General features: G+C 35.7%; 1 protein-coding gene across 6 annotated transcripts; it reads left to right on the plus strand.

Moving 5' to 3' along the window:
• Positions 1–594: 594 nt before the first annotated feature.
• Positions 595–47033, plus strand: LOC149805840 (uncharacterized). Of its 6 annotated transcripts, none has more exons than XM_089950554.1 (7): positions 595–793; positions 25098–25210; positions 28932–29209; positions 35533–35685; positions 40010–40753; positions 41660–41772; positions 44944–47033. In XM_089950554.1, exons 2-6 carry the CDS (start codon positions 25113–25115, stop codon positions 41764–41766), a joined length of 1380 nt encoding a protein of 459 aa, XP_089806680.1. In that variant the 5' UTR covers positions 595–793; positions 25098–25112; the 3' UTR covers positions 41767–41772; positions 44944–47033. The 6 variants fall into 6 exon arrangements, with proteins under 6 accessions (XP_089806680.1, XP_089806681.1, XP_089806677.1 ...); XM_089950555.1 differs by lacking the exon at positions 595–793 and adding an exon at positions 808–1166 and having other exon boundaries at positions 28935–29209; XM_089950551.1 differs by lacking the exon at positions 595–793 and adding an exon at positions 809–1166 and having other exon boundaries at positions 25101–25210.
• The last annotated feature ends 25056 nt before the right edge of the window (positions 47034–72089 follow it).

A 72089-nucleotide genomic window follows, 5' to 3' on the forward strand; every position in this document is an offset into this window, starting at 1 on the left:
TCCTTTTGGACAGTTGTCCTCATCCAGATATATTTAAGACTTGCCTTTTATTTAAATATTCGCGCTCATTTTTGTTTAATCCTCAAAATACGTGTTTCTCTTTTCGTATATACTCATTTGTGCACGCTGATCTATATTTGTGATGTTCATGAATTATTTATATCAAACTGCTAAATTATACATACTGCTTTATTAGGTGTACTCACTTGTAAGCCGTAATATGCATATAATGCCAAGAACAAGATAACTTTAATCACACAGCGTTGAGACAGAATTTACCGTGTGTATACAATGCCAAGAACAATATACACCTTTAATCGCAAAATGTCATCATTAAAAAAAAACAAATACGTGTATGTAATAAAAATAATGTAAAACGTCAGTTTATTCAAGATTTTCAGTTGTTACAATGCTTCTTTAAAGTATTAGAAAAGCAATTCTTCCCTATCTGTCGATATATCGATCTATCGTAACCTTTTCTGTTCGGAATTAAACCGTTCCGCACGTAACATTAATCACATGGACTGTTTCTATCGATAATACTAGTCAAGTCAAAACCGTATTGTGTTGGTTTTGTCAAGCTGACATGTTCAATGGGGAGAGATTGTTCGTGTGTTCAGTTGTCGGGACATACATCAAAACAGTAATCTACCTTGACTGAACGTGAATATACTGAGCTGAAGGAAACCGTAGTACTGTACTTACGCGAACAAAACGAGCAGACGCGCATAGGCTGAGATCAATATACAAAGTCAACCGCGCGTACATTTTAAAGGCACTGTGGAATCAAAAGGTATGAATTGAATGGTAGAGGTGTAATTTACCTGGAACTACGTTGCTTTAGGGTATTGTGTTTCCTCGTGCATTGTTCGTAAACCTTTACACAAGACGACAACGCTACTACTGGACATATGATTTGATACCGTACTGTCCGGATCCGCCTTGTACCTGTTGGAATGCGGCTGTAGATACATCACGTGTAACTGCGAATATGCTTGACAGGCCCGTGTGAGTCAGGTAAACGCCCCGTCCTTCACACCTTGCTCAGGTGGGGCGCATTTCACAGTCATTCCAATAGCGGATAAAGAACTATAATTCACGATTCAGTGTTAATCAGGGACACCAATGTATAGAGGACTTAGGGGGGGACGGTATTAGTGCCTAAGGTAAGTACATAAAACCAATGAAATTTTAACTCATGTTGTTATATAAATAATACAATTTTCACACGCACGAGTTTTTAACACACACACACACACACACACACACACAAGCACACATATAAGCATTCTCTCGCATCAAGTAAGTATCGCCTTCACCTTTACTTACGTGACAATAATACTTTACGTTATGTTTTATTATATCTTAAAATGAGTTGTACTCCCCATAATGTAAACTCAAAACTTTAGATATACGTGTATGTGAAGTTCGCATAAATAAGAGAGTATTTATCCCTAATCCAACCACGTATTATTCTATACTTCCCTCCACGTTAAATCGGATGCATTTCTTTAAACCTGGAAATAAATATCTTTTGTGTGCAAAATTAAACTTTTAGGTACATGAATGGATTCTTATTTGTGATTTTCATTAAATAATAGGTCAATAATTGTGAATCTTGACTTCATTACTTTAAAGTGGATATTTAGGTATGAGCAAAAGCTAGTAGGGTACGATAACTAAACACATTTGTAAACAATAATCCAAACGACAGGTTTGGGGGAAACATTAGATGAGACATATTTACATAATCTTCCAATGGATCGGGTTAATGAGTCAAAACAATAAATGGCTGAACTTTTAAAACTGTATAAACAAGAACACATGCGAAATGATTTTTCTTGTGGTTGACAGCACAATGGCAAATCAGTTTCAGGATTTGTGTATTTCTGAATAATGTACTTTCTGCAACTTATTACAAAACAAAACATGCAAAAGCAAACAAATATTCTAGGTTTGTTTCTATGGGCAATAAAAGGAGTGTTATTAAGGTGTTCTATTATTTAATATTATTCTAAATTTTTAATTAAATCAATCAAATCAGAAAGTGTCCACTTCATTTGGATTTTTTCTCTCTCGCTAAAACCAATATTGATGGGGAAAAGGCAGATAATCCATCAAATTTCAGAAGAATGTAATTTCCAGTCGTGTAAACAAACTAGTTTTTAATGTTTTATATAGAAAGCTTCACGATTATTTAAAAGAGAAACATATAATAACCCGTATATTGTATAGTTGTAGTCACTTGTATTGTCGAGGAACAGTGGTATGTGTAAACAAAAGTGTGTGTGTATGTGTTTGGGTGTGTTTTGTTGACTTTCTTAAGAAGGCATATAATACAGTATGTGTAGAATTCAAAAAATGTTTATGTTATTAAGTGAAAATTCACGATTGTCCTGGGGAAACCAGCCTTTGAAAAGACGGTTGCCCAGCAAATTGCCACGAAATTGGTTGCCCAATAAATTGCTGCGAAATTGGTTGGCCTTAACACTCATTAATTTTGTCGTATATACAGAGCTAGACCAAAAAACTGGTTCATTGTAAACTAATGTGGTTGTCCACATTAGAAATTCCCTAACGCCATTCCACTGAAAATGAACAATCAGCAGCAGTAAATAAAATTTAGCTGCATTGTCTAAACAAATTATTTCTCAATAAATTATACCCCAAAAGTGTATGATATACTCAACTTGTGGATTTTAATAGTTATGACTCGTCAGTAAATGATCTTGAAACACAGAGAACTCCAACTTCGATGCAAAACTTCATTAAAAAACATGTGAAAAAACCCAAACTAAAGTTACATCTTTCTGGCTATCTATAAAATTACATGTATGCTGTTTATATACAACGATTTGCAGGTGTTTTTTTCAACTCATCCGATCGCTCCGGTGGCCTAGTGGTTAGAGCGTCCGCCTCAAAAGCGGGAGGTCGTGGGTTCGAACCAAAGACTTTCAAAAATGGTACTAACAGCTGCCTCCCTAGGAGCTAAGCATTAAGAGGTTAGTGTTAGGACTGGTCGGTATGGTGTCAGGATGATGTGACTGGGTGAGCGATGATGCCCCAGTGCTATACATCACTATAAAATGCCACACTGCAGACATCGTAGCGATATGACTGAAAAATTGTTAAAGCTACGTAACAAATCCTAGTCACACACACACACACACACACACACACACACACACTTTTCAACTCATCCTCTGTATTTACGATTGAATTTATATCATTGATTAGTTTACAATCATTATTAGTTTCAAATTGTTTACATGCTTTTTAGGGGCCCCGAGTGGCCGAGTGGTCTAAAGCGCTCTCCGTTACGGATCACTGCCATCTCACCTCTGTCTGCGTAGGTTCGAGTCTCGGATTCAGCCAATGTGGGTATGTGAGAAAGCTTGCCAGTAGCTTCTCGTGGGTCGGTGGTTCTTTCCGGGGTTTTCCCGGGTTCTTCCTCCACCATTAATACTGGCCGCCATGTATAGCCTATCGCGTGCTGAAAAATGGCGTTAAACCCTACAAAAACTACATGCTTTTTATTTTGATAGGAATATTAAGATTGATGTGGTAAATTTATTTCGTCTTCACGGTGACCTTTTTGTCATTTACTGAAAGAACATATTTATAAAACACCATGCACGATTGGTCTTCCATTCATCTTGTGAGGTTTTCCCCACAGAAATTGTACAGGAAAGCATCCTTCAGGTTAACCTACATATATATATTTATGTAGGTTACATTTTAACGTACTCCACCCCACCCCAAACAAAAAAATATATAGGAAAATAAAAAAACAATCGTCAGAGACAAAGTGTTAACAGTGGGACTGAAAACATCTACCGGCTCAGCACGTGGCTCTGTAGTAACGGTGGGTATAGGGAACGTAATTATATGAGTAATAATTATTTTTTTTTGGAGTTGTTGCGTTGCCATGGCACAATCAGTGCTAGACAGTAACTATGCCTGATACGGTAAGGATAACAATTGGCATTATTAGTCAGCCCTGAATCGCCTGCAGGAAGCATGATTATAACGCTTGATTGATTCTGCCCGCCCGGTTGGTATCAAATCTGTACCAAATAATAATACCTTGCATAAATAACTACGAGGCCCGTAGGTTGCCATTGCAAATAGATTTTTTTAATATATAAAACCAGACTCGATACACCATAGTCCTCATGGACCTCCTTCCTGCACAATTTTTTAAAAAATTTTTTATAGAGTCATTTTGGTGTCACCCAGTCTGATGATGTCACCGGGTGATGTCCGCACCCCTGTAGTGACGCCACTGCCATAGCCATCAAAATCTAGTTGCCTAATATGAATGTGAATATGATGTAATTGGTTGCCCAACGCTAAAATTTTAGCTGTCCCGGGTTGCAGCGCAATGTATTTTTCTTCCTCTACGTTAGTGGCAGAGAAAGTTTTTGCAAACTTTTTGCAAGTATAGTTTTGTTGGATAGTTTGTAAACGTCCTTATAAATATGTACAAGTGTGGTAAATTTTTGTAATAACCTCCAAGATGAAATAATTGACACCTTCACAGGTTTAATAGTTCAGCAAGGACGCGGTGGGTGGGTGGGTGTTGTCTTCATTTGACAGATTATTTCCCCATGAATGGTAGAAGACCTGACGAAAGTTACTATTGGGTACAGCCGATATTATGCTATTTTCAGTGATTCAAAGAAGTTTTCAAAAATACACATCACAGATTGGCAAATTATACAAGTACATGGAACTTACCATTACATTTAAAGAAACAAAATTATGTGTATCAAATACAGCTGGAAGAAAACTTGATAAATTCGAGTTCATATTTAATGGCCAATATATTGTAATATGCAAATGATCAAAGTGTGTAGATAATGCAATTGAAATATAATCTGTAATTAGAATATAGTAGTAGCCGTACTAACCGTGGCTTAAAACTCGTGTTTGCTATGAAACAGCAGAAAAGTCCATTCTAGGAGAATAATGCAAACGTTGGCATTATTTTATTTCATACTGTGATCAAAGATTAAAACCATTAATTACAAATTGTTGTGATAGTTGAGGGAATAGTGCCCTTAGAGCGATATATATATATATATATATATATATATATATATATATATATATATATATATATATATATATATATATATATATATATGACAAGTCTCCATTGTACATTAAAAACAGGTCGTCAAGGAAATTCTGGCCTAATTTAGATATGATACTTTACGTGCACTAATGACATCCACTTTGTCAGTCTAATAACGCTACCCAGTTTAAAATAAAAATCAGAAAGTTGGTATAAATGCATGATTCACATCTTCTGCAACTTTTTTTTACAACAGTAAACGCGAATCTAAAGGCTAGTTAATACTAATAATACTAATAATTTATTTAAAGAGGGTAACACAATTAGCTGAAGAACTAATCTACCTTGAGGCCCTCTTATAAAGGAATTTATTTATATACAAATGAACACGTATACACACTCATGCATACCCATACACAGCAGCATGTAAATGTGTAGTTTGCAACAGTGTGCATGGATGATCTAAATGCACACATCACATAATCAACTAGGTCATTAAATATTTTGTCGTGTCTCAGCGTTATGAATGATAGGGTTTCTTCGATTTTCGAAAGATATCATAACATACTAGATTTTTTATTTTAAACTCGAGTCTAAATTATTTCCTTATTCATAGTCAGGTCAGATTTTTCCCAGCTAAACATTTGCAAATCTGCCACATCTTAAGTTCCTTGTTCTGACATGGTAAACGCTGCGTACGACAGGCCTCTGCATATTTTCGTCCATTGTACCAGCTATAAATGTACAGACGTGACAAGTAGCAGTATTAAATTTCTGAAATAATTTCATAACATCATACTCGTTTTGCTTGGATGGTCCCAATTCCGCATTCAATTGGACAAAGTACACACTATTCGATAACATTACAGGAATGCCATTATAAGGTATAAAGAAGATTTGTTATCATTCCAGTACGATCTTACTCTTATCATTTCGCTGAGGACCGTGTAAGATAAAGAAGATGAAATAAAAGGATTCATGCTCCGGATTATGAAGCGTTAAAAACATGCTGACTCTCTCTCTCTCTCTCTCTCTCTCTCTCTCTCTCATATGCCTGATGTGTGAGGATGTTTCCTCATATGTGAGAAGTTTTGACCGGGTGGAGTTATTAACATTATTGTGTTGTGATTAGTTTCCGCTACACACAATCGCCACCACGTATGCGAATTTTGGAGGTGGTAGGCTTGTCTGTTTATCTTTAGATACTCCCTAATGCCATTTTAAGCATATATATATATATATATATATATATATATATATATATATATATATATATATATATATATATATATATATATATATATATATGGCCATTTCGCGAAACAGAACCTTTATAAAAGGAATATATATAATAATTGCGATAGAATTTTTATCTATTATTGTGCTGGATTTAATTATTTTAAGTGGATTTGTTATTACATATGTCTTAGATGAGAAGATATATTTGTAATAATTCTCTTGATATTTTAATTATCGTTTACTTAAGATAGAGGGGGCAAATCTGTATTTACTGTAAAACTGAGTAGCAACAATCGCGTTAAATATGGTGTTTTGTAGCCCAGAAGGGGATGTTACATCCAGCAGCTCAGACTGGCAAGCTAATGAAACGAAGATACCTGTTATTGGCGGGAAATAATGTGTTTGTAGACTTACAGTAAATTATAGGAAGTTTCATTTTATAGCCAAACATTTAGATTGCGAACATTTGTTGCAAAACTTGTAGCTCTATAAGTAGGTGTATAGCACTTAAAATAAAGTTAAGTAGTGGTAATGTAATTTTTTTATTTACCTCATATTAATTTTCCACATAATACATCATTTTTGGAAATTCTACTTTACATTCAGTCTTATTAAGTGAGGAGTATGAATGGAGAGCGGGTGTTGTTGTTGTAGAGTTTAACGCCATTTTCAGCACAAGATAGGCTATACATGGCGGCCAATATAAATGGTGGAGGAAGAACCCGGGAAACCCCACCACCACCACCACCACCGAAAGAACCACCGACCCACGAGAAGCTACTGGCAAGCTTTCTCACATAACCACATTAGCCGAATTCGAGACTCGAACTCACGCAGACAGAGGTGAGATGGCAGTGATCAGTAACGGTGAGCGCTTCAGACCACTCGGCCACTCGGGGCCCCTGGAGAGCGGGTATATGGCTTTAATTGGATTAAAGACATTTAGGTTTTGAGCCTTAGGTTTATATGTTATAGTTTGATAAATGTATGTAGGTAACACAGTCAAACCATAAGTTTGCTTAGCATTAGTCTAGAAAGGTCTTCAGGGAATTTTTTTTTTTTTTTATGATGGCAGTTTAGATCATTGATACGCAGGGGTAAACCATTGTGCATCGGCAAAATGGCAGAAAAGGGAACAGAGAGCCACAAAGGAATGGCACTAACGGTGAAAATTATAGCAGCTAAAGCACTAAGTGCACTGAAAGGCCTTAGCTTTGCCGTAGCTTCAAAATGGAGCATAGGAGCTCAGGAAAAGAAAACCAATCTTCTCCTGATATCGGAAGATAATAAAAAAATAAGCTAGACACCTCCAGGTACCAAGGAGAGGAAGACTGCAGGTGCTGAGGGAGCATCCAACACAGACCCAGCAGCTGGCCATTCAGTCTAGCGGTATCCAATACGAAGGGGAGGCTCCAACTATTCGGACTCATCTGTCATAAAAACCCACCTCCCACTAAGAATATTGAAGCCTGGAAGCAACATCAAATGTTTTTTTTTTTAAAAAAAAACAACAACAACATTTCTATGGGCAAGTCAGGGAAGGGACGAATGGAAGGAGGCAAAAAAGTAAGTGTCGAGAGGGACCCTGAAATCGAGAGGCGGGAAAGAATCCAAACCACCCCGTGTTTTAACCTGGATTTATTGTTCAATACTTTAATTCGACTCGATGAAAAATATATGAAGCACGATTAAATAAGTGCAAGATCACAACTTAGAATTGATTATCTAGACACGAACCATTGCTGTTAACATCAGCAACAGTCTGTCAGTTGATACCCGACTTAAAACTGTTCTTCTAGACGTGAATTTGACTTGGAGTTGATTATCCAGAAATGAAAAGCTGTTAATACCAGCAACGGTCTTTCAGTTGGTACCTGCAGGGAATGTTGGCCAAACTTGAGCCGATGAAAATCTTTGAAAGCTGGATCATCGAAGAATTCTGGTTGCAATATTTACATACGTTCAGATTGAAGATGTGCAAGAAATATGATGTATAACATGCTTGCACCCAAGAACGAATAGATGCCCGATTTTGTAAACACAGCACGCCCAGTTTTGCTATATTATTCATCCATTACAAAAGCTTGTTGTCCCTAATAAATTGTTTCTGCAATGTTATGCTAATGCTTCTAAATCAATGGTTGCACTTGTTTATGTTTGTACCGGTGAATTGATTTTATCATTTTAATAGTGGGTTGATTTGGAATCAATCATTACTCTACTGTCGTGTTAGTAGGTTGATTTTACGGTGTAATATGATGTTGATTTTACGGTGTAATATGATGTTGATTTTACGGTGTAATAGAGTGTTGATTTTACGGTGTAATAGGGTGTTGATTCTACGGTGTAATAGGGTTTTGATTTTACGGTGTAATATGATGTTGATTTTACGGTGTAATAGGGTGTTGATTTTACGGTGTATTACGATGTTGATTTTACGGTGTAATAGGATGTTGATTTTACGGTGTAATACGATGTTGATTTTACGGTGTACTATGATGTTGATTTTACGGTGTGATAGGGTGTTGATTTTACGGTGTAACAGGGTGTTGATTTTACGGTGTAATAGGATGTTGATTTTACGGTGTAATAGGGTGTTAATTTTACGGTGTAATACGATGTTGATTTTACGGTGTAATACGATGTTGATTTTACGGTGTAATATGATGTTGATTTTGCAGTGTGATAGGGTGTTGATTTTACGGTGTAACAGGGTGTTGTTTTTACGGTGTAACAGGGTGTTGATTTTACGGTGTAATAGGATGTTGATTTTACGGTGTAATAGGGTGTTGATTTTACGGTGTAATACGATGTTGATTTTACGGTGTAATGTGATGTTGATTTTACGGTGTAATAGGATGTTGATTTTACGGTGTAATATGATGCTGATTTTACGGTGTAATATGATGTATATTTTACGGTGTGATAGGATGTTGATTTTTCTTGACAAACAATAGGATGATACATGACTACTTTTAAAACGATGCGGCAATTTAATATCGATTATCTGTGACTGTTGATGACGTATAAGCTGACTATAAATAAGGTGGGTTTTTATAAGGCTCTTTTTGCAACTTTTCTGTTTTATTTATTCAGATGAGTACATTTGTAGCACATTATATTTTCACACTTTTTCTTCGCGAAATGTGAGGTATATAGTTTTAATTTCCTTCAGTCCGTCCTTATGAACTAAATAATTGTATTAGTATTTTATATAAATTAACCAACGTGTGACAATATACTGCTATGAGGATTTATTTCACATCTTATTTGGAGTACTATTCTCAAGGTCAAGGTCAAAATTTTCGCTTTTGCGCTTTTTTCATGATGGTCTTAAGAGATTGAGACTTAGCACAATTCGCATTGCTAGTTGATTTTATGTTAGATATTACACTTGGGATGGTATCTTCATTATTAAGATGTCGTCATACGTTGTATCTTCACCTCCTTAACTAACCTTACCTTTATCGTTGTATCCCTTTTTGATGTCTGTCAAAAGTTGCACTCAACGTCTGCTTTCACACACCCCACTCTCTCTCTCTCTCTCTCTCTCTCTCTCTCTCTCTCTCTCTCGTTAAAGAATTAGTAAAGGTGAATTTCTTGTACCACATTTCTCATAGTTTTAGATCTGACCCAGCACATTTTAATATTTAAGTGTGCACCTGGCACTGATTGCCATATTACACCACAAGTACCCTATTTAAACCATCGAAAGGTTCACTTGCCATAATCATTGCCTTAGTAAAGGTATTAGTGATTGTTTTTGACGTCGTCTTTTGTTGTTGTTTTGTTTTCATTCATAATCAGAAATCTCAGTTATTTTTAAATTTAGTGACCAGTGTCTTATTACTCCATAAACTTAGTATCGTGTGCTTTACAAGTAGTCAGCGTATGCAAATTGAATATTCTCTCTCACTCTTAAAATATTGACACCGAACTTGATAATAAAAACGAAGTAATAACTAAAATTAGTTATTGATAAAGACCGAAAACGAACAGGTAAGAAGTTTGCATTTCTTTGACTTGACAAAACCCTTTATGCTTTCCAAAATGCCATCAGTAGTTGGACAAGGATGAACCTATATTTCTTATTTCCGTTTTATATGATTCGACTGTTTTACAGTGTTTTCATCTCGATTTCCGATATGCAAAGATGGTGTTTATATCAGAAATGCCAAGTGTAGGTTATTGTTTGTTGATCTTTGGTTTCGGCAGGACTTCACGTTACCATTGCTATATTTTGGCATGATTCAGTTAGTCAAATAAATGGTATCAGGTTGGAGATACGGTCCGGTAAACACAGTGACCACCTTGGTATATGTTAGCGCAACATGGCTTAAATTTTGGCTCAGAGAACCCCCTTCATGTTGTAAATGGAGGTAAATATAGGTTTTCTGGATGTCTCTAGGATGTCTCATGAATGCACACTGTTCATACAGTCTACAGTCAGTTAAAATGGGAAGCTGTAAGACTTTCACATGTATGCAGTAACGATACAGGTAGAAAAATACTCGGTTTTGCTTGCTAAATCAACTTGAAGATTTATGTACGTCTCAAGGTATCTATGCAGTTATCGTACTAAAATTCATAACTGAGATCCTGACTTTGGTGTGTAATAAATTATACATTGCAAAGATGTATCCTGTCAAATTTACAAATTTACTTCTATATATGAACCGGCACGAACCTCTGTTCACACACACACACACACTTTATTCCATGACGGATGATAAAACTCGGGCAGCCATTCCACTTGGCTTCTGATTTCTTTATGACTCATTTTGATATGCAAGAACCAGTCTGGATATGGGTGAAAAGAATATATATTGTATTTGGCTGGCCAGGATTGGTCGGTAAGGAAACGCACAATTTTCGTTATGTGAATCTTGTGAGATTTTGTCCTAGTTATAACTGAAGCGAAAATAGAGGCATTGTTTTATTGATGGGATATACGTCCTTTTACAGACTTGCATTTGGAAAACTAGTTACTGAAACTAGTACCGAACTCGGATGCGGAATTAAAATCTTTGTTTCAAATACCAGTAGATCCAGCTATGCCGCGGCACACTAGAAGATCAAAAAATGCCGCGCTTCATGGTTTTCTCTTCTCAGGAGCTTGCTACACATTGATAAATGAAGGTTTGATCAAAAGCGTTCAGAAATTTGAATTTACTGAATTTTTAAATATCGTGATGTTTCCTTGGCTATACTGTATGAGCTGTAATATTCCCTGAGTCTCATAACATCATCAGGTTGTTAAGTTATAAATATAGACGATTGAGTGGCTATTGCAGGTAACGGACGGCAAAATGGACGGTAAGGAATGTTTTGCGTAATTGGTAGAAAGTATGCTATTTTTTTGGATAGATATATCGCCTTAAGGACGACATCAAGTCTAGATGATATCTTTTGTTATCCCGCTGAAGTGTATACGTGCATGTTGTCCCAGCATATCAATTATCCCGTATTCCCTGGGGACAAAGCTAGTTCAGTTTATTTGTTGTTTGCCTCAGGCAATGCTAATGCAGCATGCAACTAATCTATCAAAATGGAGACTAAGATGACACACATACTCATTAAAGCAATGTTCAGACTGGAGTTTTAGTAGGAGTGTGAACAGGTATGGTATTATTATCTAAAGACGTTATGAAAACACCCTGCTTAGTTTTTTTATTTGTTTTGTTTCTTCTTTGTAATACGCGTACACATTTTGACTAAATTCTGCAGTGTTTAAAAATAAACGCGTGCACGCGCAGAAAGATATATACTTTCTTCATTGATTGAAATCAAAGTTAAACTGGTGGTATCATAGAGATGTCGTCTAATCAAAACACGCTCGTGCCTTTTTGCCAATGGGAAACAAAATACATTGGAAATAATGCCTTAGCCGCTATGGCATATACATGTAACTTGTTTACCAAATGACGTAATTTTTATGTCACTAACCACCATAACGTTCATTATAACGTCTTATCGATTGTGATGACTTATTTTAGGCCAAAACTTTCACAGGCTTCTTTATTTAAGTGTCCTCAAAAAGTGAAGTAAAACTAAAAGCTGGCATTTTTGCTAGAAAGTGGCTGATCTCAACTTGTAGCACTGGCGTTATGAAAGATGCAAGAGCGCTACCAACATTTATGTATCTTCCAGGTGGAGTTTTGCTAAACTACAAGATGTTCCTATTGGTTTTCAACTTGTATGGAAGCTTTGTTTAGCCTGACTTTCTTGAATGTGAATAGTTTAGGCTTATACTTGCTGTGGCGTGTCTTTGTACTTTGTATTCTGCAGAAGAAGTGATAACATGTTACCTGACTATGACCCGTAACGATTTGTATCTGGAAAATCGGCTTGACACGTGTATTACATTGTATAGCTTTATTCCCTACCAAAACTAATTTTATATCATAACTCACGTTGGTTGTCTTGTCACGTTAAATACACATTGATCGGTGAGTTCAACTACCGTATTTTTCTGGAAAGCTTATTATTGCCAACTCAGCACATTACTGATTACTTGAAGTAACCAAGGACGATTGACGCAAGCTTAATGTTGAAAAAAAAAGGCAATAGCAGGAAGGGAAAAATTCATACCGAGTAACAAAGTTCCTGATATGACTTCTGTGACCCGTTCTGGCACTGTACCCTGTCTGTCAGACTATAACAGAGATTAAGTTAGTAACTTTGAGACTTTTGCTCACTAGCATTCTTTAACCTAGGTGAATACTAAATGCTCACAATTTCCTGTGCTTGGCTATGACAAGCAAAGTTACAAGCTGTGGTGTTATGGTCTCCTTCATGCAAAACGTTACAGTTATGTAGAGTGTGGTAACTTCAGCAAGTTATTTGTGTTAATTGTTTGTATTTGGTGTTTCTGTTTTTTGTAATTACCTTCGACAAAGATTAGGTAGGATTCGAAACCTCTTTGGTTAGTTAAATGCTGTTGGTAATACGAAGACTTGACGAGTGGGTGTAGTATAGCGAAATGTCACGGATAGTACGTAATGAGTTTATAGTTATATATTATTTTATTAATATAAAAGCTGTGATTTAAATGTTTAGGGACAAGCAGTTTTAAGGAAAATGTATTTAAACGAGCTAGAATAGGCAATTTGATATTGTATTTTACGCGCAATAGATCACGGCAATACGATAGTATTCAACTGTTGCATTGTAATTATCTTGTTGCACGAGGACTATGCAACGAGTGTTACATTTTGCATATGTGTTGGACCTTGAATGCAATGCACGTAGCAAACACCGCGATATCTGGTAATGGGGACAGCCATATTGGTCTTCTTCTACTCAACCCGGTCTCTTGACTGGCAGTCATATTACACGCAGAACTGTAACCCGATGGCTATCAAGCTTTCAATATTGAAAGTATTTGTGGTCGGTACTGACAATAGTAAAGAGAATTCCGAAACATTCTTGAAATATATTTATAGTTGTGGTATACGTTTCCGCTAGTGTGTGAGGAGGTACTTCACACAAACAAGAGTGTGATTCAAATTAAGAAAAAGACAGATTCTAACAAAATTACAAGCTGATCAGGTAAGCTATATATGCAGCTGCATACATGTACTTTAGAAGATGGTACTTCATTTAGTTCTGTGGATATCAAGATTGTTACTAACCGTGAATGTTCAACCAAGTTTAGCGCAACATGCATAACGACGTCGAATATGACATGCAATTATGTCTGTATCTATATGCTTTTCCTCATTGGAATTTACAGTGTGTCGAATAGGCCACGTATAGTGAATGAGTATACACTCATGTGTACAATTAGTTATGTGCATATTAGTGGTGATTTAGTTATATTTTTCTTTATTGTCATAACTATTTATTTATATTGTTTTGTGTATTACATTGGATGAATTAGTTTTATCTTTGTCCAGTATAATCATTTGCTAGATATGGAATGCTTTAGAAACGTGGATACAAGGAGGCAGTTGAATATAGCTGGTAGTCTACATAAATAAAAAATAATAGACAAAAGTCTTACATTTTGTTCATTTTGCCTTGAACCCATTGCTAGGATACCAAGAAAGTGGTTCGAAATTTAAACCCAATGCTCATTAATTAATAAAGTGTGAAAAATGGAATGACCAACTGTGGAACCGTATATAGTTAGGTGCGTACGTAATTACGTACATAGATAGATGGAATGATAGATATATATAGATAGATATACAGATAGATATATAGAGATAGATAGACAGATAGATATACAGACAGATAGATGTATAGCATATACAGAAATACAAATGAACAGCAAATATCAAAATAATCCATACTGTTTATCTTGAGGATCATCATAATGTTAGGGATTTATAAATGGTGTCATTATTATTATTACCAGAATGCTAGAACTTGTGTTATTGTCTTCATCATACAATATTGTTTATGGCCAATACGGGCCTTCGAACTACTGTCAGTGTTGTTCAGGACTGACGAGAATCCAGTTTATCTGGACGCAGAATGTGCAGAAAAACAGCCCAAGTTCATTTTCTACAAGTTTTGTATTAAAATAGACTTCTCCTTTCCACTAAATGGACTATTCATATGTGTCAGTGGCATTTCAGTTCAATGCATACAGACTCCGAACTTGTGTACACTGCATCAAAGTCTGTGAACAAAGAGACATGTAATTCTTGTCACAAGTTTTTGATTCACACCCACCCACTGCTAAATGTTACTTAAATGAAGAAAATGGAACATCACTATTACCATCATTTATAGTCATTTTCTAACAATCAGAGTACAATCCCCCTCCCACCTATACTAAATTAGGCATTACCAATAGTCCTTAAAACTTAGTTGTGCAGGGTACGGTGGTATTTTAATTTACATTCATACATGCATGCAGGCAGTACATACATACATACATACATACATACATACATACATACTAAGATTCGTAGCAATAGCCCCATTGGAAAACGACGTGTGTGTGTGTGTGTGTGTGTGTGTGTGTGTGTGTCTTGGACTGTTAACGTATCGCTAGGATTTCTGCAGTGTGGCAATTTGTAGTGATGTCTGCGCTGGGGCATCATGCCGTAGACATGTAGCATGATGTCCCACCCAGTCACATTATCCTGACACCAGGCCGACCAGTCCTAATACTATCTTAATGCTGAGCGCCTAGGGAGGCAGCTGTTTATGCCATTTTTATAAGTCTTTGGTATGACAAGGCCTGTGTTAAAATCCGCGACCTCCCGCATCCGAGGCGGACGCTCTAACCACTTAGGCCACCATTCAAGAAAACGAAGTTTTTACTCCATTAAATTCTAACCGGGTATCTCCGTGTATCACAATTTACCCTACCAATAACATCAACACTGCTATCTATACAGTCACCTGTTTTACAGGGGGACAAGTTCACAAATTCTGCACGACGATCTGTACAATTTACTATTTTTTTCTAGACTGAAAATTTCCTCTCGTTAAGTTGTGTTATAGTTGATAGGTAAATACGATAAATGGAAGAGGAAATATTGACATGCATTCCCCCATCCCCCATTTCTATATGTAACAACAGTAAAAATGAAAGCTTTTTATTCAGTGGAACAGGACAGTTAATTAAAATTTCATTTCATAACTGCAAACTTGAACAATGAATCTGCTGGATTACCTTCTAAAGTTCTAAACATACAAATTGTTGATTATGTTTGGAAAATAAATTTGGCAAGTTTCTGTTGTCTCCTGCAGATAAGCGTACCGTTCAGTTCCTCTAAACATCTACCTATTCTTCTCATTGTCCTCGTTATTACAATACTCTTTGACTCCCCCCCCCCATTCAAAATGAGTAGTAATAATTTAATTTTTATCTTTAATTATTTTGTTATTTTGTTCACAGAGTTTGTTTTCTAGATTGCTTGCATCTCCACTAATCATTTCATTCTCAATCAAACAATACTTCCTTCTCGTTTTTATTCTCACACCTTTAGTTTTTTTACTGTATTCTTTTTAATTATGACGCTTCATGGAACCATTGTCCAAGGAATGCATTTTTGTACAAGTTCCTTTTCCTGTTTTAATTTGCACTTCTTTTTACATGAAGCATATGAATGATATTTTTTTAACGAACTCCCATTAACAATGCATATATAAATAATGATTCACATGTAGAAAATTTTGGATCTGAATTCAGTACACTCCAATATTTCCACCATAATCAATCGCAGCATATTAATATTTGATTCTCTTTATACATATTTTGAATTCATCGATATTTTATTCTTTCAGTAAACTTTTGTTAAATTTCCACAAACCGTTACCTCTTTTAAAATCCATCTGAACACAGATTTAATTTTTTTGTCATAGAATGGTAAGATCAATAACGTGGTTCAGTAATACATTTCCTACATTTTGCATAAGAAATTCAGACAAAAAAGAAAGATATCCAATCAAATAGCATAGTATTTATGGTAATTTTCAGCGTCTAATTTGCATTTAACCCATTCAGTATGATGCAGAGTGTAGTACAGTCATAAATTCACCTCCGTCTGCGCTGGTTCGAGTCTCGGATTCAGCCAATGTGGGTATGTGAGAAAGCTTACCAGTAGCTTCTCGTGGGTCTGTGGTTCTTTTCGGGGTTTCCCGGGTTCTTCCTCCACCATTAATACTGGCCGCCATGTATAGTCTATCGGGTGCTGATAAATGGCGTTAAACCCACAACAACAACAACAACAACAATCATAAATCGAGTTACGTTAATATTCTCTTCATCTGCCCGTTGGTTTTAGTGCATTTCATGGACAGCGTCAAGTTCGTGGCTTTGGTGGGTATATTGTGAGGTGTGTTGCCAGAATGGCACAGTGCTTCTTAGCGTGCTGTCATCACTATCTTGATATTGACAGGGAACATGTCCAAATGACACGCCAACCAGTTTTAATGACTTAACAAAGGTGCTATATTTAGATTTCAACACGTCGCGTTGTTTGCTAGTGCAAGATGTTTGTACCGAGAAGTGAAAACAAATTGAGAAGAGATTTGAAAACTCGAAGTATAATTTGAAAGCATTATTAACTTTAACAGAAATATAATCCTCCGACGCATTATTAAGAGATCTTCGATGGTTTCGGACCGTTAAGATTTCCGTATTACCAGCTATATTTTGCTTTCCCCATTCTTGTTGATGAAAATTTCTGCGTTTCACTATCATTTGTATGCCATTTGACAGTCGTCTGGTTTATTTGTATCAAAGATTTATATTTTACTCCTGTCAAGAAGGCAATTTGTTACACATGTATTTTAACTAGAAAAGCGGGCAAGAAAGAGTGGATGCCGAGAACATGACCGAAAATACAAATATACTACAGTACCACACAGGTGGTTACATAAATGCATGAAATAGTCATTGGGCGTGTATGATATTTACCACAAATACATCTATTATTTATATACGTAACTAAAGTTGTTTTTGAATGACTCACATCTCGGAACTCAACAAGGAAGATATGTTAATACGTCAATTTAAGTTTAGTAGGTAATACGTAAGTTCAGCTGCACATAACAGATCACTGAACAAGTATGCCTTCTAACCAATCCTTTTAATGAAAACTTTGTGTTTGAATTCGTTAATGTCTCTCTCCAAGTAAAATTAGATGACCGTAATAATCACTATAGTCTTACAGGACCCCTTAGTGACTGCAGAATTATTCGTATAAGCCGAATTTATCCTGCAGTGAAACTATTAACTTTGTGTGTATGATCCACTGGTTCAAAAAAATCGATAATTGTGTATAGCTATATACATGTAAAAAAAATTCTCCGAACCTTTTCTCTTTCTCTCTTCTATCCATCAAGTTTTATGTTTTTTTGTTAGTTATTTTGTATTTTCTTTTGTTTGTTAATCATTTTAGTGAATGAAACAGCAGCCATTCCTTTGTAAAATCAATTTGTTGTATGTTCATTAGTACTTTCAAGACTGGACTATTGTAACTCAATTATGTCTGGTTCATCTCAATATCTACTTCAGCAACTTAAAAAAGTTCAAAACACAGCTGCTCGGATCATACTTAAAGTACCACGATCAGAGCACACCTTCACGCTGCTCTGTACCCTACACTGGCTATCCATTCGATCCAGAATCAAACACAAAATTTGTTCTCTCTGCTACGTTTCACTGACGGACTCTAGTCAAACATACCTATCCGACCTCACCCATGTGTACACACCAGCAATATACTTACGCTCCTCTTCTGACAATCGTATACTCATTATTCCCACTACGAAAACGAAGTCATATGGACAATGTTCTTTTGCATACCAGAGCCCAGCAACGTGGAATGAATTGCCCACTGAACTTAGACACAAAGACACAGTTATCCCATTCAAGAGTGCTCTTAAAACTCATTTCGACTGCAAGAACAAACTTAAAGACCTAATAATGTTCCCTACCTTAAATATTTACAGCATGTATTTTTGTTTTCTGTAATAATATCATTATATGTTTTTATGTTATAGGTGTTGTCTAGTGTTGTAAATCGCTTAGAGCTGCTAAAGATTAGGCACTATACAAAGTTCTCGTTATTATTATTATTATTATTAGTTTAATTTGGCCAAAAGGCGAACTGAGCGAGTCAACGGTCAAGATATTTCACAGAGGATGACAGATGTAATAGAACTGTATAGTAAAACCGCTTACGACATCAATCTCTAGGGACCTAATGTTTCCATTTAGAGGGAATTTGGCTTTCCTGATTTCCTTTTCAAGGGATTTTGGATTTCCCGAGGTTCTCATTTTTACTTTAAAAAAAGAAGCATTTATGTTTTCTTTCACATACATACACTTGCATGTTTTGCCCAAATCTCGAAAGCCAGTAAACTTGTACGATATATAATCTGTAATAATTAGAATTTCATTTCGTCAGTATGTGTTTATATGCTGTTATATTGTCAGCATGTGTTTATATGCTGTGTTATATTGTCAAGAGAAATATAACAATCACTCTTCTGTCGCCGGAGACGGCAACACTATTTTGGTACGGTTTTGGTTAGAGTTTATAATTAACATATATTTTTAAAACCACTTGATATATTCTTATGGTACGTTAATCTTTATGAAGCGTTCGGCAGTTCATTATGCGGAGGTTCATTTGACATGTCTGGTTGCTCATTTAAGCATAGTTTGAAGACTACAGTCATAGAAAATTTGCATTTGGGTATTGGGTAAAGGTAAGTCTTATTTGCTTATATTTTCTAGCAGCCTTTGATAGATTTTGTTCATCCTTGAAATAAATCCAAACGAAGCTTAGAAAACGCATTCTACAAAAATGCTTTCTTTCGCCTTTCACCATTCATCAAGGTGGAAAATAAATGTTGCTTTAAGGTTATGTGTACAAAAAAGTTTATTCACTCCTATTTCCTACACGTCCATTTTGACTTTGATGAAGCAATTCGTTCTGCGACACGATCGATCCATCACTCTTTTGACTACAGCTGGAATTAATAACTGAACATCCAAATCCGATTTTTTCCCCCGCGAATATTCGAATAGAAAATCAACATCTGAATTTTTGTTTGCATACTCACCAAATAATGACACCTGAAACCAATCTCAGATATCGACCATGCCGACCAAGGATCGCCTCGTTTAAACACAAACAAGGCATAATATTTACTATGCCAGATTGTATTAAAATTTACAAGTGAACAACTTAAATTATGCTAATTCACCAGTATGTCAAATCCCACTCACCAATATGTCAAACACCCACTCACCAATATGTCAAACACCCACTCACAAAGTAATCATAATATCAAAATTCTGAATAATAATATTGCTTGTAACATTGGCATTTCGATTCACTGTCATTTAGGCGCTCTTGACAAGATAATGAGTAATCATTCGGAGTACAGCGACTAGTTATGTTGAATGAACATGTAGTATGGCAAGAGAGACTAAAACATGGGTCATATCAAAGTCAAAAATGTGTATTAATCAACGTAACGAAACATTCCATTATTGTACATGATCCCTATAAATGAAATAAAAGGGTTTGATTTCGAAAAACAACTTACATAATCAATCGAGTAATCGACTGTGTGCATGAATTGTCTTCACATTTTTGCATTCGGGGCACGTTACCTCAAAAAATAAATTCATGAGATTTTCATTGTGAACACCTATATACATTTAACTGCAAAAGCTCTAGAGAGTTACTGACTTTTTTTATTTACCTTGTGTCTTCAACACAGAACGAACGTGTTTTGTCATAATGAGTTTGAAGATAAACTGATAAAATATTACCTAGATTAATTTGATTAGTCTGTTATTGTGGGTTTTTTTTTGGTTTTTTTTTAGAGTAGGAAAGACCGCACTCTATCGTTTAAATATATTTGGATGACAGAATTTACGACTGTTTTCAGTGCAACTTGGCATGGGGAGGAGTGAAAGTGTAAGTAAATACTAAAGTAGATTTAAAATTTTTGTTGGCATCAGTAAATATTCAGATCCTATCCGAATATATTAGACGAATATCCAAGTTGGAAAATTTGGTATTTGTTTCATTTCTACATTTGACCTTGTAGTCAAGGTCACAGTTATAGCAAATTAGATTAAAGTTTTATTTAAAGTCATTACTTGAAGAGTACTAAAGTAACAACGTTTTGTTACATGTCGAAGAAAAGTACCTTTCTGTATTGAAAATTATCTTGTCGAAACTTGGAATTTATTCTTATAGAATGAGAGTTGTATAATGATATCGTTCTACTGCAAAATTGTAAGCGTCAGTCATTGGATAGTGAATTTCCTCCAAAGAACGACATAAATTCCTCCTATTACAGACTTCAGTACCAATAATAATGACCTTCCGATAATTACTTCCAATAGTTATGAACTTCCAGTAACAATAAACGTCCAGTAATTATGAACTTCCAATAATTATGAACTTCCAATAATAATAAAATCCCAGTAATTATGAATTCCAGTAATTATGACAATATATACTAGTATGCTATGGAAAAATGTCTATTTTCTTATTCGGCCATTCGTGCGTTATTCAGTGCAACTTCCACAACTGACTGAGCGACAAATCGGTTTCTTGCTGTGCTGAGAAGTTCTAGTTATTCACAGAGACAAATATTTGTGTTGTTTCCGTTTTTAAATTGTTATTGCATCTAGGGTGCTGTTTGTATTTTCTGACATTAAATTTGTTTGCGGCATAATTTCAAAAGAAACGACTAGAAAATGTATGACCATGTAATTCTGAAAATAAAATTGAATTAATAGCAACAGTCGGTTTCGTAAAATTAACATAGGAGACGTGTTTGATAAAGTTCACGCTAAGCAAAATTTTCTGATAGTACGAGAAACACATGCGAGACATACGTATCTTTTTTCCTACATCGTTTTTGGCACAGACATCAACTTTTCATGCTTAGCATTTTCCTCAGTTCTCTAAAGGTGTTGTGTGTACAGTGATGAAACTTTCAGGTTGCAAAAGTTGGTAAATTTCATCTTTTACCATTTCCTCAGGTTCTCCATAAGCGTTGCATGAACAGTGATTTAACTTGCTGTATCTATTATACTTGAATGTTGCAAAAGCTGGTCAATTTAATGTTTTAGTGTAAACTTTAAAAAGTCTTATATTTAGCTGAATTTCTTTTGGTGTCGTATGTACATTCCTAAATCTTGATGACTATATTCGTCTTGGAGGATGCTATCCATTAAAAACCATATTAGATGTGATACCCTTTTTTACATTCGAAGGAAATTAGGTTACAGTTACCTACTTGTCAAGCTCCAGTAATTACGTTTAGTTTGTCTTAAAATTGTACACATATTAATAAAACTTAATGTTTTTAGCATTCCCATTGTATTTCCTGTATTAAGAGAGTACATCCCTATTTCATTTCTGTCTCGCGTGTATGAAAGAAAAGTAAACATGTAAGAGAAGACTGGCATAGCAGGCACGCGCGCTTTGAATAGAACAGTGTGCCAGACAGTGTTGGGCTGGTTTTAGCCACTTGACGCAAAGCAAAGTATGTTGTAACATAAGAATGATGTACCCTTCTCTCGTAAAATGAAAACACAGTGTACACAATAACAAATCTGTAATTACCATGCCTGCTTCCTGCACAGGCATAGAACATTCTGGTTTAATCTTTGCACAAAACGTTTTCATCAACATGAAAGAAAAGAAACTTAATTAAGATTTATTTCATCGATGCGATAGAGAGTAAAACCACTTATTTAATTCAGTCTCACTTGAGTCCTCTCTACATACGTTCTTTCTGCGCTAACCAAAGGGCTTCAATACACTTTGTTCTATATGGATCTAAAACGAAATGGATCGACGACCATTGCTCACTGAAGATGGGTGCTTTCTGATTACCATTGCTATTCTTGTATAGTATACATACATAGAATGTTCTACATAGCAATATAAACCGAGTATTATCGGACCTGCCATTATATATATATATATATATATATATATTGGATTTATGAGATAAAGAAACATTGTGAGTGAGATTAAGATGCTTAAAGGAAGCAATCAGGCGGCATAAAAGTATTTGCACTTCGTGCACCCGCATCTTGGGTGATGTTGTTGTTGCTGTAGGGTTTAACGCCATTTTTCAGCACAAGATAGGTTATATATGGCGGCCAGCATTAATGGTGGAGGAAGAACCCGGGAAAACCCCGGAAAGAACCACCGACCCACGAGAAGCTACTGGCAAGCTTTCTCACATACCCACATTGGCCGAACCCGAGACTCGAACCCATGCAGACAGAGGTGAGATGACAGTCATCCGTAACGCTGAGCCCTTTAGACCACTTGGCCACTCGGGGCCCCGCTATTGGGTGATAATGACGTTAGTAAATTACTTGACATTCATTTATGATATTTGGCACCTGATGGTTTGTAGTTATTTTGTGACTTTTCGTCTCTCAAGGGAGTTGGACAACTCTTTGATATGATGCACCCAAATAAAAACCTCCATGTTATACGAGCAGACGATTTACTTAAAACCATCCATGTTTACGAGAGGACGATTTAACCGATTACACCCCACCCCATGTTCTACCAGTAGACGGACAGGCGTGCATTTATAAGATAGGTATATTTACTGTCGGAGATGGGCGCTTTACACAAAGCCTGGTCATAACTTTTCACAGATGATAACGAACCACCAACGTCATAAATCTGAAGGGCTTTACCCCTGTCTTTGATCTTGACAAATATATTAAATGGTAAATGCCTGCAATATTTGACTCGCATATGGTGAGGATCGGTTTCTCGAGTTATTTTCTCATCCTTTGACCCCAAATATGCGTACAAACACGATAATAAAGATATAATGTGGGAATATTGTAAATCTAGTGGACTTCAAATCGAGAGTAGGATAAATATTTCTCTTCTGTTGTTCTTCACTCTTCACAGGGTAAAAGTGCACGACAGCTTGTATAAAAATCACAACGAAAATTTCCCTTTAACAACCGCCATTCATACACTACTTTTTCATTATATACCTTCGAAGGCGGATGTTGTTGCGAACATTTAGTAAGAATAGTCTTTTCAAATAGTCAAGTTGGTGGTGTCAGGTAATGAATAAATCCCCAAAGGTAATTCACGTTTGCAATAGCAGTTCCAAACTTGTCAACCGGCAATAAATTCAAATTGCCAATTAAACATGCATAGCAGTGTCTGTCTGTCTGTCTGTCTGTCTCTCTCTCTCTCTCTCTCTCTCTCTCTCTCTCTCTCTCTATATATATATATATATATATATATATATATATATATATATATATATATATATATATATATATATATATGCGTGTGTGTGTGAAGTGACTATATATGTGTGAATTTATCTAAGTTTATATTTTGTTATATTTCGGCGACCAAGGATACCATACAATACAGTATTTACATTTTCAGGACTTCGGTACAAATCACTGTACATGCAGTCAGTAATTAAATAGCAGAACGTGAAACTTTCCAAGTTTTGTTTCGTCTTAGGTGCTCGAGTCTAAAATAAAGTATTTACAATTTGATCAGCACATATAAATATACCCTCTCTCTCTCTCTCTCTCTCTCTCTCTCTCCACCAACTTTTAGACCGCTCCGGTGGCCTAGTGGTTAGAGCGTCCGCCTCGGATGTGGGAGGTCGTGGGTTCCATCCTTGGCCGAGTCATACCAGAGACTTACAAAAATGGTACTAACAGCTGCCTCGCTTGGCGTTCAGCATTAAGAGATTAGTGTTAGGACTGGTCGGCCTGGTGTCAGGATAATGTGACTGGGTGGGGCAATATGCCACATGTCTGCGGCATGATGATCACTATAAACTACCACATTGCAGACGTCGTAGTGATATGAGTGAAAAATTGTTAAAGCTACATTAAAAATCAAACTCACATCACATCACATCACCAAATTTTAGTGACCAGAGCATTGTTTGCATCATTATCATTTTGTGAGATAAAAGAATTTTGAACATCGGAACAGATTTATGTTGATTTTGTTTTTGTGCATTTTATTAGCACTTTTAACACAGTAATGATTATATCGTGCCGAGAAAAATGGGAACTAAGTGTCTTTCCTAATTACACACCGAACCTACTACACTCGGATTGCTAGCCCAGCGCTCTACCATCTGAGCTAATGCGGCTCCCTAACATCAAAACAGAATGGTTAATAAAATCAATTTTGTGAGACAGATGGTGTCGTTTTGTATTTCAAATGCTATAAATAAAAGCTGCATTAAATTACTATTGCGCACTTTGTTTATCTGCTCTGCGTCTGACCGCCATTCCATATCGTTTCAGCAACCTTGAGTTAAAATGGCAACAGATGAACTTGTGGCGATTCTGGCCGGCTCCCTCGTGGGACTTATCGTCTTCCTAGCCATCCTGGCCATCATAATTTACTTCCTGATGGGGTAAGTTATTCACCTGATCAGCTGATCATGTTGCTTTTGTGTCTCGATTGGAACTTATAGTCCTGTCATAGATTCAATCTTCAACGTTATACAGAGAACTCGGTGACACAGAAGACTACTGTGCATACGTTGCATAGCGACGCGAGTAAACTTCCTTGTAATTAATTCGATGAATAATGAACACTTTTTCTGGATATTAACAACAGTGAAAATAGCACATATTTTGATGTCAATATTGAAGTTTTTCTAGCCGTTAATTTTACAAAGATATTTGAAATTTCGTGTTAACGTTTTAGTGTTTCCAATCATTGAGCACTAAGGCGAACGAATCAGTTCGTATCGTCGACTTTTGATGTATGTCTTTGTAGATGAACTACAGTGTCAGTGTGTCAACAGGGCATTTAATGGTTTTGCATAACCCAGACACGCCAGTGACCCATGTATCAGGTCTGCATTAGTTCTTCTACTGCGGATTAGTAAATACACTGAATCTTATATCAATAGGACAGGTTTATACCATCATATCATCGTCTGACGTCCTTACCTTATTTCTAAAATCCCTTAGAAAAAATGTTTGCTTAACATATTTTAGATTCACAACCCAGTGAAACACTGCGCAGTGTTTTTTGATCTTCCTGGATAATGTAAAGATAGTATTAAGTAACGAAACATTGAGTGGTTAAAAAGATCGTATAATTCAGCTCTCGATTCTGTTTTTTATTTTATTTTAATAAATATTCATAAAAGTGTTTCTGAATATTAATTTCCCTTTAGTTACCCATTATCCATACTTTATCACATTAGCTTAAAATACATAGCCTGCAAAACACACCGTGTCTATATCACACGCACGCATTTGGTATTTTATTCATGCTGTTGCATACTTTATCACATTGGCTTAAAATACATAGCCTGCAAAACACACCGTGTCTGTATCACACGCACGCATTTGGTATTTTATTCATGCTGTTGCATACTTTATCACATTGGCTTAAAATACATAGCCTGCAAAACACACCGTGTCTGTATCACACGCACGCATTTGGTATTTTATTCATGCTGTTGCATACTTTATCACATTGGCTTAAAATACATAGCCTGCAAAACACACCGTGTCTGTATCACACGCACGCATTTGGTATTTTATTCATGCTGTTGCATACTTTATCACACGAGCTTAAAATACATAGCCTGCAAAACACACCGTGTCTATATCACACGCACGCATTTGGTATTTTATTCATGCTGTTGCATACTTTATCACATTGGCTTAAAATATATAGCCTGCAAAACACACCGTGTCTATATCACACGCACGCATTTGGTATTTTATTCATGCTGTTACATACTTTATCACATTGGCTTAAAATACATAGCCTGCAAAACACACCGTGTCTGTATCACACGCACGCATTTGGTATTTTATTCATGCTGTTGCATACTTTATCACATTGGCTTAAAATACATAGCCTGCAAAACACACCGTGTCTGTATCACACGCACGCATTTGGTATTTTATTCATGCTGTTGCATACTTTATCACATTGGCTTAAAATACATAGCCTGCAAAACACACCGTGTCTATATCACACGCACTCATTTGGTATTTTATTCATGCTGTTGCATGACTATGATTAATAGTGTTCAAAATTGCATTCTGTACTAAACGGTTGTCGTTACCAGTGGAATCTGAGATACACGTTAATCGTTTATTTAGTAAATTATACCCACTCATCAGAAAGATTGATATAGCATGCAGCTTGCGGGCACAATCGTACGGTAGTGACCAGTGGTCATTCATTGATTATATTCACACATGAAAACAAAGAGCTGCATTATGTAGACACTTTATGTCTGCTGTCTTGACAATAGGTTACATAAAATAATTGCATTGGGGGCAATTAAATATATCAACCTAACTAAAATAATTGCAATGAGACCAATAAATATATCAACCTAAATAGAATAATTGCATTGGAGGAAATAAATTAATCCATCTAGCTAATATAATTGCTTTGTGGCAACAACAAAAAATATCAGCCTAAATTAATTGCATTGGGGCAAACACATATATCAACCTAAATAAAATAATTGCACTGGGGCAAATAAATATATCAACCTAAATAAAATAGTTGCATTAGGGCAAATAAATATATCAGCCTAAATAAAATAGTTACATTTGGGGCAAATAAATATATCAACCTAAATAAAATAATTGCATTGAAGGAAATAAATTAATCCATCTAGATAAAATAATTGCATTGGAACAAATAAATATATCTACCTAAATAAAATAATTGAATTTGGTGCAAATAAATATATCCACGTAAATAAAATCATTGCATTGGGGCAAATCGATATATCCACCTAAATAAACTAATTACATTTCAGGCAAATAAATATCAACCTAAATAAAATAATTACATTTGGGGAAAATAAATACATTAACCTAAATAAAATAATTACATTTGGGGAAAATAAATACATTAACCTAAATAAAATAATTGCATTGAAGGAAATAAATTAATCAATCTAGATAAAATAATTGAATTTGGGGCAATTCAATATATTCACCTAAATCAAATAGTTGAATTTGGGGCAAATAAATATATCCACCTAAATAAAATAATTGAATTTGGGGCAAATAAATGTATCCACCTAAATAAAATAATTACACGGGGGCAAATAAATATATCCACCAAAATAAATAATTTCACTGGAGGAAACATATTAATCCATGTAGATAAAATAATTGCATTTGGGCAAATAAATATATTCACCTAAATAAACTAATTGCATTGGGGCAAATAAGTATATCCATTTAAATAAAATAATTGCATTGGGACAAATAAATATATTCACTTAAAAAATAATTCTATTGGATCAAACAAATATATTCACCTAAATATGTCAAATATTTTTTTATTTAGATAAAAGACACGTTTGTCGATAATTATAATAGCCCGTTTGATTGAAACTCAAAATGCAGATACAAAACTTGACGCTTGAAATAGGATAGTGATAAATACTAGGATAAAATCATGACAGTATAAACCAGTTTGTAAGGAAAAGAAACGAGCATTTTAACTGCTACTTTTAGATAAATTTTAGGCATGGACAAAATTTCGTTGACGTCGAGGAAAACATTTTGTCCCTCAAAATGAACATAAACTCTGGCATGTTAGGTAGACAAACGTTAAATATTGTGTCTTCCGTGACAGAAATAAGCAAGAGGAACGCTTCACCGTGCATAGTACCGGAAGTGACGCTTGACAAAGCCGAATACTCACAATCAACATATTCCTCAATTAGTGCATCAAGCACGTTATGGGGGTGGGGGAAGGGAAACAACACTGATTATAAAATAGACAACAAGTATGTAGTCAATCAAAATTGCATGAAATATAAGGTCTTTTCACATCTGAAGGTAGGGGAACAATTGCCGAAAAGCCGAATGTCAATCAACATCGTTAGAAGTATCTTCAGAACAGCAATATGGATGAAAATCATCGGGCATGTAAACGTATGTAAATGAACAGAAACCCAAAAACGAGGTGTCTATCCGATAACTCCAAATCTCAGATTAAGTTGAACTTAGCTTAAGGGCTTAAATATTGCAATACTGTAACATAAATAGATACTCTGTCTTCTTGCTTTCAGAATAGTGATAAGTGCATCGATAAATTTAAATGGCTAAGGCAATGTATTGAAATCCTTGCAGCAGAAGAAAAAAGAAGAAAGAACAAGCAGCAAGGAAGCAGATCACAAAGCACTTTCCACATCCACATCCACATCACCAGCTACCGCCAAATCAGGATCCAGCTCAAAGCAAACAAAGTTCCCTGTCGCGCGTAAATCCTGGTTATGCTGACCCCCGCTACGACTATCGACTTCCAAAGGTGGGCAGTAATCCTCTTTGGTTCGGAACGCCTTCTGTGTATGGGGTCCGACCGCCACAACAGGGCTACGGGATGAGACATGGGGGATCCACGTCCACAGGTAAGCAAGACCAAACAGTATGTTCAAATTTATATCACCACTACCTATGTGGCATGATTATAGAGTAGATAATCGTGATTAGTAATTTGCCGCCTTCGATCACGACATCCGTGTTTGCATTCGTCAACCATCTTGCAGTTCCAGAGAGAGTTTTTTTTTTTAAAAGCTGATTAAAAGCATCTTTAATATACTATGATTTTGTGACAAGTTCCATTTTTATGTAGATACTAAATAGTTGACAACCATGTAAATACTAAATGGTCGACAACCACGTCAATACTAAATGGTTGACAACCATGTCAATACCAAATAGTCCACAACCATGTCAATACTAAATGGTTGACAACCATGTCAATACTAAATGGTTGACAACCATGTCAATACCAAATAGTCCACAACCACGTCAATACTAAATGGTTGACAACCATGTCAATACCAAATAGTCCACAACCATGTCAATACTAAATGGTCGACAACCATGTCAATACTAAATGGTTGACAACCATGTCAATACCAAATAGTCCACAACCATGTCAATACTAAATGGTTGACAACCATGTCAATACCAAATAGTCCACAACCATGTCAATACTAAATGGTCGACAACCATGTCAATACTATCGAGACTTGAAGCTGAAGCAGCCGCAGTAGTTATATTTGATATACACACGCAGTTTTCAACGCTATACGTCACGTCGACACAGCTCTAAAAATTCATTTACACATCCTCACTGCGTTTAGTTTCTTTGCCAAAAACTACTTGCGGTTTATGGCACATACCCGTTCGGAGGGGAAAAGGTAGTTGACTCAGTAATGACACGAATCTATTGTTGGTTCATGATTTGTAGAGTATAAGTTGATGTTTTTCTCCTTTCCGTATTTATCAAATGTTCGTGATTAGGTTACCTTTTTTTGAATTTATTCACTTGAATATGCAACGGGGCCCCAGGTGGCTTAGTGATTGTGAGGGGAGGTGTGTGATGTGTGATATAATCCCAACCTGTTACGATGCTTTGGTTGTCGTTATCTACTAGATGATCGACCACTGTTATTGCCCAGATCGAGCAGATAATGAAATAAATATGAAATCAATGGATGGAGTTAGAGAGATATGAGCAGAGTTATAGAATAGAACTCACGAGCCCGTGTATGTAACATATGACAATTTAATCAGTTACGTAAACAAAATGAAATTAAACATGACATTTAAATGATACACTTTCTCTTAGAAATAGAATTACAAAATTTATGTGAAATGCAATTAGCTGTTCTGTTATACATATAAAGCAAATCGTCATTACAGAATCGAGTGTCTGATCGAACTCAAATTGCTCTCTCTCTCTCTCTCTCTCTCTCTCTCTCTCAGCTTTTTTTGGTCCTCATCCGAAACTTGGTTGCAGTCTTTTCCCACCACGGGGAGCACAGGTGTGGAACTATTTTTTTTTCATTGTGCTTTTCCGAGATTCTTTCTTATTTCTATAAAGCCGAATATCTCTTTCCGTGTCCTACAATTTTTCCTGACCTCGTCCCTTGGACAGTTCAACAAAAAGATTTGGACTGACGAATTTCTGAAGGAAATTAATTAAAACCTTGGATTTCTTCTGGGAATCAAGCCCCTTGTTTTGCTAAGTCAATCGGGATAAACTTTCACAAACCGCCAAAATTTTAACATTCCCATCGAAGTCAGAATAATTTTCTCTAGTCCGCCTTTAATAATAACTATTCAGGAAAATATCACATTACGCCACATAGTTCAAATAGCCCTAGATTTCCCAAATTTGTCTCTGGCGTGTCTCTACTTTGTGATTCCTCGATTTGACTCTACGTTAACTATATGTTGAACCCTTATACCAGCAGGTTCTAATTAAACTCCAGTCCTGCTTCCAAACAAGAGAGGTTAACTATCGGAAACTACCAATTTATGGCGAACCTAGCCCAAAGTCAATCTTGAAGGTTACGTATCACGCTGACCACGACAGAATGGTCTGCGAACATATCTACAAAATTTTGCACTATTCCAGTGATCTAAGGCTCTTGTCTTTACAGATCACTCACATCCCACTTTAGTCTGCATGGGTTCGGGGATCGGCTCTATCAACGTGCGTATCAGATAAAGATTGCCAGTATCTTGTTGGTTAACCTTTTTTCCACTCTGGAGGCTACGTTTCTGATTGCATTTTGATCAAACTTTCACTATATGTTTATATTTTTAGGATCTCAAACGAGTTTGATCATGAGCGGGATCCATGCATGCATCTGATTTTATTACTTTATTACCACTACGGAGGCTGCGTTTCTGATCCACTTTTAATCCGATTTGGATCATTAAGATCTCGGACGAGTTTTCGATAACATGCAGGATCCTCCACGCATGCTAAGCTAAGCTAACCCTATGGAAGCCATGTTTCTAGTCTGATTTTGATTACACTTGAAATGTGGACATGTATCATCAAGATGTTGAACGGATTCAATAATGATCGATATCCACGCATAGTAATTAGACAGTATTGTATCTGAGATAGATTGACCTCGCTACATCTGTTGGTGCCAAAGTAGAACTTTGTATATTAAAGTAAGGGTTATGACCTACCATCAGGTTTTTGGTTGTAAAATTTAAAACATTAATTTTAGAATATAGAGTCCCCGAATTTAAGTCAAACAAATTAAATTGAGTAATCTGAATATTAGACCCTTTGGATGAAAGCCAACTTATCGAATGCACTTAAATTCGTTCCGGTTCATTGCTCTGAAAACAATAACGTATAATTGTAAATATAATGTTGTAACTACCCAACCTCACAAAAATATATTTTATAGGTCACGTGCTTTTGACGAGATGATACAATACTAGGCAATCTTGAGTTCTGGGCCCCTTCACAAAATCAGACAAATAATTTACATTTTGTGGTTTATGGAAAATACCCATATCATCTGAAAATCATAACGATACTCATATATAAAATCGTTCTTCATAATCATGAGCTGATTTACATTGTTCGCATTCGCAAATATCTTGTTAATATGTATTGCGTTTTTCTCTAATCGTCGCTTAAATGCGATTGTCTTTCCCATAGATTGTATCAAGACCATTAGTGCATATGAGATTTTGTTGTCTTTTTTCCCTTGTTCGTCATTTATCGATCTGAAACACTCCATAAACAAGAAATAATAACAGCAAATGATGGATGCGTGAATTGGTTTGCATTGATTATTTATAACAAAATTTCACTAGTCTACTTTTGTTAGTGTTCCTATTATTGGGTGGCCCAGCGATCCAAGGTCGCGTGTACCCTAACTTTAATTTCTGATAAATAACTCTAACTCCGATAAAGACCGCAGAATGCTTTGCAGTGGCTATGTAATCGGTGACGAACCTGATAATAGATTTCACGCCCACATTCCTGAGACAACAAATAAAGTAATATTGTCTACCCCTTAATGTTGTGCACATGCACCTGGGACCAGTTGCAGTAACTAAGAAATATCTTGTTATAAAACGCCTCTCTCTCTCTCTCTCTCTCATGCCCGTTGTTGGAAAGTACACGTATATACCTGGTTGTATTACTCAATTTTCTGTACATAACGGCGACATCACTAGTTAAACAAGAAACATTCATGACAAAGAATGCTTTTGTTTCTGGAAACGTTGTGATACAGTATATCCAATTCAATGAGTGGTTGTTATTTAACATTTTACACATTTCGAAACTGCTATTTGCAAGGAACAATTATTTTCAGCCATGGAGTTTTTAGTGAATCTCATGTTTTTTTGTTATTATTGGGAAATATGTGGTCGGTTCTTGGTAGCAAATGCACATGTATAACTAACGTTCTGGATTAGGATAATCACTGCTACGTAAGGGGATAATCCAGGCGATATGTGAGGTTTCACAGTAAACTACTTTTAACTATTTAGATAGCAATACCCATGGTGATTTTTCCAGTTCATTGAATGAATCTGCTAAACTCACATGAAAAAATGAGACGAAACGGTATAAAATGAAGTTTCTTGGGGGGGGGGGTGTTAGACGTTATATCGAGATCAAATTTCAACTTTGAGACTGGAAATAACATCGCTCAGCATAGCTGGACATTTTATTACGTTTTTGGGAATATTTGAACACCGTTTAATATAGTGTCATTTAGTTCAAACTTCGTTGATTTTATCTCTTGCCATGGGCGCATGTATGTTATATCTGGTCACACAGTCACCTCCATGGAATCTGTCACAACTGTCGCAATACACAACTCGGTCAATGTGTCTGTTGCCGTCGGCAAATGGGCGAAGCTTGAGATGGATGGGTTTTCAATTGCAACCAATCAACTGTGCCTATCTTTCCAGCTTATACCTATCCACGTGCTCATGATTTACTGTATTTACACATTGGTAACAACTCTTCTATCGTTGCAAAACGAATATCCTTTTAATAAAAATGTAGAAAAAGTCAATTTTAAAAAGATTGAGGTCGTCTAATCCGACTCAGCTCATGAGCCGTTGTCAGCCTGGTCTCGTAATGACAAGGTTTTCTAACAGTTGATTTATATACTGTTTAAATATCAGTATCCGATGCAATGTAAAAAGATTGATAACAAAAACGAATGCGAAAGCACGCATCTATCAAGAGATGTATGCATGTATAAAATATGGCTCACCTTTATTGTCAAACTCCTCGTCCAGCTTTTAATTCTAGTTTTCGTCGTATACGCCCATCCATCTGTCCGACACGCACTTTTGTTTACGCAAGTAGTCCAAAAACTTTTGATGGACTCCCACGAAACTTGGCAAATTATATTGTCATAATCAAACAATGTATATATCGATAAATCACTTTAGTCAGCATTTTAAAAAAAATATTATTATTGTTCTTTTGTTTATTTTTTTGCTGTGTATGACACAGCATAGTTAGGGAAAATAGTTCTTCTGTTTTTTTTTTTTATGGATCGCCATGAAATTGGGTAAATAATAAGGATATCACATGGAAATACACATTTCGACAAATCACTTTGCTTCCACGATTTTTTAAGAAACTTAATGCCCTGTTGATCTTGTAGCTTATTGCAGTGGATGGTACAATCTAGTTAGCGCAAATAGACCCACAGTTTTTGCCATGAAACTTTGACAAATAATGGTTATCACCTGAAAATGCGGATATTGATAATTACTTTGCCCTCAGAATTGTTTATTTGAGTTATTGCGCTTTTTGTCTTGTAGCTTATTGTAGTATATAACAAAATAATTAATGTGTTCGTTCAATTTTTGCAAGTTTCGTAGGCCTTTATGACTCGCGGCTCAGTGATGTGTGTGACCGAATCTTATAAATACAAATGATCTCACAATTTCAATGGAGAACCATAGAACTTATCTTACTATCGCATGAAGTTGTGCATATCAAAATAATGCCAGTGGTCCTATCATCTATGTTTGGGTTATTCCCCTTTTTAACCTGGAACCTAATGTTATATGCTGTATGCCAGAATCACAACTAGTCTTACAGTTTTCACTGGATCGCCATGAAGCTTCGTACATGTTCTGATCATTATCTGAGGATGCACACATCGATATATCACTTTTCTTTTGAAATTCATGTTAAAATTACGGCCCTTTTTCTCCTGTAGCTGAATGAAATACAAGACAAAATATTGTGAATTTTGCAGTTTTGTATGGATCGACATGGATGGTACATTTTACGATCATCATTCAAAGATAAACATATTGACAAATATTTGACCTTTAGTGATTTTTAGTGTAAGAGTTGTTGCCTTTTTTGACTTGCTGGATGCAGTGTATGACAGAATATTTTGAGGGCAACTACTCCTGCTATTTGCAGTGGATTGTTGTGAAACTTAGTACATATTATGGTCATTATCAGAAGATATGCATGTTTATCAATAATTGCAGTCGCACTCTTTTCACAAGTGTTTTATGCTGTTTCACTATAGAGTCGTCTCAATCCTTGGGTTAGGGGTGGGAATAATGGGAGGCTGGTGTATATTTACTAGAGTAAATTGCTCCCCATTCCTAGTCATTATTATTATTATTATTATTATTATTATTATTATTATTATATCTTATTTTAAACCAAAATAACGGTGGAATACTCTGCCTCACCTTTCTTTCATTTGCTTTGCAATCAAAGCAAAAGAGAAAAGATGCACCTAAAATTGATGATGTTTGTTATTCATAAATGTTAGATCTTGGGACCTACGGACCTTTTTTTCTTCGGATAAATCAGCATTAAGTTTAGCTTGTGTCTAAGCGACTGAAACTAGTCCAGTATGTATTAGAAAATATGCCATACGGGCACTGCGTTCTCTGATTCCAGGTTACGGTCATCCCGTTTATCAAGATAGCCACAAGATCTACCACAGTCAACAGGTCGGTTATCCACCAGTGTACGAGTCGGCGTACGGTCTGACACGGAGTGGCAGCTACTTGGATTTTTACCCCTATGCTTATGGCTACGACGAGAAAGGAGGTAAGTATTTTGTTTGTTTGTTTTTCATGTTTTGTTTTGTTTTTGTCTGGTTTTTTTGTGGGGGGGGGGGGGGGGGGGGTCACCTTGATTTCCAGAACAAGAGCATGCTGCAGCTCATCCATAACGGACTTAAAGTAACCATGACTATGTTCACCTTATAGAATATGATATATTAACCAACGTGTAGTAACTTGACGGGTTTAGACTTAAATTCATAAAAAAGAAATCTCCTATATACAGATTTATTTACAATTTACACACATATTCATACCCTTGTGTTGCATTACATAAGACATGATGCCCTAGTGCTAGACGTCACTATAAACTGCCATACTGCAGGCGCTGTAGCGATATTACTAAATAATTGTTAAAGCTACGTTAAAAATCCAAATCACACACACACACACACACAGACACACACACACACGCACTCGCATTACACAAGAAATGTTTCTAATTCTTATTAGAATTAGCACATAACTATCGACCAGAAGAGATATAGATAGTCCAAATAATTTACGTAAATACTGAAAACTAAAAGAAACCTCCAAACAATCAAACAAACAAACAAACAAAAAGGCAAAAAACAAAACTAGTCTTTGATTTTAGCTAACATCAACTTTCTCAGTCCATAACTGAGCCTAGTTGAAGCCTGTTGCTTGACAGGCAATCTGATTAAAATCAGATCTCCGTTGTGCTACGTGAAGGACAGTGGAGATATGTTTTTAATCAGATTCCTCGACACGTAACTGCAAATGAGGTTTTTGTTTCTTTCACTCGCGTTATAACTGACATCGTCAATTGTTCTAGCCCATGCTCTGATGAAAACACAAATGCGCATTATCTTTAAAGCATCACCGCATCTCTCTAATTTCATCACACTTATCAGTCTATGTATATGAGGCTACTGTTACTGGGGGGGCTTCGTCCAATTTTCAGTAGCTGGTAGCCTGGATGGGGATGGGGTTCGATCGCTCCGAGAAGCGAATGCATATGACATTCTATGATGAATGTCAAGGTAAGGGAGAGAAGTGTAGTGGTCTGTGTATATAAAGCCACTTACTAACCAGCCTAGCTGGTCCGGACATTTTAATCTTGTGGTATGTGTGCTCGATTCGGAGACAGACGAATCGGGCTCGATTCTTTTCTACGATAGTTAGAATTTGTCTCCCTTCCTGTTACAATATATAGATTGTTTATTTTTCCTTGCTCTCTGGACCCAATGAAGGCACCGATTTTGCTTTTTGCTATATTGGATTTTATTTACCTTATGACGGTTCCTTTAGAAAATAAAACATATTACATAACATGTAATGCCGTCAATTGATATATTGGTAATGTTTAAATGACGGTGTATTCTGATGTTTTACCATGACAGATTCGGTCGCATTTAACATTACTTTAACCTGTTCATTAACGGGTTTGATGTACCAGAAATCACAACCAATGCATGCGTAGTGACACTGCTCGAATATGACGGTTGCATGTCTGAGGATATTCAAAATGTAAGCATCGAACGCTGTCCAGATTTTATACCATCTGTAACAGTAAAATAGGTGTCATAAGATCAGCATGTTAAGCTAGTCTCAACAAAGTTTAAATTTCTTTTTTACTCCGGCTTCGGAATTCGCGTTCACAAACGCAACAGCACAGGGGCCTAGGGTGGCCTAAAGCGCTTGCCTTACCAATCACGGACATCTCACCTCTGTCTGTGTGGTTTTTCCCGGGCTCGGCCACTGTGGGTATGTGAGAAAGCTGCCAGTATCTTCCAGTCGGTCGATGGTTCTTACCTAGGTTTTACCGAGTTCTTCCACCACGTTATACTGGTGATCATGTATAGCCTATCCTACTTTGAGAAATGGCGCTACCTACCCCGCCCCCCAGTAACGAATAAATCATATACATTAGTACAGCCGTATTGCATCTTGACTAATCCTGCTTCCCGGGTTCTTAAGTACATTTATGGGACTTAAAGGGTAGGAGCAAGGGAGCTAACTTTAAAATAAATTACGAATCAATAATCCTCTCCTGATTATAGTTTTTTGCATTGAGCGGATAACTCCCAAACTATACTCGCTTTTAAGTCGAGTAAAACTACTAATAACAAAGACAATGGTCTGAGTAGCATAATGCACCTGCAGATCAGGGTCTGTGCAGTTTTTATTTTCTTACTGAATATTCCTAACAAACTAGACAGACGCATTATGCGACGACGGATCTGGGTCTGTGCAGTTTGTAGTTGTAATCGTCTCTTAAGCTAGTACATGCAGTAGTCAGTTTTTGCCATATTTACTGTCAAGACTGTTGACAAGGAGATAGTTTCTAAGACTACTTCGCAGTTATCACTGTGATTTATATTTTACACTTCACCGACTGTAGTTGCAAGTCCGTTTTAGTGCATTCGTCATACAACGTTAAAACTTAATAACGAACTTCATCAATGTCAGAAAAGCAGTTGTATTGAACACTTCATTAACTTCGATATTGTTTAAGTTGATTTCTCATGCATTGCTCATGGTGAGATATCAAACTAAGGAAAGGGATCATGTCTTCAAATAATACTTACGCCGTTACTATGTCACTCTTTATGGGCATCCATGGGGGGAGGGGAAGCCCGACCCCACCTACTGAATAAATTTCTGTGACGCACATGACTGACATATATTTCAAATACAGCTGTGCTCGAATTTTCTCTCCAATGCTGCTTATATTTGTCAAGGAATTTGGTGATTTGATGCAGCTCTTTGAGTGCCAAACCTTTGTGATAAATAATATGTCAGTGTGACCTGTATTCTATATTGCATGGGATTTGCTTTGCTTTAGTTCTGATTAATTTTCAAGTACTATTTATTGCTTCTCAGTATGTCGGGGTTTCATTGGTTTACGTTGACGTAATTCACAGGAGCTCGACAATTAAGGTCCGTATTCTTTAGGAGTCAGTACACAGATCGAATCTGATTAAAATCGGATCTCCACAGTCCTAATTGGAGACTGTAGAGGATGATTTTAATCAGGCTGTACACAGATCGAGAGTAACGGTCTTGATTTCTGCATGAAAACTCGTTTATCGTAGCTGATGAGAGAAGTAGGCAGTGCTTCGTAGAGTCGAGCTTTGTAATCGATGAATTCAGTTTGGCATATCCGTTGTAAAGGTTTACTCAGCATTGTAAGAAATAGATGTTACTTAGATTTGGAAACTTGACAGATGCATCCTTTTGATTGGTCAGAAAACTTGCGAGCAAGATTTGAAGTCCATTGAAGTTTTATGACGCAGGCCTTCTGTTAATTTTGCTCGTTGGTTAATATTAGGCATACACATTCAGACGGGTTCTATTATTCTATTTTAAATATCATGATCACTTTGAGGGCTTCCATTTAGTGTCAGTGCGGGTAAACTTTTCAGTCTTACTTGGGCACGTTTTTATTTTTGAGGGAAAGATCGTTTTTGCTATATAAATTAACTGGTTCGCTACTTTTTACTTTCTTTTTATGAGCAATTTTAGATTACTACTAAATCTTGTTAAATCAGACTGGAATCAGCAAAAGCATCTCTTTCAAAGACGACACTCACCGACCCTTATCCTCAGGCCACTTGATAATGGGTTGATATCCTGTCATAAAAACATATTTCATCCTCACTGAACTTATCATAATTCAAAGTACGAAATACAAAACTTAACACTATTATAGTTGTGTTACGTGCAAGGTACAGGTGTCTTTTCTTGGAGATTAGACTTAACATTTATTGGCATTATTTTTGAGTATTTTATTTTAATTTGTAAGGTCTTTGCACGGCAAATAAAAATCAGAATGTCTTTCTTTTAAGTACAGAAAAACATAAAATCTATGTACCATTTTAAAAAAAAAACTTGGTTTCACCGTATGATACATGCGAATAATTTTAACAGTACAGAGTAAGTAGCAGTAAAATATAATGGTTAATTGTTTTCACTGGAAAACAATTTAAATTTAAATATAAATCTGTTGATTATTCTTATTTCCCGCTTAGGTTGTTGCAAACTATTCTGTGGCTCCCATAATTCACAATAACACAATCACTTGAAATATAATGCCAATTATCTAGGCCCCATCTTAATGTCATATTTAACCGAAAAGATCAAAACTTTATACTACAGACGATTATGTTTGGATGAGAAATTTAACTTTGTTGAATGTTATTTTTTTTTTAATTGTATTTTTTTGCTCTGCTCATATATCGTGATAAAATTTACCCTATGCACGTATAAAAGGGGCCTAATGGATGCACAAGTCACACATGTTGTTAGAAAAATTCCTAATCAATTTCTATTTTTGTATTTTTCAGAGAGTTACAATTCCAGAGCCACGTTGCTGGCACGTCCTGGAAATATGGAGTATATGGATCCTTACCTGGAACGAGAACATCGACGCACAGGCAAGAAAGTCAGCCGTTCTCAGAGCGATGCTACCATGCACTCCACCCGGAGACCTAAAAACAAGCGACATCGTCACCAGTCCCCTAATAACCCAAGTCGAGGTGGGACAAGCCAGGTCAATGCCGAGGTTCATATGAGCAGGCCTAATAAAACTAAAGCTGCTGCCCCGCCCCTTCCTCCTTTATCCCACACTAAGAAACCAGCTGAAGAACAGACAAAGACTCTAGATATAATAGACTCTGATCTGCCACCATCAGCAACTGATAGTGCCAAACTTAGGGCCATTGAGAAGGCTAGAGAGAGAGAATCCCTGGAGTACAGTGGTGGTGAAAATTTGATGAATGACTTGAACGTACGTCCTTACAGTTACTCTGGGAACATTCCATTAAGTTCTGATCCTGTGCCAGTTGTACCTAAAACTGAGCCAAGTAGTCGCCAGAGGTCCGTGAAAAGTGATCCAATAGACTTTCCTCCTTCTGTTGACAATGCTTTCGGTGATGAAGTTTCCAAAAGCTTGTCAGATAGTCAGAAAAGTAAAGCTGTAGATATGACAGACGGGGCTCCACCTCACTCGCCTGCAAACTATATGGTCAATAGGACAGTGAGTAGTGGAAGTGCCACTGTAGGGGATACGACAGATATTGCCAAAGAAGGTATGCTGATTAATTCATTTGTTCCTTCACATAATGTTATAAATTTATGGTATGAAGATAATTTCAGATTGTTTAATTTGTGCATTTCATCAGTCATGAGGCAAAAAAAAACTGCGGTCAGCCGATCATCCCTGTTTCTCATTGCCAACCCTAGCCCTTTCCCCCCCCCCCCCATTCCTACCCTAATTTTAAACCCAGTGCAATAGGAAACATTGTCTGATCTGATTTATTTTAAGGACCATGACCAACAAGCATTGTGACACACAGTGTCCCACTTTTTGAATTCAGTGGATATGACAACATTAGGAAAAATCAGATATATTACTGATATCAGTGAAGTATTCATAAGAAAGGCTTGCTGGCATAGATGAGACAAATAGAGAAGAAAAAATAAAACACTATTGGGAATAAACTGACCATGACAACGCATAGAAGTCATTATCATAATATTTGTGTTTGGAAATCATGACTAGTGGTGTTTTGATGTGAAATACACTGACATTCTTTAGCTGTTGTTTTTATCACTAGTCAGTAATGCTTTGTAAACTAAAATAACTAGTAGATATACAGTACTAATATTAGTACCCTTACTCGTACCTCGTAACTAGTAGATATACAGTGATATTTACAAATGGCTTAGGTTTCAGATTCTTAAAATTGACACTCAGCTATTTTAAATCTTGTAAAATCACATTCTAATTAAATTCCTGTACCAGACTCATAATTAGTGTAGGGATATATCCAAATAGTAATGGTAGTCAATATTGTGTGTTATTAGGATTTGCAATACACTTTTTGATTTCCTGCTGCATACATTCAGTCTTCATCGTAATTTGTTTGGTCTAGTGATTTCACACAATAAATTTCTTGTACTTCACTTTTTTCTTTACGACAAAATATTTACAGCGAAGAAGATAACAATGGATGCTTTCGGGTTCCTGGAAGAATACTCAGATGATGACGGAATGGATCTTCATGGCAGTGGACAAACATCGCCAGTATTTAACCATTAGAGCAAGGTGTGTACAAGCTGAATCCATATTTTCCGACTAGTTTAAGCAATGTTGAATAAAAGTAGTTTACTTTGGTAAGACTGGTGGAAAAAAATAATGACAAAACAAAAACAAGAATTCACTGAATCCCCATCATCCTTTCACTTTTTTCCCCAACTTTTCAGCCCTGTTCAACAATCTCATCACTACACATCACTATACATCCCCACTAAATGCTACTTGATTAATGTTACAAGACTGTTGCATACGTCTAGAGACTACAGCCCATCATACCCTAATGTCTGCTTATTCACTGTCAAATGGTGTAGGAAGGTTGACTACATTTGTGTTAATACAGACACAAATAGACAGGTGGCAGCAGTATGTAAATTACATGTTGGGACTAAACAAGCAGACAGGCAGCAGCTAGTAAATTACATGTTGGGACTAAATGAGCAGACATGACTATTGTGTAAATTACATTGGGACTAAATGAGCAGACATGACTATTGTGTAAATTACATTGGGACTAAATGAGCAGACATGACTATTGTGTAAATTACATATTGGGACTAAATGAGCAGACATGACTATTGTGTAAATTACATATTGGGAATAAATGAGCAGACATGACTATTGTGTAAATTACATTGGGACTAAATGAGCAGACATGAGTATTGTGTAAATTACATGTTGGGACTAAACATGCAGACTTGATTATTGTGTAAATTACATATTGGGACTTGAAACAAGCAGTATTGTTGTCTGACTTGCAGTTGTACAAATCTGGCATTGCACAATCTTATTTTTTCACAAGAGGATTTAACTGAGTATCAGGGGTCTGTGTCTGTTGATACACTGAGTTAAAAAAAAACAGATTCATGTTAACTCACTTACATGTGGAGATTCTTTTCGTTTTCACCTAAAATGGGGGTAGGAAACGCATTTTTGGGGTTACTTCTGAATACATCCAACGATATATGCCTCCAGGTGATTTTGTTTAGCCAAACATTATTTTTTTATTGGCTATTTTGTTTATGCATATGAAGAATGGTAACAAAAAGTTCATTTATTTGCCTATTGGACCCATAATTTTCGTGTCCTGGCCACTTTTTACTCCAAATCTCAAATGTAGCATACTTTTTTCGAAGGTTCACCTGTCATGTTGATGTTGACAGTGCAATGCTAGGAAGTGCAATGCTAGGAAGTGCAATGCTAGGAAGTAAGTGCAATGCTAGGAAGTAAGTGCAGTGTTAGTAAGTAGGGTACAAACTCATGATACATAAACATGGCAAGCAGGCTTAATGAGTTACAAGAGTAATAGGTACACATGGTCAAGTGTGTGAAGGGTGTTGAAGTTGGCCTTGATATTTAACCATAAAATGCTTGAAGGAAGGACACTTGTCTTTTACTCCACTTTCAAAATATATAAACATCAATAGATTGATTTACAAAATAGATTAAAAGACTACAGTCCACACATGCATGATATTGAATTAGGTGTATGAATAATATTTTTGTTGAGCCTCCATTAGTCAAATGCAGAATATAGCAGTCACTTTTAAATTGGCATCAACATCCAAGTCGAAGTTTTTAATCTGCATATTTATCTTAAACCCCTTGATAGATTCTGAAGAAATTTGGCGTAAGTTAGTATGAAGCCAAGATATTTAATTCTATGACATGTTCACTCACCTCTATGACATTGGGGTCAAAGTCTCAATTAGAAAATTTGCATTAAGGTTTTAGTTATATTTTTGTTTTGCTAATTTCTCCTAAAATGGTTCGTCATACTTGGGAGGAATCATTATGAAACTTGACTGCTCTGGTGGCCTAGTGGTTAGAGCGTACACCTCAGGTGCGGGAGGTCGCATGTTTGAAACCAGACGAGTCATAGCAAAGACTTATAGAAATATGGTACTTACCCCTGCCTTGTTAGGTGCTCAGCATTAAGAGGTCTGTGTTAGGACTGATCAGTATGGTGTCATGATAATGTCACTGGGCGGGACATCATGCTACGTGTCTGCGGCTTGTTGCCCTAGTACTAGACGTCACTATAAACTGCCACACTGCAGACATAATAGTGATATGACTGAAAAATTGCTAAAGCTACATTAAAAATTCAAATCACACACACACCTTATGAAACTACACCTGACTAATGTAGGAGTGAAGTTCACAGTCATACAGATTATGTTTGATTTTGGTTCACTATTCTTAAATACAGTAGAACCATTGTACTAACAGAGCCTTGACAGATAAAAGCATTTACATGTGTACAGTATTGCTGCTTCTCTACCAGTCTTTTATCCTAGTTTCTACGGTAGTAGTTTGGCATGGGTTTCTTTTCACCTATCCCCTGGGGAATGGGCAAATTCTGTACCTGGATATTATGATTAGTTTCACATTTTTGATTAAGTTTTTGTATTTAGCTCAGGTGTTTTGCACATTGTATACTGTTATACCTGTAAAGATACACCTTTTTGAGGTGATGCATCTTGACAAGTTAGAAACCCTCATTACAAAAGTAGGTTAAGTAGGTCATGTTTCAGGCTTTACTGACATGCCATCTCAAACTCTGATCATGCCAGAATAATCAAAATAGATTATTGTATGCATTTGTATTGGTACCAGACCCTTACAGCAAAAGTAGCACACTGTGTCCTGCATTTCACATGCTTAGATATCTTTATTCTACTTAGCTCATGACCACAAATATGCATGCAAATTGTTATACCTGGAACTATGAAGCTTTTTGTGGGGATGAATCTTGATGAGGTAGGTAACTGTAACCCATATTTCAAGCTTCACTGACTTTGGTTAAATTTTGTTTTACATGCTCATATTTGAATCATGAAACTATTTGATTGTGAACATTACTCTTAGTACCACAACACTACTACACAAAGTCACAGTGACCTATATTTCTCATTTTATTGACATAGGTTAAGCTCTTGGAAACAAGTCGATTTTTCAGGAATCCATGTTTAATGCATCATTCACACATGAGCTGTTCATGGTTGCAATATTGCACACAATTTACTTGATTTTGTTTTACAGTCAGGAAAACTGTCTGCTAGTAATAAAAAGATTATTTGTAAAGTTTATAAATTCCATCACAAACGTTTTGTGATATTTTTATTTATTTCCTGTAAAATAGTTTTACAACAAATAATGACCAAGACATTTGTGTTTCAGGTGTGTAAGCATGGTCATATGTGAAGCCAGACCCACTGATTTGAAGAAGAAGATTACAGTAAACTTCACAGAAGTATTTGTGGCAGGTTCTCAAGGATGTGGTATTGGTGTACTTGATATTTCAAGAACAAATCACTACACAATCTCAGCTTCCATTTCATGTCCTGGTGCTTCCATTAGTAGTAACTTGCGTCCTTTTGAATGGTACTGAAAACAAAAGGGAAAAAATATTTTCCATAGAAAGTGGGTGGAAAGACAAAATGGCAATTATCAATGTTTTGTATAATACAAGGAGGCATTGGTTTAAGCATAAAATGATGAACTTAGGACAGGCATCATTTTCAGTACAGGCATTCCAACCACCAATATATTCTTTTGTATTCCTTTTCATTTTAACTTGAAGCACATAAAATTTGAAGATGTTTTTTTTTTCATATATAAAAACACTATAGGCCACTTATATTCATCTTGTTTTATAATTTGTTATGCTATAGAGTATTTTTAACTCTTCACATATCAACTTTTGCATCTGAGTTGATGGTTATATTATAGCTAAAGATTGGCTGTAGTTAAGAGTAAATATTATTGATTTATACAATGTGTTGCCATATTTTTATAGTGTTATTTGACCTGAATATTGATATCTTCATGACAGGAAATACTCATGCAATTCATTTATCATCACATACTTTATACTTTTTAGAGGGTGTAAATAATCTTTAACTACATATATGTGACATTTTGTACATTAAATGTAAAAATGCATTTATTATTTGTCATATTCAGGTCTAAAAATTATTAAAACTGCGTTTGTGTCTGAGATGAAATTTCCACTATGAGCCAATCAAAAATGGCCTTTACAAATTAACATTAGTTGTGATTGGTCAAAAACAAAGTCTTAAGACTCAAATGATTAAATCTGACCTTGAGATTTTGTGACAGCCAGTCAGAAAGAACTTGACATTTGTAATGTTTGATTGGATAGGATGCAAACTTGATCTCAAACTCAAGGATTTTTGATCTCCAGGTCAGGCTCTGTAGTCTTTAAATCTTTTGCACATTGAAGGAACAAAGCTCAAACCATAATCATTTCTCAATACTTGGAGCACATCTGTGCCAGGGGTCTCAAACTCAAACTATCCTGAGGGCCACATGGGGGCATTTTTGATGGCCCAAGGGCCACACCACCTTTGTTATCTCTCAACAAACTTGTGATGCCAATCATTTTGTGTGCCACTGGATACAACTTGGCGGGCTGCATATTTGAGACCCCTGATATATACCATGGAAACTTCGCAGTTTAGTTAAGAAAATTCAGGGAGTTCCATGTTTCTAGGATTTTTCAAATTAAAGTTATAGACTGTAAAAGTATTGGGATTTTAAACTTGAGATTCAAGGTTAATAAGTTTTGAGAACACATAGCCTGGTGATTATTTTAAAGAAAGTTTGTAAGTTAAAAGTCCTGACATGCATACAGTAAACATCTAAACCTGCACTGTCAGGACCATATATTGTGGACATTTTAAGAGGTGGACATTTTATGAAGGTTGTCCTTTTATGGAGGTTTGATTAGTATTAGAATGGGAAAGCAGTTTTTGGCCAGTTGATACAGGAGGCCGAATTACTCGGCTGGTTATTGAAGTTATTGAAGAACTGTCTTATATGATTCTTATTGAACACTTATGTTTAAACAAGTCGTTACATTAAATATCCAGGTTTTGTGTTGAATATGAGATAACAGAATCTCCACAATCATCTGACTTATCTGTATGTACTTTTGACTGATTATACGTTTCAGTCAGTGAAAAGGTAATGATACATTTTCAGTGTTCTATTTTTGTGTGTAATTTACACATGATATTACTTTTGCTATATTTCTGGTCAGAAGCTATGCAACTGTTTGGAAATACATGAATAATTGTTTGTGTAAATATATCCATGGTTTATTTTAGACACTTGCCAATCAAAAATTAATATTCATAATTCCTTGACAATCTCATATATTGTTTGCTATTATCATGTAATTCAAAGATACATACTATGTTTGATAAATTAATGGTGACAAAAGGAATAAAATCAGAAGAATGAAAGTTAGTATTTTTATTTTATTTTATGTCAGGAATCCGCTTCTTATATTGCTCTTAAAATCACTTTGACTCATAGGACAATGTTGTGCCAGGCATATGCTTCCATTCAAATGGTATGCAATGGTTCAAATTTACTTGCCATGAACAGCCAAAGAATATCATCTTATGGATTTGTGCTGTAAAAATATAATGTATCCTCTAACACAGAGGTGGGCAAACTTTCCAGTGCAAGTGCCGCATACACAAATTTACACCTTGTCGCAGGCCGCATAGTTCATTAAGTAAAATAATTAATATTTGAAATAGCAAAAACAAAAGGTTTTTCTAAATAACATCATAATTAATTTTCAGTTATTAATATGTTGTTAATATTTGAAAACTTAAACTTAAACTTCAAAAGAAGCACATTTATTTGAGAAACAGAGTAACATAAACAGAGTCAGTGCGAATGATGACTTGTTCCTAGGCCACATGAAAACCCTTGGTGGGCCGTATGCAGCCCATGGACCATAGTTTGCTCACCCCTGCTCTAACACAATGCATTAAGCACAGCAGCAGGTGCTTGGTAACTTGTCTTACAAAAGGTCAGTGCATTCTTAATGTATGAAAAAGGTCAGTAAGATAAAGAGTATAGACCAATTAACACTTTGTACACATCCAAGGTCATTCAGGATAGAAATACATTCTTCTCATATTAGTCATAACAATTATTTAGGTCAAAAAATGAAAGAATCTATTCCCTTTAAATTTACAGTGGACATTAACTTTCATATACCTGAAATTTGCATTCTTTATAATAAATGGAGACCCTTTTACTAAATGAGCTGTGACCTAATTTGGAGCCCTTCAGTGCATAAACAACAACACTGTAAGTGATGTGTCAGTTCATCTACATAAGCAAGTTTGAAAGCCATTAGCTCTGTCAATGATTTGAGGCTTGGTGGTCCAGTAAATTAATTGCAGCTGAAGGTCAGGACTACTAACCAATCCAGGTAAACATTATCTTTTATGCATTTGGATCTTTTGATTTCAGAGAGATTCAGATTAGAAAAGAATGTAGCAAGTGTACAGATTTAGATCACATCTTAAAAAGACAGTAGCAAGTGTAAAGAATTTATAACACTCTAAAACCAGCAGTAGCAAGTTTACTGATTTTAGAACAAATCTTACAAATACAGTAGCATGTGTACAGACTTTAGAACAGATGCACTCCATCAAGCCTTCTGGTTATGAAACCAAAAATGGCTGTCTAAATATTTCCAGATAGGTATCTCAAAATGTGGCGGCATCAAGTGTTTAAAAATGCTGTCGCATCATCTTTTTAAAAAAAATGCTTGTTGTCTCACTTGCATAAGCAAGCTGAGATACAGTAGTCAGTTTTCTGTCAGCATCATCAGCAATGTTAGGGGTTTGTACTAAAGTTTAAGAATGCCAAATATCTTCTACATCAGTTGCTGCATTCAAAAATAGAATTCAAAAATAATATTGCTATAGTACTAATCCCACACCAAAATTGCACATGAGATTCTCACGTGAGATCTTACTAATGTTAATCTTGTGTGTATTTTAACATGCGAATTAGGTAGTACATACATAAGCAACAGACTCTAGCAAAATCAGTAAATCATAACTCATTAACAGGAATTGTTAATATGGCAAGGTTTTGCTCATGTGAGCAAAAATATCCATCCCATAACAAACTTTTGTATTTAATTTGTATTTAATACTTACATTTTTGACAAAAATTAAAAAAGACTAAAGGTTTATATTTAAAAAGGACATTTTGCATCTATAAAGAGAGCTTCAAAGTCACATTAAATTCTAGCAATGATGAGCATATTTAAGTTCAGTTATTGATGTTTTAGTCAAGTTTCTATTGTTATGTGTTTAGGCTCTTTCAGACAGTAACAAGAAATGAGTGAAGACACCAAGCTTTATAAAATTTAACAAATAATTTATTTCCTTAGAAAAACAAGGTCAAAATGAGAAAAATCCAAAATTAATCCAAGAATTAAAAAGTAGAAGTCCTAGTAATAAAAAGTACTAATGAAACTGAGTTCGAATCCCAATGAAATCCAAAATGGAAGGTGATGACATATGCTGTGGTCAGCATATTACTGATGTGTCAACAGTTCTTTGTTGAATCACAGAAATAATATTCCAGTGTTTGAATTCTTTGTAAATTTTGATAACTGTCTTTGTCCAATAATTCATTTAGAGCACAATGTACTTCCAGGGAAAAATAATCTCTTGGACACAATAATTGGCCCACAAACTGGTCTCAGCATAAAACACTTTAACTTCTCAAGTGTTAAGGCAAGTAATGAGTATTCTTTTTCAAAACATCAATAATAAATCTAGCTATGATGCAAAACATGCCCGGATGTGGGTCAATCCTCTGGAAAAACATAATTGATACATGTTATTTGTCACATAGTCCACGTATGGCCTTGATTTTGCTTTATGACTCTTACTCTGAGAAAGAATAAAAAATGAAAAAAGAGTTGTTTTCTTCAACTCTGACTGGTTTTGAATCAAGGTCAGGAACTAGGTCAGCATTAGATACAAAGTTCCTATTATAAGTTGTTTACAATAAAAAGTAATGGAATATTTAAAAAAAAAAATAATAAACAAACAATTAGTTTATATCAAATATACATAACAAAATATATATAATTTTTCAATTATTATATTTATTATATCACATGTATTCTAAAGTAAAAGTTCTTAAAGGTCATCATGAGAGATACTGCACGTTATATCCCATTATATATACATGTACACATTAAATGCAAAAAAGTGGATTAGTTACCTTCATCCTAGAAAACAATGGTGCTTTACAATATTTTCTCTTTTGTTAGCCTTTCATTGACTTCTTCCAGGCATTATATTTTTTCTTCACACACATTGTTAGCGCAGATGTGTTGAACCCTTATCTGACCACTTGAGCTGAAAATAAAATTTTGAAGGCGGTCAAGTAAATTTGAAATGAACAATCATATATATATATATATATATATATATATATATATATATATATATATATATATATATATATATATATATACAATCATATATATATATATATATATATATATATATATAAAGGTTATTATGTTATAATTTAAGCAGAATATCGTATACTGGTAGTGTTAGCACTGTGTCCTATTTATTCAGTGTAATTTTCATATTGGAGTCAGTCACGGGTACATTTTTGAATATAGACTGAAATGTTTATAAACAGTGAGAACAAAAGGCAGATGGGTAAAGCCAGGTACAAATAATAACCGTTAAACAAGTGGGTACTTACCCATGATTATCCTAATTATGAAAACAGTAAATGACCATGAGAAGAAAATGGCAAGATAAATCCATTACAAATAAATATGTAGTTCTAAGAAGATAAAAGATAAAACTTATGATGTCAAAAAAGCTTAAAAGGTATATAAAGCAAAAACAAGATACAAAGTTGTCAAAATATGGCTTACAACTTTTAACAATAAACAACATTCTCTTAAACAAGTGACATTTTCTCTGGCAACACAACATTCAAACAAATAATCAAATTTTCTGAATCTTGAAAACATGCATACAAGTACATATGTGACGATACCTCTGTTCACTGAAGTATCTGGCATCTGCAAGCTTCTACTGTTATTAGAAGGCTGAATTGTGATGAGTAGGAACTGAAGGCATCTTCCAATGACTTAATGAGTGATGAACTTTTCTGAATCAGGCCATGTTATGTTGATCATGGAGATTTGGGGAATTTTTAATGGTGATGTTTGTCTCTGTGGGATTTTTATGGTAATGGTGCTTTTTCTCATGATGTCAGGGAGTTGGGAGATATTCTTCAAGTTGTTGTATTCTAGGGACTCTGGGATTGTGACGAGACTTGGGATGATCTGGGACACTGGATGTTCTGCATGGAGACAGCGGTGCTCATAATTGTTCCCATTTTCTCTGCCTACAGAGACTGATTTATTTTCTTTAAAAATGGGTTTGTAGTTACATATACATGCTGAACACGAAAATGGAACATTTATATGGTCCAAATTTTTTTTATTAGCAGGGCGACTGAACGGTAAAATAAAGATCTAATTTACTTAACATGTTCTAGGTTAGTTACATGAGGATACAAACCTGCAAAACAGCTACATAAATCGGATTATAAAGTTATATGCTAATGCCAGCTTTACAAATTAACTTTAAGAACCTCTTGGAGTTTTGTTTAGCAACAATTTACTTTAAAATGTAAACTTAACAGGTCAATTCTAAGAAAGGCTGGTATTTTTTACCTTTATGCAGATGAGAATTAATAATACTCGTTTATATTCTGCAATTAAAATATAATTGTTGAAATCAGGGTGTGAATTCTATTACTGACCAACTTCATGTAAAAATAAAAGATATCACTTATGCTATCATATGCAGTTTAAAAAGTTACATGAAAAATACAATTTTTTTTAAAGTTTAACCTTTGAGAATCTGAATTGTGTGTGTTTCTGGAGTGTTTCCGTTTTCCAGTGTCGTTTTGCTGTAATTTCTATTTTCTCATGCATCGTCTTTGGTTTATTTTCTGTTGTTTTCTTTTTCAAAGAGCTTAGCTGCATTTCGCTCTGATCCTCTAACAACTCATTTTTTCGATCACAAATACTTTTTCTCTTTTATGTTTTCTTATCCTTTATTGACAATGCTTTCTGTTGCTGTAAATTCATTTGTCCATTCCACAAGACCATCTTTGCCTTTGCTTTCCTTTTCAAGGATTTGATCTTGATAATCTTTTAAAAAGGACTTTGCTCCATCCCTGCCTGCAATAAAATTATGTCATAAGAATAAGCTGGTATATGTGGCCCTATAATATTTGCCAGCAACTGGTGCCCTAAAAGAACCATCCAATCGGCTTTTCCCCTCTAAACCCTCTCGTCAAGTTTGGTGCCTCAAGAATAGCTGCCAGCAACTGGTGCCCTAAACGGACCATCCAATCAGCGTTTCCCGTCTAAACCCTCTCGTCAAATTTGGTGCCTCAAGAATAGCTGCCAGCAACTGGTGCCCTAAAAGAACCATCCAATCGGCGTTTCCCCTCTAAACCCTCTCGTCAAATATGGTGCCTCAAGAATAGCTGCCAACAACTGGTGCCCTAGAAGAAACGTGCAATCGGCGCCCCCTCCCCTTTCTTAACCGTCTCCTCAAATTTTGTGCCCATTTAACTTAACGTCCTAGGCAACCGCCTAGTTCTGGCCGCCCCTGAAAGTATGTTTATTCGTCAAATAAAACTGAATTACACAGATGGAGAATAACTATAAGGTCGTAACCTAGGGAAAACCGCCAGTTTTTGCACACAGTCATCGTATCAGTTATTCTGATCCTGAATCAGCACTATGAATAAAATGAAGACTAAGTAGTTATTAACTTGTGGGAACTAGTGCAGTTTCCTTATAAATATACCCACCCCTCTTCCGCATATCCTAACCCTACCCAATGACGGCGATAGTTCAAATGTAAAATAGAGTGCAGGTTGTGCGAGTATGTCAATATTATTAGGTTTCAAAGCAATACATTTTACGGCAAAGGGTAGATGCGTTCATGAAATTCTAGCTGCCATAAATTAATGTGTCCATGTTCCGCAAGTCGCATATGAAAACTCTTACAAAAATCAAGGGAAAACATGGATTTCTCATATTGCGCATTTTTAGATCATGACCACATTATACATGTATCAAATTTCAAAGAACAGCGTTTTGTTTGTTTTCCGTTTGCTTTTTTGATGGCAAACTGCTTTAAATTTAAACGGTTAACCGACTGTTTCCAATTAAAGATAGGACACGGCGTACAATTGTACAACAGTGGCTGAGAGCATGAATTTTAGGATTTAATTGCTCCATTTTGTCACTTTGAGCGTTACATATGCAAAAATAGTAAGAATAAATGAGTAACCGTCACTTTCATAATCCTGGAATCCTTAGATATTCTAGTATAGCTCCCACATTCATTGATATCTTCTATTTCGCACTGGACTTCAACACCAGTACCGACCTGGACATCGCTAGATGTTGATATTTTGTTAACAATGTGCACACTCTTACCGTCATATAAATATCTAACAGTGATCATGTTGCGGGAGGATATCAAGTAATTTTCTATCTAAGTCCTTGCTAAGCATACTCTTTCTACATATTCACTGTAATGCTTCCTTGTTTTCTGTAATATTATAGTGAGATAAAAATATTATAATGAATGGAGGGTGATGCTTACTGGAAAACAATGGAATGGAACATAACTCAATTAAAACTGCAAATGCTGCATTTATTTGAGCAGTATAATTTGTTTTACATTGCTCTACTGCCATGTTTTTTATTTTATAGAAATCGTTCTTTGAGATGTTTTATTATATGTTTATAAAAAAAATTCGCCATGAAATAATGTGTCCTGAAAACCTGAAAAATGGCAAATGAACCATGTAAAATTTCTCTCTTGTACTGTGTTGTACCTGTTCGTTTCACAAAGACGTGAACAAGTATTAAAACAATTGAAAAAAAAATACAGTGAATGCAAATAACTTTACACCATTACCTGTCTCACATAAGATAAAAAAGATTTGATGTAAGTGCACAAAAAGGCTGTGGCATTTAAGATGATGTGCGGTTCTTGGATTGCTGTGAACCTGATATTCATGAAGGTCTACCTGTCTTCATATGCTGCTTTTGCACTCTCTCAACTGGTCGTGTGTTTGTTAAACGTTTCTTACTTCATGTTTTTTTTTTCTTTCTACACCTTGAGTCGAACAGAAACGCTGACATAGTTAACAAAACGAATCACAAATGATTGATTAAAACGGTAGTATTTGAGATTTATTTATTTTGATCTACCATACTGTTCTTTTGTCTACGCAAACATTCAATTATGGCACCAAATTAAGAAAGAATGAATTAAAAGAATGGATAACCAAACAAAGCACATGTACACTTTACCAACATATAAAAATTACTGCCCTAGAATTGTTTCATGTGGGTCCGTTTTAGGTCAACCTAACTGAACATGCGGGCTTATGAAAAGTAAAACAGTAACCTGTCACATGTATTTTCTAAATATGCTTGGGATATCAAAAGTGAAATCAAAATCGGGTGATATTTCCGATAATTTTTCAACTTATTAAAAACACATGAAAACCTGAAAAAACACAATTTGATGAAGGAATGGATTTTACCACTAAAATTAAGAACTTGGAAATAGAAAACATGGAGTATATTTACATATACAAGCGTAAAAAGGCATACATGGTGTAAAGGTAAAACAGAACTCTTATGTCAGACTTGTGGACGTACTTTATATGAAACCAGAGGATAACGTATAGAGATGTTGTACCCAAACAGAACAAGGAATATGAAAAGATCTAACACAGATTCAGACATGACTCCAGTAAAATCTTACAATTAAAAACAACAACAACAAACATCGAAAGGATGGATTAAGTTTTTGGTTACTGGAAATGTAACATTCTTGTACCGCTAAATATAAGACATTTGCAGCCGTGGGAATTTCAAAATATAAATCTCTCTTTTAGACAGAATAGATTATCAGAACAGTAGCAATATTTAAAACTGAGCAATGAATACCAGGTGATCCAGTAAATGGACAATGAATACTAGCTGGTCCAGTAACTGGACAATGGACACTAGGTGATCCAGTAACTGGACAATAGACACTAGGTGATCCAGTAATTGGACAATAAATACCAGGTGATCCAGTAACTGGACAATGGATACTAGATGATCCAGCAACTAGACAATGGGTACTAGGTGGTCCAGTAACTGGATAATGGACACTAGGTGATCCAGTAACGTACAAAAAAAAATAGAAGAAGGTGATAGAACGGTGCCATATTATGCAGTCTGATTGCTCTTATCCCGTCCACTTCGGGGGTGTGTCAACATTCTCCAGATACCCGAGGTCGGATAATAAGCTGTTCACGCAACCAAAGATTGTAACGTAACGTTCATGCTCATAAAGTTTTGAGGAAGGTTATTCCCATAGGTCTAGAGCGTCACTGGTATTAGGCGGTAGGTAAATGAGCAGTCATCAATCACCGTATATAGACATCAGTCACTGGATACCTGGTACCTGACACAAGGAACCACCCACCCGGCCGCCAGGCACGATACTGGTCACCGGTAACTGATACCGGGCACCACTCACCAGTCTTCGGGCACTGTGTATGAGTTTTATCCCCAAACAACTACATCTTCAAAATAATTTTGGGACTGTTTTAACTCTAAGTCTTAAAATAAATAACAGAAAGAAAGTGAAACCAACAATTTAAGTAAAACAAACAAGTTTTTATTCAAGCAATACAAAATGAAAAGTCAAAAGATATCTACAATGCTGAGAATTAAATTCCAAATAATCCTACATTTCCTCTCACAAGTCCAAAATTATAGAATGCTCCGAATGAATTCACACAGCTTGAATGTCCTGATATAATACGGTGATGCAATCCAGAATGTCTTTGAATGAATTCCCAAAATTCCAAGGTAATGTATTTATCCAAAAGTCAATGAGCACTTTAATAATAACAATGAATATTTTTAAAAATATTATTCCTCTCGAACTATATCTGATGTTAACGACACAACTGTAAACTCTGAGAGAGCAAATGAAGATTCGAGCACTAACATATTCGTTATATATCTCGTTTAGAAATGTGCCGATCAAGAAGTAAGTTATATTCATTTAGGAAATAAAAAATTTATAAGCATTATAATACGTATTACAATGACAGATTTGACAAATACATGTATTCATTGGCTGTTTGCGTATTTATTTCGATGCCTATAAATAGATGTACTGAAGATTAGAGACGTCTTGTATTCTCATGATGACTAGTTTACCTTATTGGCAATCTCATTACAGCACCATACATCTACTATAAATGTCGGTTAGAGCGTCCGCCTCGGATGCGATAGGTCGTGGGTTCAAACCTCGGCCGAGTCATACCAGAGACTTATTAAAATGGTACTAACAGCTGGTCGGCCTGGTGTCAGGATAATGTGAATGGGTGGGACATCATACTACATTTCTGCGGCATGATGCCCCAGTGCTAGAGATCACTATAAACTGTCACATTGCAGACATCGTAGCGATATGACTGAAAATTGTTAAAGCTACGTTAAAATTCACACACACACACACACACACACAAACACACACACACACACACACACACACACACACACACACACACACACACACACACACGCACACACACACTATAAATTTCAAAAAATTAAGGATAGTGGATTGATAGTAAGCATGTGCCCAGTGTTACGAAGTGAAGCTAGTCACTATGATTCTAAAAGAGCATTTAACATATCGTAGAAAGAAGAAAACAAAGATTACTTAGAGAAAACGTAAAATGTGAGAAATAAGACACATCAAACGTCATAAACAAGAGTACTAACAGAAAAAATGGACGGCGAGTTACAGAAGTCGGGGGACAAGGTGAATTCAAGATGGAGAGCATATCGGGGGACAATGTAATTTAGCATGGGAGAACCTATTGGGAGACACTGGGCATTTTAACATGTGAGAGCCTATCGGGGGGACAAGGGAATTTAACATGGAAAGTCACTTGGGTGTATGAGGTCAAAATGGATTGATGGGTTAAAGGGGAAGGGGTAAAGGTTTTAAATGTTGAGTTGAAAAATATAGACATACACATAACCACAAATACAGACACACAACACGACAACATTTTGGCAAGGGTGAAAGAGTATCTTTTCGAGGCATGGGAGGGGGTCTGAAAAGGGCCGCTGGGGTTTTCTTCTACTTTCTATCTGACCTCTAGTTTTTCCACCATCTTCTCAGTTTGTCTAGGAACATCATTTTCTTCTTTCCATTTTCAGGCATCCAATCGGAATGTCCCAGCTTCCAAAATTTTCTTTGACCTTAATGCAATTCTCATTCAGACATTCTAAATCATGTTGCTTCCTCTAATTCTCATTTTCATTTCTCCCTTATCATATATCACATCCATCTTCTTCTCCTCTTTCGTTACTTCTTAATCAGGTTCTTAGATCTTTGAAGGGCAGCTGCTTTCCTTCTCTCTTGGCTTAGTGTATATCATTGAGCCTATACATGCTCGAGTAGTGCTCAATGTCCACCAAGATGTCTGCCGCTTCTTTGTAACTTTTCTTTCATCTTATATTTTTGTCTGATTGACGATGAATGGTACATTTGATATGAAAGACTGATTTTGACATTTAAATCGTATTCGCCCATTCGGGCATACACGATTGGTTAATGCACTCACCCTGGTGGACTATTTAATTTATTGTACGTGTGGGAATTGGAGCCTCACTACTTAATTCTCATGTCCGGCCGAGGCAAAGGGAGGTGGAGAGGGGAGAGAGAGCCATCGTGAAGCCACTTGAAGACCCCCATTATCCTTGGGTGTAATTTTGGTTCCAAGATGAGCAATTTAATAAAAACAATGAATATTTTAAATAAATTATTCCTCTTGAATTATATCTGGTGTCAACGACACAACTGTAAACTCTGAGTACAAATGAAGGTTCCAATATGTAGTCTTGCCAAATTTAGGATAGTTTAATGTATATGGTAAGAGTGGTAATAACAGAAGTGGGAAAAAGTAAGAATCAAAGTGGGCAAGTACACTGTGTAATGATTATAAGAAGTTCGTAAACCTGGCTCTTGAGATGGGATCTGAGTTTCAATTTGTTCCAAGTTTTACCTCATTGTGCGGCTGGTCCTAATGGATTTAGGCTTATAAACACCTTATTAGATCGATAGTTTAGGGTCCAATTTTGGTCGCAGTAATCATTGTGAGCCATGTATATTAAGTCCAAGTATATACAATATTATATTCCGCCTTGTGCGCCGGGCCTGATGGTATTGGGATAAACCACCCTATATTTCTATAACGTTTGAAGGATTGATGTCCTTTAATAGATTAGTTACAGCAGTTGCCGCCTTGTGCAGCGTGACCTGATGGTCTTGGGATTTTTACCACCTTATACATATTATGTTTAGGAACGCCTAATGCTATCGTATGAGTAGTTTAGTAATCAAATCGACGCCATTAAAAACGTCTGGGTCCGATTGGTTCGAGATAAGATCTTCTTAAACATATCTAGGTTTGGGATTGAGTTGTATCATTTGGATTTGAACTTACTGTTATGTATATTTGATTTAATTATATCTGATTTAATATATATTTATTTCAATTTAATTGTTTGTCAGTTTTATTTTATTTTATTTTATTTTCATTATATGATATTGTAATGTAAATTTATTCACTAGATATGATACTTTTTTTAGAAAATAGTTTGACCTTGACTGTTAGTTTATAAACGCCAGGTGTTGGTCTAAATCCTGACCTTGTTTCAGAATTTGTAACAACCTTCGTAAACAAGTTCTATTTTATTTTAAAATGATTGGATGTTTCCAAGGTCATGACGGGACCTTGTCTTTAAGATATAAACAATTTTTTTTTTTATTTCTTAGAGTAAAAATGATTGGTTTTCGTCAGGGTCACACTGGGTAAATATAATCTGCAACAAGTATTTACTTCAATAAACATCTAGAAGCTGATCACGTGACCCTTGGTTACGTTTTAGAAAGCCCATATAACCCATGTTTTGGAGAATTTTTCTCAGTTGAAGTTGGGCTTTTAAACTGCTAAACTGATGTATTCGTGCTGTTTGGAGTTATTTCAAATTACTTGGTTTGGAGTTATTCCAAATTACTTGGATTCAAAAGGATTAATTTTGTTATTTTTCTGGAAAATACGTGTGCTCATGTAATATTGTGGAACAAGAACAGATTTTTTATATAAAAAAATATTCAACTATCAGAAACCGGAGTGATAATTCTTATTTTTACAAGGATCTGTAGATTTCAACCACATAGATTGTAGCATACATCATCTTCTTCCATCTTGGATTCTTCGTCGAGATTCAAATGTGAAATCAGATGAACATTTTGTTATTAGGACTACTAAAATTATATTCTCGGATTATTTTTGGATCTGATTCTTCAAAACCCTAAGTCCATATTTTTAAAAATAATTTTTACAGAATTTTTTCAAGGAAATAAATTATTGTATATTTTTCAAAGCTTGTTGTTTTCACTCTTTCTTGTGTTACTGTTTATTCGAGCCTAAACAAGTGACATAAAACTTACATCATTTATGAAAAGAAACGAGATCGAGACAGGTGCAGAAAGGTAGAAGTTACTAAGTTTCAAGTTGAATTTTCTTGTTTTAAAAAGAGCCATGGTGATCTAGTTGTTGTTAAATGTATTTCCTCTTTGTTATATATAATTTATTATTTAAATTTTATAATTAGAATTCCAAACTGTACTGATTCGAGTAATTTGACCCCTTTCCTGAAGAAGGAAAACAAGTTCTTCTTCAACCGGGGTTAGGTTCGATTCGCGATAGTACGGCTGTTTGAAGCGTAGACTTGATTGAAGACATCCCTCACACAAAATACATATCACATAAAAGACCAAAACATCTAAAAGAAATAGTGCAGCACGGACCTAAAAGAAAATATACACTATAATCCATACAAACATACTGGAGAAGAGGAAAATCTTTTTTAAAGACCAAAAACAACCATAAACCAAACCTAACAAGCACACACCATCCCTCAGACAAGTCAGTAAGTAAGACAGTTTATAAAAGCATAACAGAACTATCACATATTAAAACACATTGGAGGAGGGAAGGGGATTTTATGTTGGGGAAAAAGAAACACATGCATACACAAACAAACAAACACATATAAACACAAAATCCGTTGGCAACATCATGTCTCTCTTTTCTAGAGATCTGGTTGGCTCTGAAAAGGGTCTTTCCTGTTTCCTCCAGTGCACCTGGTTAATGGCTGCACTTTCCTGGCGTAGCTCCACTATGGCTCCCACTAGTCCCGCTGTTGCTTCAACTCCAGGTCCCAGTTCTCAGTTTGAGGGATAGCGACCATCTGTTGTGGTGGTTGGCGATGTGGTGGAGTCATTACCACAGCTTCACCTAGCAGGTCTGCCACATCATCAGATCGGGTGTACCACCAAGTTCTTTTCCTGTTCTTTTTTCTGTAGGGCCTCTATAGCTTTTTCTTCCAGTACTACCTCCATGGCCAGTTCATCTAGGAGACGACGAGCATGCTCTAGGTGCATCGGAAGTTCCAATCTTTTTCTCTGTTCAACGATGGGGACCCGATTGTCTGTCTGTCTGAATTAGAGTTGCTTGCTACCATTTGGGCATGTGTTACTGAGCCAACTACTTAGTTTCTCGACGAGTGCCTTCCTCCATTCATAAATTGTAAAGTTTGAGTTCAATTCGCTTTGGAAGGACCCCTTCTCAGTGAATGCCTGGGGGAATTTCTGTTCTACCAAGATGCGGTGAATTTTGAATTTGGATGAGTGGTTAGATTTTTAGCTCATTCCGGGAAAGTGTTCTGCCATTTTATTTCCTTTTAGTTTCGTTGATAGCCAGACCTTTCAGCTTTAGAGTGGAGAATATTTGTTTACCCCTCATTTTCTTGATGTGGGACCATACTTTGTTAGAATTAGTTTTGCAATTTAGGAAAGAGCAGTAGTTTTTCCAAGAACAGAGTTTGGCAACCATGATGGTTTGTTTGGCTTGCTTTCTTTTTCTTTGTAAACAAGGAAATCAGATGCTCTTTTGGTATGTTTAACTTTATTTAGGGCTTTTTAAATCTTTAATGGCTTGTTTACAATTTTCGGACCACCAGGGTTTCGATTGTTTGACATTTCCTTCTCCTGTCCTGGGAATGCTTTATTCAGCCGCCGAGGACAATATTTCAACAATAATTTTGTTGGATTGATAAATGTTATCGTCGTACATCCACTTGCACCCCCAAATATAAAGTCCGAAACATCTCCCAATCGACCTTGTCAAAGCGCCACCTTGGTACCTAGTGGGTTGAGTTGATACTAACTGAGAGTTGAAGAGTTAGAGTGTTTGGGAAGTGGTCACCACTTAATGTGCTTGTTGTATTAATTTCCTTCTCTGCTAATTCGGCTATTTTGTGAGTGCAGACTAACAAGTCAATTGCACTAAGGGTCCCATTGTAAGGGCTGATGCTGGTATTGGTTCCACTATTGAATATTACTGACTTTGAATGTGACCCACCTTTCCACATTTTCCCCTCTCATATCAAGGGTTTTGCATCCCCATTGTTTACTTAGAATGTTGAAATCTCCAAATATTATTTTGAAAATCTCCCAGTTGAGATAATGAATAAGGTATAATAAATCAGTTTTGGCGTCTCCTCTTTCCTCTGATTATAAACATTTGTTGCTATGATTGGTTTTCTCCCTGTGTTGATTTGGGTAGAATGGTATTCCAAATTGTTAATCGTGTTAGTTGGTGGGGTTGTGTCAACCAGGGGTTCACTCGAAATGGCGTCAGGGATGGATGTAACTAGGCATCTATGTTTTTTCCCCTGAAGTCAGTGCTAGTTTATCCTGAAAACTTGAGGGATACAAACGGTTTTGAGTGGATTTCCTGGAGGCAGATTGTATCAGATTTGTATAGGTCTTGGTTCAATTAATGAATTAGCTCGTGTTTTATCTTATTGATTCCCCGGCAATTCCACTGTATGATTCTTACGGTACGTTGTTCTACCATAATACAGTACCTTATTGTTAATTTATTGTCTGGTTGTGACTGCGTTAATAGGGAGTTTGTTTGGGATTGTTGAGTTTGGAAATATATGTTTTAGGAGGTAATGGAATTTATCAGTGGGAAATTGGTTGTTTGTTTCTAACCTCTTCAATTCCATTGATTATATTACGAATTAATGCCAACAGTTGAGTACTGTTGAGAGCACCTGTGGTATGAGTACTGTTGAGAGCACCTGTGGTATTGAATTGGGGATTTGAGTTGTTGGAGTGAGGTTTGTTATTGGGTTTTTTTACTTTGAGGTTTGGGGTGTTCACCTGCATGGCTTTGGTGTTTTTTTGTTATGTGTTTGTGTGAGGGCGCTGGGTTATCAGTACTTTGTTGGGATGGAAAATTGCTGGTTGTCTCCCTAACTGTTGCTTTTATTTGACCTGGGTTGTTGTGGTTGTGATATGTTTATTTCTGGTCCTTATTCTGATTCTGCGAGTTCTGTGATTTTTTCAATATGACATTTGGTTGTGGTTTTGAAGATGATATGGGAATGTTTACCCCTTCGTTGTTGAAGAAGTTAAGGCTATTGTTGTTGTTGGTTGTGGTGGTTGGGCCATGCTTGGTTTGTCTAACGCAGTTTGTTTTATCTTGGGGGGGGGGGGGGAGAGCTGATACTGAGTGTTTGCCTTTCCCTACGATTTTGGTAAATTATTTTATTTTAGGTTTGGGTTCTGGGAAAATGATTATTTCTGGGGGAATCTCCATTGTATACGCAGCGATACGAGCCCCTGTGTACTACAGGAACTTTAAGGAAGAGAAGAAAGTCCAGTGAGATGTCATTTATGTTAACTCACTTTAATTAAGCAACCCCAACGGCTGTTTTCAGGGTCACTCCCATGCCTCGAAAATATACTTTTCACTCTTGCCGTATTATTGTTTTGTGTCCTTCTTTGTGTATGTCTATTTTTGTGTTTTCAACTTCACCTGTGGGTATGCGAGAAAGCTTGCCAGTAGCTTCTCGAGGGTCGGTGGTTCTTTCTGGGGTTTTCCAGGGTTCTTCCTCCACCATTAATACTGGCCGCCATGTATAGCCTATCGTGTGCTGACAAATGGCGTTAAACCCTACAACAACAACAACATCAACATCACCTTAAACCATTACCCTCTTCCCCTTTGATCCCTACATTCCTTCTGTCCTATACGACCATTCCCATGTTCAACCTAAGAACCACTTTCGCACAGGATTTTGCCATCTTTGCTAGTCAAGGTTTCGATATGTTAACCCTATTTACACCTTAGCGGAACGATCAGCTATTTTAGTGCTATGTCCTAGCGACGTATATTGGATTTCATGGGTTGCCTCCCTTAGTATGTAATGCATGCTAACCAATAGCATAACACGGCTGTACATTGTACATAGGCCGAAAATGGTGCAGGCAACTGACTTCAAAAGGATAATTTGTAAGTTTGACATCAAAGGTATAACTACGTATCATTGAGAAGCCATTACACGGACCATCAGTGGAAATTGTTTATTTAAAAATCCATTCCAGTCGTTTGCTCCTCTTGTCTCTCATGTAGGAACCGTGTTCAGATGAGAACAACTTGATTTTGACTGGATGTGGCTACTTACCGCCGTATCCAATGAAATTCAGACACGAAGCACATAAATATCTGATCGATCCGCCAAGATTTTTGATAGTGCTAACATATCGGAACCTTGGCTAGTGAAGATAAGGATTTTCAATACTACTTAGAGCATATCGCATTAAGGTCAGCTTGAACACTGTTACTAAGTCCCTGCCAGATTGAGGTCAGCCACTTGTAACAATGTTCCCATTTTCCCCAGTGCCGTGACGTCACAGATGTTAAATTCCCTTATTGCCCCATCAATCTCATTTTGTCCGCAGTTCACACAGTGTCGTCATGCCACCAAATGTTAAATTACCGTAATTCCTCATCATGGAATCCCCCCCCCCCGTTCACCCAATTTACCAGTTGTGTTCTAAAATTGGATTCAAAATCATATATTTATGTAGTAAAATTGAATGAAGGCTACTCTTTTATTTAAGAAAATCTATAACACTAATGTAATTTAGGACCGGGTTGGATGGTACAATAACCGCTATAAAAATTTACTGACAGATTATTAGTGCATATAGTCCCAAGATTGTCATATATATTTTGCATATTTTTTCATTGTTATTTATTAAATTTTGTTACAACTCAAGCACATGAAATTCACATTGTCCTCTAAAACTGACAAATTATCTATTTAGATTAAATAAGCTATAACAACAAAAACAAAAATACATGCACAAAGTAATAGCTTCATGCTAGTTTCAGATTATCATACATTTGTTGCAAAGTTACAGCAAATTGAAAGAAAGGAATTTTAAAAAGTGATGAAAACACCACAAGCCTCTAGCTATGTAAAAGGGATTTAACATTGATTAAATTCATAATATGTACACATATGTAAGACTTGAAGAAGAAAAAACGGTAGAAGTCATGGAGAATTTGATGTTCATTGATCCTAATTTTGGACTAAACTTAAATAATCACATTTACGTAAACTTACCTAAAACATCAAAAACAATGTCGCTTCTTTTTCCAAGTAACTGTGTTAGTGCATCCACACAGAAGAATTTGGATTCTAATGCTAAGCCAAGACATTTATATGTCTTTTAGGTCATAGTTGACCTAATTAAGGTATTATGGTCTGATAAATAAAAACTGTTTTTTTTTCAATCCCAAAACAATGACCTTAAGATAGGTCCCTGACAGGTAGCTGATTAGAGCACATTGTTTCAGGTAGAAAGGTGATATTCGATTTAAACACCATCTACCATCCAGCTAAAGTATACTCTTGGTCTGGAAGAAGTAGCCTCTTAACACCTTTTACCAGCTGATTTAGTTAGTTATCTTCTTTTTCCTGAAAACATATGAGCTATCACCTCATATCATACAATTCGTCTATTCTGGAAAAAGTATTATCAATTAATAAATTACAAATTTTCCCTTAACGAAAGAAGAAGATCCGTTTCCAAAAAGGACACTAATTTAAAACAATTGCCGATAGCACATTTTACCTTTCAACCCTCAATATGGTTTACTTTGGAGGTTACTGGCCAATGGATCCAAGTAAAATCTGACTTTGTTCAAAGCATGCGGTCTTAAACTAAACTTAATGTATGTAAACATTCATTTCTTGTTAGACTTACCATAGTCGTAACCTCTGACCATTATGCACCAGAATCTACACGTTTCTTTGTTATCTCATATGTAAGTCATTCACAACGTATAATCAAGGAACTTACTGTAGAACAGAATAGATTTATATAATAAAAAAAAAACATATTTTCCTCTGAGCCTTAGTGACTGACCTATAACCTTGTGACCACAAAATCAACGGTTCTTCAATATCCAAAGTGCAAGCACTCGAATGACTTTAGTCGATGTACGTGGTCTCGAAATAAAGTAATTATACAAAGCGCATTTTTTAGTCTTTCAGTGACTGTGACTTTAACCTTAGATTTTTGAAACCCTAAAATCAATAGGTTCTTTTCCTACCCTACCTGTAAGCTATTCAGAAACTTTGGTGAACATGGTCAATAAATGAACTTTTGTGCACAAACCATTTGTGTGTCGTATCACAATAACTTTGAAATATAGCCACTTTACCCCAGACGCGATAGGCTTTTTCCATATCTCATGTACAAGTCATCCATGAAGTTTAATTAAGGTTTTTGATATAAAACTCATGTACAGAAACCATTTTGCTTTTTTCGGTTTCATTGACATTGATCTTCAAGGTCTATATCAAATCGATAGTGAATTTTCTTACCCCAAGGGCAAGCCATCCACAAAACTTTGGTAACTGTAGATCGTGGAAAATTCAAATGATCGTAAGGGAATATTTTCTCCTTTCCTTGTCCGATCTTTTCACCATGAAATCAATACGGTTTTGTAATGGTTCAAGGCATTTACAGTGTTTGGTAATTGTAGATGGTGTGAACTGTTCTTTTAGTCAGTGACCTTGATCTTTGACCCTAAAGTCAGTAGGATTCCACGTTGGCCTGTAGAATATGAACAACATTATTGTGCGGAGACGAAAATGGTGACAGACGGACCGACTGGCATAATAACTTTATGTATATTTAATTTCTATTATGTGCATAACTTTTGTCCATGGTTGTAAGTTGTATGATAATGTTTACGTAGCTACGTTTTGTTCGTGATTGTAAGTTGTAAACAACTTGTTTATGTAGCAAGAGTTTAAGGTCAGTCTTGTTCACAGTTAGTCCATGTTTTTCCGTTGGAAATTTTCACATTCTATTACGTAAAAGGGTCAAAAAACATGTGTCTAAATAGGGATTTTATACAAAAATAATTCATTAATACACTATTTTGGAATTATTGTAAACTCAATCAACGACGATCTGGATTTCATCATTGTGGTACATCAGGACATTCAAACTATTCGAATTCATTCGGAACATTCTGCATTCGAGGACTTGTCATAGGACATTAAGAATTATTTATTTGGGATTTAATTCACAACACTGTGTCTCTTAAACTTTCAGTTTGTTTTGTAGAGAAATAAATTGTTTGTTGACTTTACTTAAAAGGCAAGTGGTTTTGGTTTCAAAATATTAAAATAAAATAAAGACAAACAGTTACACATATAATTATATTGTTATAAAGGCTATACAATATATTAATTTAAAAAATATACAATTTTGTATAGTGTATTGGCATTAAGTCCATTAGGATACAAAGTATCTAACTTATGAATCCAATAAGTTTCTTTTATGAGTATATTCATGTCACCATGCACAATATATATTGGCGTGTAAGAAAAATCAAGTAGAGAGTGATTATTGGTGTTAAAGTGTGTTCAAATATTGGAGGGAAACTGAGGATCTCTATATGTTTTTTATATGAAAGCAATGATTATTTATTCTTTCAGAAACTTGTTGAAGTGTTTGTCCAACATATTGCATGCTACATTTTTTTTACAGGTTATCAAATAAATCACATCAGTTGATATGCAGTTAGTGTTATCACGTAGAGACAATATCTCTTTGCATTAGCACTATTGAAAGAAGTACTTTCTCTTATGTTTGCACATTGAGAGTACCTGTGTCTGTTACATTTAGATGACGAAAATTGTCTTTTTAATTTTTTGTTTTTTTAGTTCTAATTAGAAAATCTTGCAAATTCGTGGGTCTTCTATAAGCAAAATTGGTTTATTTTTGTAAAGTGATTTTACGCTGGTTTTATTTGATAAATTTAGGAGACAGTAATATTTATTAATTATACGACCTATATTAGGTAATGAAGGATTATATTGTATTGTGAGAGGAATTATATTTTTCTATATTTTACATTCTGCTGTGTCTAAAGCCTCATGTTGAGTAAGATTACGGGCTTTATTCAGCGCAGAATCAATTATATGAGGGATAGTTTCTATTTTGGAAATATGTTTGTAATTTATTCAACGAATTTTGTAATTGACAATCATCTGAAATAATATGTCTGTATCATTTGGCCTGGCTATATGGTATACCATTTTCACATGACATGGGATGACATGAAAATATTACACATATTGGTGGATATTAATTTTCTTGATATGAATATTTTGAATGGTTTGAAAATATTTAAATGAAATGAATCCTTTTTATCCAATATTTAGCATCTTTGCGGTTTTATTTAGTCAGATATAGAATAGACTTTGAGTCTCAACGGGTCCCCAGAGAAAACGAAAGCTGAATAATTGTTCGTCTACACATCGCAAATTTGCAAAATAAATGGGAAGTCATCTTTTGTTAACTCGCAATATCTTAATTTTTTATATGCCCGTTATCTATTCTTTTTTTTTGTTTTTATGCAAATATAAAAACTTTGCACCTCGCTGGCTGTAGTGGCGCATCCTTCACACGACAGTAACTCGAAAAACCTTTGTGTATAATTGACGCAGTGACGTCTAAAGTATAACGTGAGTCTATGTCACGCATCATCATCACATAAACAACGTTCTGATTAGTCTTTTAAGTTTTCTTGGTCAACTCTCACAGTGCCGCCTAGCGCCCCAAAATAATGGACACCTTATTTTTGTTTCACTCGTTTTTTTTTAAATGTATTACTCAGACGTTTAGTTTACAACTACATAATAATGAATGTAGATGCGAGCAAGTGACCCATACTAAACGAACTTACAGATATTATTTCTACGTAAAAAAAAACAACTGCAAAATCATTTTCCCCTGCGATTTGCTTTCATCACATGGATATGTAAACGTAAGGGGGATGTGGCACTAATTTCTTCCCCCCAGGAACATTTAGCATCCTGCTGTGCGGGAATTAACCCGTCGCACATGCTTTTTGGGGCGTACGCGACGTAAATCCAAGTAATCAATCAATCAACATGGATACATTTTGATCTCATCCGTTGAGCACGTATTGCATTTTCGAGTTTATGACAGAATCGCGTTCAGAATGTCAAAATGATGCCATGGCAATATAAAAAGTGATGCTGCATTTTTCTTTTCCTGAATATTAAAAATTTAATATTTTGTTTACCTTAAATAGGTATGGTTTATTTTCACAATAATTTAGAACACCTTGAACAACGATCATAGCACATTCTACCAGTTTTTTTTGGTGTTATTTTTTTTACGTTAGCATGACATCATTGGCAATATGACGTGTCAAATGAAGACTTTTTGATGGAGAGCTTGAAACGTTGATGCAGGCATGCATCTTTAAAAAGATAACTTCAATATGTGAGGAGTATTTATCATATGTAAAGCCTATTTTATTACAAAGTCTATAAATGCTGCAGCAGACTAGGAACAGTAATGCCTCAACAGAGATCGACATTAATTGAGAACTAAGTCACGCAGTGACATGACTGTTCATTCAGATGCACGTGATCAGCTAAACCAAGCGACAGCAGTGTTGACTACAGATGTAATTACCGTTATCTGACGAAAATAATGACCCAAATACTGGTGTTTTAAATGAGGAAACCATTGTAAAAGTTCCTCATTAACAAATTCAATGATGTACATCGCAAATTTTCAATAATTACAACACTTCTGAGTATTCTTTATTACTGTTGTTATAATCTCTATGCGTATGCAAACTGTAGTTACGCGTCATGGGCGCTGTGACTGCGTTTGCTTTCAAGCACCATTACTCCTATAAAATGTCAAGCTTGGCTTTCTTTCTTGATTGTACATATTTAAAATTTCTAGTGTTACTATCCCGACAGCACGTAGTTACCTACCTGAAGAACAAACATACAAAGATGATAAATAACAATTATATCGTTGTTTTATTTTTTAAGGCAGGAAGCTTTCTGAATAAAGAACAAAAAAGACCTGTTAATTATATCAATGTGCAACAAAACTGCAAAATCACTCAAGACCTCTGTGGTAATATAAACGGGAGACCTTGCCAAATGTGAGCTTCGTACTGGGATTTAGTCCATTGCTTCCAAGGGGTGAGTGTGTGTCAAGTTAAGATGATCTCACGAAGCTACGTGAGAGGTCTTGTTTAACGATACTAATGTTTGTTTCGTACTTACGTTCGGTTTCCTTTGGAATGGTGGTGGTTTCTCAACAGGGTTAGTCTGCAGTACACAATTGGGCGAACCTAGTTGCCCTGACTAGATGCATGCAAAAATGTTAATATTTCTGATAACATCATGTTTACCCATATGTCATACAAAGGGCTTTGAATGGATACCAATAATACCAGCAACATATTAAAAAAACCAAAACAACAACGGTCAAATTCAAATTTAATTTCAAAGGATATAGATAAAAAAAAATTATTTTCAAAGTAAAATCAAATGAGACTTTTATTTTACAGAATCCTTTCACTGCAATAAAACAAAATGTTTATAGCGTTATGTTTATCTATATTTTTTGCAACTTCTGGTATATGCTTGTTCTCTAATTTATGTAATTTTTATTTATGGCTGTAAATTGTTCAGATTATCATTAGTTAGATTTTTACCTACGCGACAGACTCTGTTAAGAGGATTAAATTACATACATGTAAATAAATGCTTACGCATGTGTTGACAATTGCTAATAATAATCTTAATAATAAAACTTAATGACTGGGTTAATTTCTCAGTGGCTGATAGGGTTTGGACGATTCTAGAAGAATTCAGTAACTACCCTTTGGTTGGGCTTGGTTACATGAATAGTATTTTTCGATAAATTGAGTAGTAAGATCCGTCACGTGGGGCATGTTACAAAATTTAATCATAATAGAAGGTGCATAAAAGGAGAGAACTGAGCAATCCGGTTAATTCCTATTATGGAGTCATCATTTATTTCTTGTGTTCCTATTAAAGTCTGCAGACGTGTTTCATGTTATGTGTGCGTGATTAGGATTTTTAACATAGCTTTAACAATTTTTTCAGTCATATCGCTACGATTCTGCAGTGTGGCAGTTTATAGTGATGTCCAGCACTGAGGCATCATGACCCAGACATGTAGCATGATGTCCCACCCAGTCACATTATCCTGACACCAGGCCAACAGTCCTAGCACTAACCTCTTAATGCTGAGCGCCAAGCAAGGCAGCTGTTAGTACCATTTTTGTAAATCTTTGGTATGACTCGGCAGGGGATCGAACCCACAACCTCCCGCTTCCGAGACGGATGCTCTAACCACTAGGCCACCGGAGCGGTGTTTCATGTTGTACTTAGATTTTACTGGATAGGAAAAAAACATTTGTTTGGAGGGTACAGTGGAAATTGAAAGTGCTCATTATTTGAACTATATTATTCTGGAACTATTATGAATTATCCAAAGACCTCCTGGACGACGCGATTTTGACAACGTCACGAATCGTGGCGGACTAGTACATTTCCAGTTTTGAAATTTATACTAAACTTCTCATTCATTTTGACTTTTATATAACTTATCAGGATTATCTGAATTTACTTCATAATGCTGTACGTTTCTCTCACATTGTCATTTATAATTTTGATGATTAAATTTTTTGTTAAGTTTTAAAAACCTTTCTGGTTTTGCTTTTTTTTTTTACTTTATTTATGATCATATAGTCGTAGTCTGTTTTTAAATAAGAACGTGTTTCCTCTTTTACAAGAAGAATACTCAAGGTAGGAATTCCTTGTAAGAACTAATGTGGCAGAAGGACCATAATAGACACATTATGTTTGCAAGAACTATATTTGGATGTCTACAATAGGTTGTAAGATCAAATGCACCTATGGTGCATTCTACTGGATAAATTTGCCCACCAAACACTTAAAACTTAGTTTTTGTTTTACATGGAGATAGGCTGACATGATCCCACTGTCTGATCAGTTCGTGATTCTTTAGTCGTTCCTAGAAACTTTAATTGAACAACTCAATCATATAGTCCACAGCAAAAGAGTGCTCCTCATTCGTTTGCTATGCATGTCAGCCAAGATAAAGATTATGTAAAACATTACAAGCACAATGAAGATCATTTCAAGATAACGAAAGCGAGTTCATTCAGTTTTCTTGAAAAGGCTAGTACACCAAAAGATAGTAGTATATTATCATGAGGCATCTGACTAAGCCAAATCAGGACTATCAACGTCTGATGCTAAATGTGATGAAACTTGTAGTAGCCCACTGAACCAAACTTCTGAAATTTCATAATTACAACTTTCAGTCATGCCACCCCACTGAATGTGGTATGCAATGTAATTACATATTTACAAGTAATTAATATTAAGTAGACCATGCTTCACACAAATAGCCAGACAACAGAATTTTAGAACAAAAGCAAAAATTGATCTTTCACCTTGGCCTTGAAATTATAACCTTGAATGTGATTTCCTGTACAAGGTTTAGTAGTGACACATCTACATATGTGTAACAGGTGTACCTAGTTCCACGTGCCTATCTTCAAGGGTTTTAGAACTGTAAGCATAGAGTTAAAAAAAAGTAAAATTAATTTGTGACCCTGAACTTCAAGTTACAGTTTCAGGTACAATATGCAGCACAACAAAGCTAATAGTAATCCATAAATGTACAACGTATTATCCATTTATTTCACATGGGATCAGCGTCACTGAATAATATATACAAATGTTGTCTGTTGACCTTGACCTTGAATATGGACAATCAAGTCAGGTTCAGTTTTATAATTGGTGTCTTGCACTGGCAAACTGTTTCTCACTGGACAAAGTAGGTCCAAAATAAGACAAATTATCTCTTCCTGACAGACCATTAACAGACAATTATAACATTAAATAAAATTTCCACATAATTGAAATGGGAATGTTTGAGATATACATATTTTGTATGGATTTAAAAAATTATTTATCCAACTATTTAGCAATTTTGTCCTGAAACTCACTTCGTACTGAACTAACA

Source organism: Sinohyriopsis cumingii, chromosome 2, assembly GCF_028554795.1.
Source record: "Sinohyriopsis cumingii isolate HCF-2022 chromosome 2, ASM2855479v2, whole genome shotgun sequence".
In the NCBI taxonomy this organism is placed as follows: domain Eukaryota; kingdom Metazoa; phylum Mollusca; class Bivalvia; order Unionida; family Unionidae; genus Sinohyriopsis; species Sinohyriopsis cumingii.

What these genes read in the sequence shown, in the direction of transcription:
- LOC149805840 (XM_089950554.1), top strand. Translation starts at nt 25,113, where the DNA reads ATGGCAACAGATGAACTTGTGGCGATTCTGGCCGGCTCCCTCGTGGGA. An exon ending in ATAATTTACTTCCTGATGGG is followed by an intron (nt 25,211 to 28,931) that starts GTAAGTTATTCA and finishes AAATCCTTGCAG; the next exon opens with CAGAAGAAAAAAGAAGAAAG. An exon ending in GACAGATATTGCCAAAGAAG is followed by an intron (nt 40,754 to 41,659) that starts GTATGCTGATTA and finishes AAATATTTACAG; the next exon opens with CGAAGAAGATAACAATGGAT.